This window comes from Garra rufa, chromosome 14, assembly GCF_049309525.1.
Source record: "Garra rufa chromosome 14, GarRuf1.0, whole genome shotgun sequence".
Classification (NCBI taxonomy): Eukaryota; Metazoa; Chordata; class Actinopteri; order Cypriniformes; family Cyprinidae; genus Garra; species Garra rufa.
The window spans coordinates 73279-145367 of NC_133374.1; the positions used below are offsets into that span (position 1 = coordinate 73279).

General features: G+C 34.0%; 4 protein-coding genes across 4 annotated transcripts in view; 2 read left to right on the forward strand and 2 right to left on the reverse strand.

Moving 5' to 3' along the window:
• The first annotated feature begins 20219 nt into the window (after nucleotides 1-20219).
• LOC141285353 (secretogranin-2a-like) lies at nucleotides 20220-24823 on the forward strand. Its single transcript, XM_073818372.1, has 2 exons — nucleotides 20220-20338; nucleotides 22753-24823. The coding sequence occupies exon 2, from the start codon at nucleotides 22760-22762 to the stop codon at nucleotides 24482-24484; it is 1725 nt and encodes a 574-aa protein (XP_073674473.1). The 5' UTR covers nucleotides 20220-20338; nucleotides 22753-22759; the 3' UTR covers nucleotides 24485-24823.
• An 822-nt stretch (nucleotides 24824-25645) lies between these two features.
• LOC141285354 (AP-1 complex subunit sigma-3-like) lies at nucleotides 25646-31792 on the reverse strand. The gene is made up of 5 exons (XM_073818373.1): nucleotides 31665-31792; nucleotides 29394-29572; nucleotides 27937-28045; nucleotides 26630-26767; nucleotides 25646-26318 (listed from the first exon to the last, which is right to left on the reverse strand). The coding sequence occupies exons 1-5, from the start codon at nucleotides 31665-31667 to the stop codon at nucleotides 26283-26285; spliced, it is 465 nt and encodes a 154-aa protein (XP_073674474.1). The 5' UTR covers nucleotides 31668-31792; the 3' UTR covers nucleotides 25646-26282.
• A 2973-nt stretch (nucleotides 31793-34765) lies between these two features.
• LOC141284744 (dehydrogenase/reductase SDR family member 12-like) lies at nucleotides 34766-50366 on the forward strand. Its single transcript, XM_073817755.1, has 10 exons — nucleotides 34766-34859; nucleotides 36937-37070; nucleotides 38136-38218; nucleotides 38518-38613; nucleotides 41919-42000; nucleotides 42157-42218; nucleotides 42289-42393; nucleotides 44182-44272; nucleotides 44594-44731; nucleotides 49507-50366. The coding sequence occupies exons 1-10, from the start codon at nucleotides 34804-34806 to the stop codon at nucleotides 49620-49622; spliced, it is 963 nt and encodes a 320-aa protein (XP_073673856.1). The 5' UTR covers nucleotides 34766-34803; the 3' UTR covers nucleotides 49623-50366.
• Nucleotides 50367-52286: 1920 nt separating this feature from the next.
• Nucleotides 52287-72089, reverse strand: part of LOC141284571 (WD repeat and FYVE domain-containing protein 1-like) — a 25928-nt gene continuing 6125 nt past the window's right edge. The window contains exons 3-12 of the mRNA XM_073817556.1: nucleotides 70520-70593; nucleotides 67389-67443; nucleotides 65136-65286; nucleotides 64732-64844; nucleotides 62060-62186; nucleotides 61699-61804; nucleotides 61301-61402; nucleotides 57565-57695; nucleotides 57365-57473; nucleotides 52287-56102 (exon numbers count right to left, since the gene is read on the reverse strand). Of these exons, the coding sequence (XP_073673657.1) occupies nucleotides 56043-56102; nucleotides 57365-57473; nucleotides 57565-57695; nucleotides 61301-61402; nucleotides 61699-61804; nucleotides 62060-62186; nucleotides 64732-64844; nucleotides 65136-65286; nucleotides 67389-67443; nucleotides 70520-70593 (1028 nt within the window). The 3' untranslated portion in view covers nucleotides 52287-56042. The remainder of the gene's footprint in view (nucleotides 56103-57364; nucleotides 57474-57564; nucleotides 57696-61300; nucleotides 61403-61698; nucleotides 61805-62059; nucleotides 62187-64731; nucleotides 64845-65135; nucleotides 65287-67388; nucleotides 67444-70519; nucleotides 70594-72089) is intronic.

Genomic DNA, 72089 nt, shown 5'->3' on the forward strand with positions numbered 1-72089 from the left:
GCCAAATTCACATTTAAGCACCTTGTATGAACCCTGTGTCAAAAAGTTATCCTATGAAAGGCTACTTTCATCTCAAACAGTATCTAACAGCAAATGTCATTGGTTGACTCAGATTGGCTTGCTCAAATAAACAGACCAATGATTTAAATAGGTCAGAATTTTTCACTCTTCGGGACATCAAACTAACAATGACTGGCTTATAGTAAATTTGAACTTAAAAATTGAGATGTAAAGTATTTTAACTTACAAAATTACACATCTGTGGGCACAAAACCACAAAAAACCACTAAAGAACCTATATTTTGATGTTAATTTTGGTATCAGATGTCAGTTTTAGTGTCTGATTCTGGAGATCCATGGCGGACGCTGGTTTGAACTCACTGATTATCTGAACTTGACATAATAAAACAAAACAAGATAAGCTTCATGATATCGGGAGGCTAGTAAGAGACCCCCAGCTGATTTTCCCAAAGCTCTTCATTTCCTGGAGCACGAATACGTGCAGAAACACGATGCATGAGAGTAAACCAGCAAAACATAAAAGATGATGATATTATGTCAAAATAAATAAGTGGCTTTTTAAAAGTCTGAAATCTTGATTTTGTGTGTGCGTGTGTGAATTGTAAATCCTAATATAACAAGCAACACTTTCACTCTCCAACCAAACCTAATGAACCTAATAACAAGATGCTTGTTAGAGCTGCTGTCTCTGTGTACTTTGTGAGTTGTGAACGCGTGTGTGCTGGGGAATCTTTGATCCTGCTTTCAACTTTGCATTGACCTGGTGTCATAAAAAAAAAAAATAAAAAAAAAAAACAGAACTTGCAATAAAATCTTGCAGATGAATAGATCTGCTTTAATCCCAGCAGGGAATCACTGCTAACTACCACATTTTACTAGACATGAAAGAAAAAGAAATGTTCAAACAAATTTAAGGTTAATTGGTAGGCGCTTTCCTAGAAACATGTTTAAGTGCTTCAACATATTGAGTTTTTGATTTTCTACAAATAAATCCAAAGCACAAATGTTTTATGATTTCTTCATGTGTGCGCAAAACTTTGCACAAAGAGTTGGTAACACTTTTTGGTAACTGTTCTGTCGTTGGCTGCACAGAACATTATTCAGAGTCAGATTTACTGATTTATTTACTGTATATTTCACTGCTGCTGAAACGCAGATCTAATATAAACATGCGATTTCTTTCCCAGCTGTTTACCTTCACAGACATAGCGACGTTTTTGTAACTCGTGTGTTTTAACATAAACTTCTGTGTATTTGACCATTTAAGTGCAATAAGACATGAAAGAGAACATAGGCTGTGTTCACACTTGGCATCTCTTTTGACAAGAAAAAGTTGACAGGTGCGCTTTTTTAGTAACAAAAAAATCAGGACGCGTTGCAGCAGAGGGCATCTTTTTGTTGCTATAACAACGGCTGCAACAGTAGCGTATTATGTGTGGAGCAGAATTGTCGATAAAAGAGGAAGCTGGCTCTTTTCTTTTTTTGACATTTTTGCCTTTTATTTGATAGGACAGTATTTAGACAGGAAGCGAAGTGGGAGAGAGAGAAGGGAGATGGGATTAGGAAAGGTCTGCGAGCTGGGACTCGAAAAAGGGACACCCGAAGCGCAACGGCGCTATTGTAACGTTACATGTCGATGTGCGGCTCAAGAAGCTAGCAATGCTGCACGTCGGTTTTTGAAGTTAACGGGGAGGCGAATCCGGTTCACAACAATAAAATAAAAGTCTTATGGAAAGTGTTATGGAAATGACAGGTGTAATGTAGCTACTCACTAGTCATTGTTCAGCTGTCAAAAAAACGCTTGACGTCGGGCGTTTTCTTTAGAAAAGTTAAACTTCTTTCAACTTGAAAAGACGCTCTGAGCTGCAGAAAAAGACGCCGGCAGTGGCGTTTAAAAAAGTGCTCAGGACTTTTTTGAAAACACAGTTTACTCCATAGGATTATAAATGAAAACAGACGCTGGCAGTTTGAAAAAAGATGCTAATTGTGAACACGCCCTTAGTTCTCGTATGTCGTGTGATAGCGGCTTTCTGTGCCTGTGCTTCGGATGTGTGAGAAAAGCATATATCAGAAGATTAAACTAATACAGTTGATGTCAAAAGTTTACATGCCCCTTTCAGAATATACAAAATGTTAGTGGGATCATAAAAATGCATGTTGTTGTGTATTTAGTACTGACTTGAATAAGATGTTTGCATATAGTCCACAAGAGAAAATAATAGTTGAATTTATAAAAATGACCCTGTTTCAAAGTTTACACCCACTTGATTCTTAATACGGTGTTGTTACCTGAATGATCCACAGTTGTTTTTTGTTTAGTGATAGTTGTTCACAAAATTGTCAAAGCATGACAAGACAATTAACTTGTTGGACTAAAACAACACAAATACAAAGTAAACTTGAATGTTGCTTGGCCCTAAATGGAGATTATACAAGAGCTGAATAAGTGAGTACAGTGAAAGACTAAAACTAAGAAAAATAATGACAAGTTACAGACTCCGCAATTAGAATATCCACAGTTGTTTTTTGGTTTATTGATAGTTGTTCATGAGTTCCCTGTTTGTCCTGAACAGTTAAACTGCCTGCTGTTCTTCAGAAAAATCCTTCAGGTCCCACAAATTAGTGAACCCTTTTCAGTATTTGAACCCTTTCCAAAAATGACTGTATGATTTTTAGATCCATCTTTTCACACTGAGGACAACTGAGGGACTCATATGCAACTATTACAACTTTTTGAATTTGAAGATCAGGGTAAATTTTACTTATTTTTCTGGGAAACATGTAACTATCTTTTGTAGCTTCTGAAGGGCAGTACTAAATGAGAAAATATGATATTTAGGCAAAATAAAAATAAAAAATCGTTTTGTTTCAAAAGTTTTCACCCACGGCTCTTAATACAAAATTTTTCATAAGTAAGCGTTTGACCCTTCTATAATAGTTGCATATGAGTCCCATAAGTGTCCTCAGTGTGAAAAGATGGATCTCAAAATCATACAGTCATTTTTGGAAAGGGTTCAAATACACAAAAATGCTGAAAAACAAAAGAATTTGTGGGACCTGAGGGATTTTTCTGAAGAACAGTGAGCAGTTTAACTGTTTAGGACTCATGAACAACTATCACAAAACAAAAAAACACAGCTGTGGATCATTCAGGTAACAACACGGCATTAAGAATCAAGTGTGCTGTATGTAAACTTTTGAACAGGGTCATTTTTATAAATTCAACGATTATTTTCTCTTGTAGACTATATGTAAATGTCTTTTATGTGAAATATCTTATTCAAGTACTAAATAAAAAAACGTCATACATTTTATATGATCCCTCTTATTTTGGTAAAATAATTAACCTTCTGCAGATTCTGCAAGGTGTATGTAAACTTTTGATTTCAACTGTATGTTCTTAGGATTTTCAATTTATGCATAGACAGACAGAAGTTACCTCTCACTGGAAACTTCTGCGAATGTCACATCGCTGATGAGAACACAGGGTAAAGTGTGTCAAGTTCTGAACATGGGAGGCTGATTTTCAGCTGCACAGATTGTCTTGCAGTGACACACTGCTGTGCGGATCAGACGCTGTGCTGAAATCATCCTGATGGAGCTGGCAGAGAGATGAGAGACACAGTTTAGAGGTCAGAGGCTTGTAAACAAGCCCAAACTTTATAGTGTCTATGGTGATTCACGTTAACATCTTCTCTAATTAATTCCATATTTACTTAGTGCCAAAAGCTTTCTAAATATACGAGCAGAATTCTGTTAAGCTGGATTTAAATGACAAAAAGCTTAATTTGTGTGAGTGTCTATGTGGGCATAGATAGTGCCAGAATGGACACGGTTGAAAAGACCGATTGGTGCAATGGTCGATGACTCACCGGTTGGGAGTATTTATAGCATCAACACACAAACACACACACACACACACACACAAAGAAGAAGAAAGAGCTTTTAACCAGAAAAAAATCAAATCACTTGCTTTCTCTCTCAACATACATCAACAAATGCACTTACACAAAACAATAACAAACACAGACAGACAGACAGACAGACAGACAGACAGATAGACAGACAGATAGATAGACAGATAGATAGACAGATAGATAGACAGACAGATAGATAGATAGATAGACAGATAGATAGATAGATAGATAGATAGATAGATAGATAGATAGATAGATAGATAGATAGATAGATAGATAGATAGATAGATAGATAGATAGATAGATAGATAGATAGATAGATAGATAGATAGATAGTTCTCAGATAACAAGTAATTAGTTGCTCTCATTGTCTGCAATGTGTTGCTGAAATGCTGTTGCTAGGTATAGAACAATCATAGTTGTTTTGGATACAGATGTTGACAGCTGGTGTTGCTAGGGGCTTTGGCTGACTGACACCTGTGACCCATCGCTGATGTTACCGCCCAGAGCCATAGAGAAAGAGAGTTGCGACACGCTTTGATCTCTTGATAATTTCTCTGAATACGCTTTACAATCGCATTTTATTCTGGGCAGTGATATAGAGACATAATTAATAAAATAATTGTAATATATAGTTCAGTTCTATTTAGTTAACATTGAGGAGTTTTTTTTTTTTTTGTACTAATATGTGCAATAATGATCCTGACGATTTAAAAGATAACATTTTCTGATATAGTATTTATATTACAGTTAGTGTGATATTTAAGGTAAAATACATTTGAATGTGTATTTGGACATGATCTAACACTCTCTTTTTTATATGCTTTGATTTAACGATTTAATGTTAAATAAGAAAAAAAGTAATTTATTCATGTTATTTTATGATATTCAAATAAACAACATAACTGAGTATTATAAAAGGCAAGCAAAAAAGGCATTTGACATAATAGAAAAGAAGAAAATAGTGTTTAAAAAACACAAGGCAACGAATTGCATTCAGCATACATTTTTTTTACGTATTTCTTGAATGCAGTCTTTACTGAAACTTATTCAATCTCCTACAGTGAGAGAAAGATTGCAGAAAGACTAAAAACGTAAAAATATGACAATTAGTATGTGGTTATGGTCACTATTATGGTGTTTCTCACGTTATGTAACTGCATTTACAGTATAACTGTTTATTTTTTAACGACAAACATTGACTACAACACGCTTTATAAAATACCACTACTGGCCAGTTTTCCGAGAGGTCAACTGATGCGTTAAAATGTAAAAAAAATGCAGTAATTTCTTCGATTCACCGGCGACAGTGCTTGAGAAACGCTGAAATGAATGGGCTTCTATGGAGAAGCTATTGGTTGTTTGGAACTATTGACCGCTCCATGACACGCTTTACTTTCGCATTCCTCAGTTCCTATGGAAGCCTATGCGAGTGTCGTAACTCTGTTTCTCTATGGCTCTGTTACCGCCCAACTTCGTCACTATGACCACATAAACTCTGCAAACTGTGTTCTAATTGTGAGTTAGTTATTGATTTTGAATCAAAACAAGGAAGCTTCTCTATGATATGTGGTGCGTGTATAATCGATACACACCTACTGAGTTATTAAAGCGGTTTGTCTCTGTATGATAGAGTGTGAGTGTGTGTGTGCTTCCTTAGCTCTTTGTTGTGAATAAAGCCCTTGGGGAAATGATCTCTTCAACACCAACCCATTTCAACCTCAAAGAGAGACAACAATGACAACAGTCAGAATTCGACCTAACAAAATTGTCAAAGCATGACAAGACAATTAACTTGTTGGACTAAAACAACACAAATACAAAGTAAACTTGAATGTTGCTTGGCCCTAAACAGAGATTATACAAGAGCTGAATAAGTGAGTACAGTGAAAGACTAAAACTAAGAAAAATAATGACAGACTCCGCTATTAGAATCTGGTTATGGAAACAAGCAGATATTGATCAAACTGGGAGACAGAGAGCAACTTTTCCTCACCACCCACCTAAGTATGAGGAAATTAGGAAAATCTTGGAGAGTCTAAGAGAAAATCTCAAATTTGAAAAAATGTTTCCTGATTTTAGAATTTACACAACTGCTGCATCTAAAGACACATTGTCGCTATGAAATGTGCAGTGCTCATATTTATTCAATGAAATCAGAGTCTTCTGAAGTTTAATTATCACATTCAATGGGGCTGGGAAAATAAAACAATGCATCACAAATTGATAAATGATTCTGCATCAATTCTGCAAGATTTTCTCTTTGCATCGCAATTCTCTTTTGAATCGAATGGACTTTTTTACTCAGAATTGCGAGTTTATATTTTGCAATTCTGATTTTCTACCATGCAACTGAGTTATCAAGTCAGAAAACAAGTCAAAATTGTGAGATAAGTCAGAACTGCAAGTTTTTCCATCTAGCAATTCTGACTGAATAACTTGCAATTGCAAGTTTATATCACGCAAATCTAGCTTTATAATTCTCAATCGAGAGTATATCTTACAATTTTGAGAATAAAAAGTCAAAATTGTGGGATAAAAAGTCGCAATAACTTTTTAATTTTTTATTCAGTGGCAGAAACGCGATTATAACACAACTGCGAGTTCTAACATCTGTTAACCGAAATAAACTCACAATTCTGAAAAAACACAGTTAGAATTGTGAGTTTATACTTTATACTCACAATTCTAAGAACATATTAGAATATTTTTATCTCAAAATTGGAATATATAACTCACAATTCTGAGTTTATGTCTCACAATTTTGAGAAAAAAAAGAATTGTGAGATACCAACATGCAATTGCAAGAAAAAAAAATCTGAATTGCAAGTTATTAATCTTTATTTCTCGTAATTGTGTTTATCTCACAATTCTGACAATATAACTCACAACTGTGAGTATATCTTACAATTTTGAGAAAAAAGTCAGAATTGTTGGAAAAAAGTCGCAATAACTTTACTTTTTAATTCAGTGGCAGAAACCCGATTATAACACAATTTCGAGTTCTAACATCTGTTAATTGAAATAAACTCACAATTTAGAGAAATAAAGTCGCAATTCTGAAAAAATACAGTTAGAATTGCGGGATATAGACGTACAATCATGACTTTTTTCCAGAATTGCAAGTTTCGTTTTCAAATTCTGACTTTAGAACACGCAACTTTGAGTTATTAAGTCAGAATTGTGAGATAAAAACTCTGATGAAAACACAATTCAGAGAACAGTCTTTTTTTCCCCTCAAAATTGAACTTTATAACTTGCAACTGTGAGTTTATATCATGCAATTCTGGCTTTATATTTCTCAATTGTGAGTTCATATCTCACAATTCTGAGGGGAAAAAAAATACAGAATTGTGACATAAAAAGTCACAATAACCTTTTTTTTGTCAGTGGTGAAAACAGGCTTCCATATCAAATAACTCATAAAGGTAGAAAAGGTTGAAGTGAATGACAAGAGTTTTCACAGTGGGCTGTGTTTACATTAATCTGGCGCCATAAAAGCATTCTGAGCCGACTCAGCCAAACTCACAAGCGTTCTTCTTCGTGAGCATTTGAGTGTACGATTAAAAACTAGATTTGAGTGCAATCTGTTGTTAAAAACTAAGCTCAGAATTGTTTCTAAAAAAAAGAATTGCGATGCATTCGGAAAATCTAAGTACAGATCCACAAATCGTGATGCATCGATTTACCATCTGAACTCTATACATTCAACCATATTGCAAATCTTTCCATCCTCAAATTTAATACCTCTTGAAATCAAAACTCAATCAAAGCTTTATTGTACCATTTAAGACTTTTTATGTACTTAAATTTGATAAAACTACCTAGCAATACTCTGAAAAAAACAAAACATCCTAGCAACAGCACAGCATCACCCTGGCAACAATCTACAACCCTCTAGCAACACCACAGAGAGTTTTGTTCGGTCAAACATAACTCAATAATCCAATTTGGTTCGTCACTGTCCCTTCACACTTGTGTTGCACTCTTCCTCTATTACCCTTTGTCTTTTCATTTTCTCTTTTTTCCTCATTAAAGCTCATTTAGATTCAGCCACACATACACACACACATCTGACCTATGAGTCATTGCTGGCAGCACTGCAAAACACTCTTCAATCCTTCATCCTCTCTTTCTCTCTCTGCCTCCGTCAGACTGACGTTCTCTCGTGTTTATGCTCTCTGTGGGCTCCTTCCAGCGTCCTGAGATTACCTGTCAATCACAGGGCCTTCAGAGGTCAGAAGTGCGTCACCAGTGACCAACATTAAGCAGATATTTTAGTCGCAGCTCAGTTTTACGGCTCTTCTGCTCTTTTGCCTTTTGTTGAGTGGTTTCCTTTCCATTTCTGATCCCCAAAGGCTTCCCTGAAGCCACACATGGTCTTCTTACAACTGCTTATCTCTCTCAGAGCCTTGCGTCTTTTCTCTTTTCTTGTCTGCTCAGGTGCGATAAAGAAAAGTGACCTTGTTATGAGAGGCAACAAAGAGAACCTATCTGAAAGATCTCCAACGCATGGTGCCTTAATAATGTTTTCCTCCAGGTTGTACAGTTGATGCCATTAACTTGCAAGTGGCTCAAAGCAAATGTGACTTTCAATTCACCTTTTCCTTTAAATCAAATTGCATAAACAAATAATGGAATGGTTCAGCTACAAATAAAAACTCAAATACTTACTGACCATTATGTCTTTCCAAATTTGTATGAGTTTCTTTCTTCTCTGAAAACCAGAAACAGATATTTTCCAGAAGCGTCCTGGCCGCTCTTTTCCATACAACAAAAGGGGACAAAAAAGGCAAGTGGTCTACACAAATATAATGTGCTACATCAAGTCTGCTTTGGTATCAAAACTTAAAATTAAAAAATAATAATTTATATAATTCTTTCATGCCAAAAATCATTAGGATATTAAGTAAAGATCATGTTCCATGAAGATATTTCGTAAATATCTTACCGTAAATATAAAAACTTCATTTTTGATTAGTAATATGCATTGCTAAGAACTTCATTTGGATAACTTTATAGGCGATTTTCTCAGTATTTCGATTTTTTTCCACTCTAGGATTCCAGATTTTCAAATAGTTGTATCTTGGCCAAATATTGTCCTATCCTAACAAACCATACATCAATGGCTTATTTATTCAACAACTAAAATGCAGTAAATGTTCCTTGTCTTTTCTGTCGCATTTGAACTGATTAAACCTCCATAATCTCAAACAGGAAACTCTTCTGCTTTTAATGACCGCGTAGGAGGCATCATGGGATATGGAGTCCATTTCAACAATAAAACTGATGGAAATGCTGATCAATAATTGAGAAGAAGAGGAAGGAGAGAGAAAGAGAGACACACAACAGACATATTGGCTCAGATCAGAGCGATGATCTGCTGTTGTGTGAGCGTTGTGGAGGGGAAGTAATTAAATTGTAAAGCGTGTTGATCTGTTTAGAGTCCCTCTGCAAGCTGCTGGACTTTTCTCAAGATACTGGAACTAACAACCTTAACCCACACACATAGGCCTACTAAAACATAACACGAGACGGCAGAGGATGAGAGGTAGAGAGAAACAGGAAGAAGTAACAAAAACACATCATTTTATCAGTTGACTGCTGACACACAATTACGTCTATTGACTTATACCTCTGTCTCATATGAATAAATATGTGACTACAAAATAATAAAGGCTGAATAAATCAGCTTTCCATTGATGTATGGTTTGTTAGGATAGGACAACACTTGGCCGAGATACAACCATTTAAAAATCTGAAATCTGAGGGTGCAAAAAAAAAAATCAATCAATCAAAATATCGAGAATATTGCCTTTAAAGTTGTCCAAATGAAGTTCTTAGCAATGCATATTACTAATCAAAAATTCAGTTTTGATATTTTGTGGTAAGAAATTTACTTATGCTACTTAAGGTTTTTAGCAGTCAAATAAATAAATAAGAGATACAATCTTATAAATAAACACTAGGCCTATAAATCCCCATAAAATTTCCAAAAGAAGCTGCATAATGCATACAACGACCTCAGCATTATCAGGTTTTTATTTTGCTATGATGGGAGTCTGAAACTATCCAGCTTATTAAATGTTTATTTACTGAATAACATGTGGGTGTAACATTTTGAGGCAAAATTGCTAAGAAAAGTCCATTGCATTGTATGAAATAATTGATGTAGCCCCAAGTCAAACATTACAGCAAAATTACTGTAATATACTTACATTCTCTGAGGTAACTCGCTATCTGACAACACAAGATGGCGACCGTTGCGTTTGTATGAAACGAGAGAGCGATTATGCGGTAAAATACGAGATAAACATAGCGTCATTATTATTTCAGTACGATATTAAGCGGACTGATACTTGAAAGCTGCTTGAAGTCAAGCAGGGTTCGTAAAAACAGTGCAACAGTGCGTACGAGAAACCAGAGGCATTTTTAATGAAAGTCAATGGAGGAAAGGCGTCACTATGCTGAATCTACCGTATATCAGGTGATCTTCGACATGTGCCATTAAACATTTGTTTCGGATTTATCTATTTTAGAGTTTTCATCGAAAAAAACTATTATGAGAGAAATCACTGACAATTTTAAGACTTTAAGAGATTATTTTACGCTTCTCGTTCATATCCGTGACTGCGGTGGTATCCGCAAACAGTCAGCAACTCCGACAGAAATTCAAAGATGTCAAGGCTGTAATGTGATTGGTTATCAAGGCACACGTGATCCAATTTGACCGTTACGCTTTCTCCGCGGTTCATAGACATATTTGTGACCCTGGACAACAAAAAAAGTTATAAGGGTCAATAAGGTTATAAGGGTCAATATTTTGAAATTGAGATTTATATAGACCATTTCAAGCGCTATTCGGCGGCTTAAGGAAGTGACGTCGTTGGTCCCAGGAAGTTTCCGGTTAATGATCCAGCGCATTGAAAACAATGGCGAGAAGCGCTTTATGAACAGTGGGATTGCGGTCAAATATATACAATCCTCCTGTTTAAATGTGTAATTTAAAATTAGATTCTTGTCGTTCGGTGGTTGTGTGCTTCCCCTGGGCCGGAACTAACATTATGAGACGCAGTGAAGGAGAAGGCTGGATAACAACAAGCAACTCTAGGATATTACAGCGAACATTTCGATTCAGGCAAGTAAATGTCGTTTTTAATTAATCTGATTATATGTATATCTTTACGTTAACTCTTCAAGTATGATGCCGTATAATTTAAAGTAGCATTTTGTCATTGTTTACATATGCAGCTTGCCTTTTGATTCGTGTGTAACGTTAGTGAAAAAAGGCAAGTTTTTTTATTTCTGTTTTATTGCTAAGTGTTATGTGGGCTATAACTAAGTTCATATTAGTCGTCTAGTTATCTTGTCAGTTGACAAAAGCAGTGAGTAACATGAAAGTAAACTTGAACGTGGTATTGTGTAACAGTTATCAGCAGTAGTTAACAAAAGGTAATGTTAATGGTGAATATTTTTTCCATCACATAAGCTTTGGCAATGTTAATTCCAACATATACTGACGTATTAAGCAATAATAGCATTATTTTTTTTTAATATTGTGCATTATATTAAGTTGTTTTTCTACTTTTATCCTTAGGAGAGCCATCATCTGTAGACACCCAAGGACATCTGATCATATGAACACCCAGATGTGTTTGAGAACTTGAGTGTAGTATTCACTAATTCAGTGTAGTACTTAAAGCTACTGATGACCAGGCCAGATACAGACTGCTGCTTTTGACATTTGTTCCCCCTTTGCATTCCATTTCAGTTCAAATGTTGTTTCAGTTGTTGTTGTTTCATTTGTTGAAGCATTTATGTTCATGCAAATATTTACATATCAATACATGTGTTGGAAATAAAAACAGTTGAAAGTGAGAGAATGTTCTTTGTTTATATATAGTACTGGTCAAAAGTTTGGACAAAGTATTTCTTTATGTGTTTGAAAAAAGTCTTTTATGTTCATTAACATGATTTATTATTTAAATGATTTTTTGTTATAAATGTGTTATGCAAAGCTGAATTGGCATCAGCCTTTACATTACACCAGTATTCAGTTTCATTATATATATTTATTACACGGCTCTTTAGAATGCTTGATTCTGATTGGTCAGTTGAGACATTTGCAGGTTCGTTCTTTTCAAATAATCACCGCTCCAAAGTAATAACACATAGCCGGTACTACTTGTATGTTTAAAATCCCTCTGTGCCAACAAAGATTACCGTTTGGCGCCATCTTGTGACAAACACTGGACAACCACAATTAACAATGGAAAATTTCGACATTAATCTATTTAAATTGTATGGGGCTCCGTAATATTGTCTTACTAACGTACATAGTTTGAATGTTAGTACTATATCGTTTCGCGGAAGGATAAAAATGTTAATTTAAAACAAATATGCCAATAAAAGGTTTCAAATTCATATTCATGTCCAGTTTTTTTCCTTATGTGGCAAGTAGCCGTGTAATAAGCGGGATAATGTACAGGCAGCCTGTAGTTATCGCAGAAATAAGCCCCTTCACTGATCACACTGTCGGGGCTTATTTCTGCGATAACTACCGGCTGCCTGTACATTATCCCTTACATAATGTGTGGGTGTGTACAGTAAATACGTGCATAAAACATTTATGAATGCTGTATGTAGTGTGTTTGTGCGGGCATTTATTAATCTGCAGATATACAGGTTAATGTATAACACGGTAGCCTGCATTGAATTACGTTCGTCTTGTTTATTTGTGATCACATGATGACTCGGAGCATTCATACCCTCTTCTTGCACTGTTCCACAGCAACAAACACGACCAAACCAAACACATTTTGAAATGAATTCAATACGTAATAACAGCATCGAGCGCTTATTTTAATAGCATACATTTAGTGTTGTATTGAAACAACATGTATTGTGAAAAGTAATATTCTAATGAAAACAAATATTTAAACAGAAGTACAGACTGACCACGCAATGCAAGTTAATTAATCACGAACAACCTCTCCGGATATCTTAGGAACAAAACATGAAGTAAGTTGCACTGTCTTTCTTCAGACTGCTGGCATCCATTGTACGAATAAATGTTCGCCACATTTCCGTTCTCATCCATGTGATATGCTTTTAGCAATCTCCCATGTACACACACGCAGCATCGATTAGATAATGAGCAGCTTTTTAACTTAATTGTAGCGTTTTCGCTAGATTTTAAAAGAATGTGCTTGCATTGTCAGATCGGAGAAATAGCGCTACCGGAAATGCTTCAGGACCGGACATGCGCAGTAGGGCTCCAACGCGCTTGTTATTGTTTACGTCCTTGAAATGGTCTATATAGCCTAAATTAATAATTAAGCTTTCCATTTATGTATGTTTGTTAGGACAATTTGGTCGAGATACAACTATTTGAAAATCTGAGGGTTAAAATAAAATCTAAATATTGAGAAAATCACCTTTAAAGTTGTCCAAATGAAGTTCTAAGCAATTTTTAGGCTTATTAGTAATAAAAAAGTTTTGATATATTTGCGGTAGGAAATTTACTAAATATCTTCATAGAACATGATCTTTATCTATTGGCATAAAAGAATAACAATAAATTTGACGATAATTAAGACGTATTTTTGGTTATTGCTACAAATATACCCATAGTAGTTCACTTTCAGAACAAAAATTTACAGATGATGTACTCACCCCCTTGTCATTCAAGATGTTCATGTCTTTCTTTCTTCAGTCATAAGGAAATTATGTTTTTTGAGTAAAACATTTCAGGATTTCTCTCCATATAATGGACTTCTATGGTGCCCCCGAGTTTGAACTTCCAAAATGCAGCTTCAAAAAGCTCTAAACGATCACAGCCAAAGAAAGAAGGGTCTTATCTAGCAAAACGATAAGTTATTTTCTAAAAAAAAATTAAAATTATATACTTTTGAACCTCAAATGTCTTGTCTAGCTCAGTAAGGATGAGCGTTTGAGATTAAAAAGTATATACATGTAAGTTTGAATGTGTTTTTAGAAAATAACCGATTGTTTCACTAGATAAGACCCTTCTTCATCAGCTGGGATCATTTAGAGCCCTTTGAAGCTGCATTTAAACTGCATTTTGGAAGTTTAAACTTGGGGGCACCATAGAAGTCCATTATGGAGAGAAATCCTAAAATGTTTTTTTTTTTTAAAAACACCATTTCTTTATGACTGAAGAAGAAAGACATGAACATCTTGGATGAAAAGGGGGTGAGTACATTATCTGTACATTTTTGTTCTAAAGTGAACTACTCCTTTAAGACTGGTTTTGTGGTCCAGGGTCACATTTATGACCAAACATAATTCATACAAGGTTAGCAAAAATATTTTTACAGACCTTACCTTAACACAGACTCTATCAAATCTAACACTTGCAGACATTTATTTCACAATCCATCTCCGCTCATAATGGCATATAAGCAGATGGATCATTATGTGAAAATAAATTATATAAGATGACCACACGGTCCCACAAATGACCAATTGGAATTGGGTATTAAATACATGCACAAACGTAATTTACATAAGTTATTTAGTCATTTAGAAATGATTACATATAGTTGGTTTTGAAACAAAAGGCCGCAAAAAGTCATTTATGTTTTAGGAGGTAAACCACAAAATTAAAAAACCAAGGGTGTGTAAACTTACAGTACAAACAGTGAAAATGTATAACTTGTGAAAATGTATAGGTATATTTTGGTAAATGCATAATCAGGGTAATCAGGGCTTGGATAAATAAACTTATGAGCCCCAACTGTGAATACACACAATTTTTCCCAACTGTATGCTTTGGCATCTCTACTTGCATTCAGAGGCACACAACACTGTTCGCTCTGACAGACCGGAAATGTTTTGCGTGTGTCTCAGTGTGGGAGGCACGGTTTGATGCCCAGATACAACTGAGGATTCAGTAAAAATGAGGAGAACATTGAGTGCTAGGGGCCATGGGAAAACAGACAGCAAGAAAGGAGTGAAGTTTGACAGATAAACAAACCTAATCTCTCTCAAATATACAGAAAAACAAAAAATCCTACCAGTGTATCATGTTCTCGATCTCTCAGTTTGACACTGTACAAACGATATGAATGATGCCTCGTATTCGTTCATGAGAACACAAACCTGACATTAATTGTGGGGTGATCTTTTGTGTTTTTTCTATTTAAATGTGTTTATTTTTTTACACCGCACAGGGAAATAAACACGACAAGACGTGTCACGCTGAGATGCGTCGATGCTGAAAGGTTGCACATGCACAAGAGTGTGATCTCCTGTGAAGAAGCATTCAGAGAAAACAAATGGCAGGATTAAACAACAACAGACAGTGAGTGTGAGCTTGGATCTGTGTGTAGGTGGCTGGGACATGAGGATAAAGCATAAACGTATGGAAACAATATTTGACCCTGGACCACAAAACCAGTCATAAGGGTCACTTTTTTGATGTGTGGTTTGTTGGGATAGGACAATATTTGGCAGAGAAACAACTATTTGAAAATCTGGAATCAAAAGGGTGCCAAAAAATCTAAATATTGAGAAAATGGCCTTTAAAGTTGTCCAAAGTAAGTTCTTAGCAATGCATATTACTAATCAAAAATTAGGTTTTGATATATTTACGGTAGTAAATTTACAAAATATCTTCATAGAACATGATTTTTACTTAATATCCTAATGATTTTTGGCATAAAAGAAAAATCAATAATTTTGACCCATACAATGTAATGTTAGCTGTTGCTACAAATATACCCATGCTACTTACGACTGGTTTTGTGGTACAGGGTCACACATGGAACAATGCATTGCTTTGACAGTTGTCTTTAAAGAAAGTGAAACACAGATAATAATTTCAACTCATTGACAGTAATGCACTTACAATGACTTGTTATCACACTTATGGCTCTCAAACCAGCGTGTATTCATTTTAGAACGATGCTTTGCTCCATTCATATCCATTAAATGCAATTGTGTTTGTTTGAGTTGACATAATTTTCTGTGGTAATCAACAGGATGCTTTAATCTTTTAATGTACTTTACGTCTCTGAAAACTAATTTTCATCTTTCTGTGCACCATCAGATTATCTCAGTGGGCAAGTTAACCTGCTTTGCACTTTTTTAATGAAAACATTATTTTAATGCATTATTGCATTATGTATGTTAGCATTTCATACAAACTGATGTAATGCATTCTTCAAACACTTGAAAACATCTTAAGAAAATTGAGGATTTATAAAATTAATCATTGGTCTTGCAAGACTGTAGTAATATGTACATGTACTTTAGCCACTGTGCTGTTCATGTCGTCTGAACTTTTAGCATCCAGGAAGCAGCTGAATATAAAGCAGCACTCCAGCTCGAGGCCGTCTTGTACTGCACGTATGCACGTCACACATGGCTCATCCCCTCTGATCAGTGTGCGTGTGTCTGTGTGTGTGTGTCTTCCATCCTCTGTCAATATGATTTATCCTCTGAAAAATTCAATGCATCCGTCATGCTGCACTCAGAATCAGCCGGAGAACAAGCTGTTTTTATCCCATAAACATACTTATATAACAAAAGAGGTAAATGGAGCACATTGACACACACATGCACACACACAGGATGTCTACATGAATTGTTTACTGAAGCTGTAATGTGCAGGACAGATGAAAATAAAGGTGGAGTAACAATGGTGCACCTGCTCGCACACATACACATGTATTTGAACAGGATAGACCTTTAGGCACGTAAGCTGATGTCAGAGCACTGACGTGAGATAAGAGATGAGAAGAGATTAGATGAGATGAGAAAATACAAAATGAAGGAGAAGAGATGAGGAGATAAGAAGACAGGAAGAGAACAGATGAGATGAGAAAAGAGAAATAAGAGATGAGAAAAAAAAGAGAAGCTATGAATTGAGATGAAAATGTAAATTCTAAATGATCCAGTTAAAGCTTCCCAAAGGGTAAATTTCAACATTTTTGATAATTATTGGCCTAAAGAGTCCATTACTGAGAGTTGTACTGCAGTGGGGGTTTTTCTAGATTCTATATCACACCTATGTGCGAAAAACCATGCAACAATCGTTTACACCCTTGAAAATGTGATATCACCCCACCAGTGGCCGATTTATTTCCAATTTCTCTCAGAGCTTTGGGGCCATGAGTCAAACAGGCCCACCGAGTTTCGTTTTGATTGGCTTCCGTTAATGTCTAACAGGTGCTCAAATTTCGTTGGTCAATGCTGGCCATGTTTTTTGAGATACGCAAATGTCCTTGTAGACACTTGTGGCACTTTGGACCAAGACCGAACACACCAATCTTCATGTTGTAAGGACAAATGTTTTGACAGTTATAGCCATTTTTATGTTTCTCCCTCTTATAGCACCACCAACTGGCCAAGCTCCAGGATTTTTTTTCCTGTGAGCTTAGATTGAGCTCTTACATAAGCATTTCAAGTTTGGTGGAGATATTTCATTGTGTTTAGGAGTTGTAGGCATTTTACTAAAAGTGGCCCTTCCCCTTTTGAACGTTTTAGTGTCTCTTTCAACTTTTTTTTTTAATTGTGATATTCACTCTCCAGAGAAACTTTCTGCACTGGTTTGGTTGTGATTGGGTGAAAAACCTAGGACTAGTTCACAAATGTAGTTTTTTTTTTTTACATCTTCTCAATCATTTAACAAATGATTTGATTGACAGCAGTGGTTCTAGACTCAAAGTTGTCCAGAATGAGGAGTTCTATGATACGAATATCGTGCCTATGTGCGAAAAAAATGCGCAAATCGTTTACACCCTTGAAAATGTGATATCACTCCCCAGTGGCCGATTTATTTCCAATTTCTCTCTGAGCTTTAGGGCCATGAGTCAAACAGGCCCACCGAGTTTCATTCTGATTGGCTTCCGTTAACCTTGTCTAACAGGTGCTCAAACTTCGTCGGCCAATCACGGCCATGTTTTTTGAGATACGCAAATGTTCTTGTAGACACTTGTGGCACTTTGGACCAAGACCATGCACACTTATTTTCATGTTGTTAGGACAAATGGTTGCACAGTTATAGCCATTTTTATGTTTTCCCCTCTTATAGCACCACTAAGTGGCCAAGCTCCAGGATTTTTTTCCTGTGACCTTAGATTGAGCTCTTACATAAGTGTTCCAAGTTTGGCGGAGATATTTCATTGTGTTTAGGAGTTGTAGGCATTTTACTAAAAGTGACCCTGCCCCTTTCAAACGTTTTAGTGTCTCTTTCAACTTTTTTTTTTTTTTTTTTTTTTTTGATAATTATTGATATTCACTCTCCAGAGAAACTTTCTGCACTGGTTTGGTTGTGATTGGGTGAAAAACCTAGGACTAGTTCGCAAAAGTAGTTTTTTTTACATCTTCTCAATCATTTAACAAATGACTTGATTGACAGCAGTGGTTCTAGATTTAAAGTTGTCCAGAATGAGGAGTTCTATAATACAAATATCACGCCTATGTGCGAAAAAACGCACAACATACAATCGTTTACGCCCTTGAAATGTGATATGAACCCCCCAGTGGCCGATTTCTTTCAAATTTCACTCAGAGCTTTGGCGTCATGAGTCGAACAGGCTCACTGAGTTTCGTTCTGATTGGCTTCCGTTAACCTTGTCTACCTGTTAACCTAATATTTCTGCACTGGTTTGGTTTTGATCAGGCTAAAAACCTAGGTCTAGTTCGCAAAAGTTTCCAAGGACATAAGACACTTGAGCCTGTGACTGACGGTTTAGGAGTTATGAGCAATTTCGTACTTTTGATCACTGTAATGCCCTCGTCAGGCCGATTGGGGCGAGTCTTGGTCACGTTGTAGGCAGTGTGAGTACTACCATCCCTCCAAGTTTCAAGTCTCTGCGACTTATGGTTTGGTCTGCACGATCAGTTTTACTTGGAGATTGCTGATCTGTGACCATTCTAACAATTACAAGAAGAGAACAGAAGATAGGAGATGAGAAGATAAAAGAGGCAAGAAAAGATGAAATGGAAAAAGAGAACAGAAGAGATGAGAAGATAAAAGAGGCAAGAAGAGATGGGAAAAGAGAACAGAACAGAAAAGATGAGACGAGAAGAGGAGAGAAGACATAACGAAAAAAGAGATGAAATGAGAAGAGAGAAGCGATGAGATGAGAAGATAAACAGGCGATCTGGGATTAGAAATGAGAAAACAACAGGAAAGAGGAGAAGAGATGATAGAAAACAAACTAGGAGAAACGAAGAGAGGAAGTCAGGATAGGAAAGAATTGATGTGATGAAAAAGATGAGATGAGAAGAGAATAAATGCTTGGTTGTAGCTTTGATATAGTGAGCACCATCACGCTGAACTCTCTGTGTGTGTGTTTCGATACTCAGAGAGGTTTTGAATGAGGCTGTGAATGCTAGTCGGCCACCCACAGCAGCAGAGCGCATTTCTGAATGAACGGAGATCTCCCTCCTACTGGCTCCTGACACACTGCCAAACACACGCTCACTTCAGAAAACCAGCCGCCAGCCACCCAGAACCAGAGCCAACGGCGGCCAACCCCGTCCCAGACACACGCCATGTCACTTCCCATCAAAACACCAACTCCACTCCTGTCTCCCTCTCCGTCAGTCCCCGTCTCACACGTCTCTCCCCTCCTCTGCAGCTCTCCGCTGGTGACTCATCGCTCGCCAGACGCTTTACAGATGAAGTCAAATCAACAAGACCAGAAACTCACAGCCATAAGAGACGCATGTGTGCCCATGATGCTTTCAGCTTAGCCTACCTCATTTTCAATATGCTTAAAGGATTATATGATTATATGTTCTTTTGGCACAACGAGCTAACGAGAGCATTCTAGGCCATGTATCAGAACTCATTTTTTATCATAATATCACATTCAAACTCAAGAGCTTCTACTTCGTATGAAGAGAGAAGGTCATAATGAGTGGGTTTTGTCTTCACAAGGGGCCTTTTGGCACCGAAACCTCTAATCAGAGGCTCTCTTGTGCTTCCTTACAAAAAATTGCCATGGTTACCACTAAAAAATGCAAAATTGATGATTTTGAAATAAAATCAAACTTAAGCCATAGTGAAAGTTCATTGCACTTAGCTGCCATGTATAATAATAAGACGAATTCAAGGTTATGCATGCATGAAACCACTCATTTTGATATTGCATTCCAAATAAATAACCTTGAATTGTCTGGAGTGCATGTGTATGTGTGTGTGTGTGTGTGTGTGTGTGTGTGTGTGTGTGTGCATGTGTGGCCCCTTTTGCGTATGTTGTTTCAGTGACGCACGAATCAGGTGGCGTCTCTTATAACGGGAGGAGCTGTCCGCGGTGCTGACGAGAGAGAGACTCCGCGCTCGGTGCTGCTCAGCCATAAACACACCGAGAGCGATGCGCAACGCACTCACGACTCCCCGTTAAAACAGACCGAAAGCAAAGGTAAGAAGGTTTTTGCTTTGGAACACTCATTTAGAACGGAATACATCACTTATGACAGGTTTATCTCTTTAGAAACGCGTTTGGACTCTTTGTTTTATATATCAGCAACCTGCTGCGCGCAACCGTGAGACGCGTCTCATGAGAGATGCGTTCATAAACAGTAAGTTGAAAATAAAAACGGGTTTAATTAGTTTGACCTTCTCTAATATGAAAAAAAAAAACATTCTCAATTTAAAAATTCTCGTTTAACGGTTATTTTAAAACTCATCTGTGTTTATTTTAAATTGTACAAAATGTAAATTAAAAGCAAACTTGGTAAAAACCTAACGGAAAATGTCCAAGTTGAAGTTCTGCCTACTATTTTCCCATTTAAAAATACGTATAAACATCTAACAGATTGAAGTAAGCAGGATGTCGTGCTCCGGGGCTTTCTCCTCCTCTCCGTTTGACGGCACTTTGCGGTTCGACAGCAGTGCGGATCCTCGCACGGTCTCCCGTAGCAACGGGGTATGACTCATTTAGTCGCGGCAGCAATTTAGAAACTAATGAGATTTTCAGTGCAGGCTCTCAGAGTGCTCCGCAAACACTCATCAACAGGCTTTCAACAGATGTCAGAAAGAGAGAGAGATACAAACAGAGCGAGACCTGCGGTGGTCAATTAAGCATTGTAAACAAGACAGCAATAAGTGATCAAGGGTAGGTCTTTGTAGGAAGATAAAGGAGTAGGTAATCTGGAAATAACTATTCTGTCATCATTTAATCATGCTCATGTAATTCCAAACCTGTATGGCTTCTGTGGAATACAGAAGAAGGGATTTTGAACAAAATTTTTGCCTATACATTAGAAGTCAATGGGGTCCAAAACAACACTTCCAGGTTGACTTGACTACAGGTTTGGAATGAGTAACTGATGACAGAACAATCAATATGCATGAAATTGTAAGCGCAAACATATCTATCTGTTGCAAAAAAAAGTACAAAAGCTATCATCTTTTTTTTTTATTATTATTAAAGGTACACCTTTGTACCTCAAAATGGTACCTAAATGTGACCCTGGACAACAAAACCAGTCCTAAGTTGCATCAGTATATTTGTAGCAATAGCCAACAATTCATTGTATGGGTTAAATTTATCAGTTAACAATTTTTATGAAAAAAATCATTAGGATATTAAGTTAAGATCATGTTCCTGTTAAGATATTTTGTAAATTATATATAAACTCAATATCTGATTAGTAATATGCATTGCTAAGAGCTTCATTTGGACAACTTTAAAGGTGATTTTCTCAATATTTAGATTTTTTTTTTTTTTTTGCACCCTCTGATTGCAGATTTTCAAATAAGTGTATCTCAGCCAAATATTGCCCTATACTAACAAAACCATACACCAATGGAAAGCCTTAAGATGATGTATAAAGTTTGTAAAAAAACATTTTTTAATTAAAGCTGCAAGCAGCGTTGCACCCGGTGGCCTCAGGAAAACAGTGAACGGTGAACAATTTGCATTCAAAGTGGTAAATATAGGAGGAATATGTCAAAGTCATTTATATGTTCTTAACTTCCAGCTGGTGACGCTATGACTATAACTGAATATTTACATGCAAATGTCTTCAGTCCAGGACTTTGACCAAACATATGAAGTTTGGTGTAGATTAAACATGTTATGTTTGAATTAGTGTAAAACATGACCTGTTGCCAACATGGCGCTATGGTTATAACTGAATATTTGCCTTTATATGTGTTCAGGCCAGGACTAACTTCCTATTTCATGGCGAAATTTCGAAGTTTGTCAGACTGCCATGAACACACTCTTTAACGAAACCTCAAGATCTTCGCAATTTAACACCACAACGGGCTTTAGATTACATTGACCAAATGTGGTATTGATCTGTTTATATCTCTAGGAGGAGTATGTTAAATACCACGTCTGGAAATGTCAGAAAATTTTAAATAACAGACTTTCTGTTGGGTTTCGGACTTCGTACCTAGTGACTTTTTTGTAGGTATTGATGTGTTACATGTGTCTTCTGAATTTCGTATTGTATGTGAAACATTAAGGGGCACGTCATTTAAATTTTTTTGGTTGTGCTATCAAGCCACTTTGCCACACTCATTTCTGAAACCCATATCAGATGTCAATTTTCTCCATTTCTGGCACGTGTGCAAAGTTTCATGAATTTTCAAGCATGTTTAGGCCCTCAAAGATTCATTTGAAGAATTTCAATTCATGAAGAAGAAGAAACTGAGCAATTCCAATTATTGAACCTTATGACTGGTTTTGTAGTCCCAGGGTTACAAATGGTACATTCTGTGCCTGTTTTGAAAGGGTACCACTTCAGTGAAAGCTTTTGTACCTTTGTCATGAAAAACTATCTGACTCACCATCTCTCTTCTTTCCCTTCCTCCCTCTCTCAGGTAAAACATGTCGTCATCATCTCGATGCTACGCAACAGGGGTGTTCGTCCTCCCCTCAATCCTTCTTCTACCCCTATTCCTTTCCCTCATTTGTGGAATTCAAGCAGCCACGCTAAGAGAGCATCGTCTGAGCGGAAGTGAACCCGCCTCTTACGGACCTGCATCCCAGATGCGTCCTTCTCCAAGTGCCGAGATGCTCAGAGCCCTACGCTACATCCAAAGCCTCAGCCAGAGAACCCCACCTGAAGACGAGCGCCAGCAAGACACTTCAGATGATATGGAGAGCGTTCGCTCCATGCTACAACTGGCAGCTCCTGCCCGAATGGATAGAGGCATGGACGAAAGCGAGGAAGAGAAAGATAAAGCTCAAGAGTTGCTGCAAGCGGTGCTTACCACACTACAACAGACCGAGGAACACATGGTGCCTCAGAAAACCTCTCAGAAGGTCTTCACACCATCTCAACCTCGATATACTGTCCACCCCTTCCCAAGAGCAAAGGAACAACTAGAAGTGAAACCTTCGGTTGAGAATTACGGAAGGACCTCGTGGAGCAATCCAGATAGCCGGAGGCAACAACGAAAGTTCCCACTTATATTTGAGGATGAAGAAGATCAGGAGCAGCCTCTCAAACGTACCAACGAGAATGCAGAAGAACAGTACACACCTCAGAAGCTGGCAACGCTTCAGTCTGTGTTTGAGGAACTGAGTGGAATCTCAACAACTAAGGCCAACAGCAAACGTGAGGATGAAGATGATGATAATGACTTGTACAGGCAGAGGAAGATGGTCCTGGAGGACATTATGGGAACTGATGAATGGGCACCTCTGGAGGAACAAACAGAGACAGAAGAAGAAGAAAGAGAGAGGCATGGGTTTAATCGCAACCTTGAGGATGATGAGCAAGAGGAGGATGAGGAAGACGACGAGGTCAAAAGATCTAACCAACCTGATTGGTTCCAGAGAGGAAAAGAGGAAGAGCCTGAGGACATCGCAAAGCTCATGGACTACTATCTTCTGCAAATCCTAGAAAAGCAAGAGCAGGAGCAGCAGAAACGACAAGAGGCTAGTAAGAGCGAGCAAGAAAGTGACCGAGAGGTAGAAAAAAAAGATGTGGATGAAGACGCAGATGAAGATGAAGATGAAGAAGAGGATGACAAGGAGGAGAGGGAAGTTAAGCCCATGCCCAGTGCATTGTCCAAGATAATCAAAATCTCACAGAAGCTAGGAATCCCACCGGAGGAAGTGCTTGAGCTTCTCCAAAATGAGAAGTCACGTACAAAGCCACGTACTTCGTATGTAAATGCACACAAGACCTTCACCGCAGCACCTCACCGGCGGCCGCTTGAGACATCAGTCACCCAGGACATAATGACCATCCTTGAGCTGATAAACGCAGTACAACAAAACCACAGACAAACGCAACCGAAAATGCCAAGATACTACGAGAGGGAAACCAGCAGGGATGATTATGACGACACTGCCGGCGAGGAAGACGAACTTGCTAATTACCTAGCGTCGGAAATGTTTGCACATGGACAGAGACGTGCACGTGAGGAGGATCAGCCCGAGTACTTCGAAAAAAGCGCGGGAGAAAAAAGACCCGCGAATCATGAGAATGTGTCGACAGGATTAGACAACAACACAATGCTGCAAATCCTTCGATATTTGGATCCGGAGAGCGACGACGTTGACGAAACAGACTCTGAGGCGAAAACAGTCCCTGAAATGTAGATGTGTAGATAACGATTATACTCATTGTTTGAAGTTTGTCATATAATAAAGTATTTTGAAACAAATATATCCCCCAATTGCCTTTAGTCAATGTAGTGCTCCGGCTTTTCTCATTTCTTGTTCTGTACAAAGAGTATTTTAGTAAACCGATGAATTTGTTTCTTAGTCAATAGAACAATGTAAATAAGCTAGTTACCTCTTCGACATATGAACACACCCAGGTTTTCTCCCTCTTATCGACGCCAGTTATGTTTTCAGTCAGTCAATAGCCTATCTTGTGCGTGTGATGAGGTCATGTGTGACATGGCAGAGGTAAATAAAGCATTTGTTCACAACATGGTCCTCTGTGTAGTGCTTCTCTCACTGCCGAGTAACCTCTGCAGCCTTTGCATGAGAAAAAAATCTTAATCGGTTTCTGTTTCATGTGCAAGCCAAAATGCATTTGCATTCACAAAAATTTGGTTATGTATTTAAATGCATGTATAGAATAAGCTGTATTGATGCTACAATTCACAATTTTCACAACATTCTCAAACTGTTTTTAAAATGCATTTTATTATTTAATAATATTAATAATGAAAAAAACATTAAAGATTTATGTAGGCAGCTTGGCCAGTCCTTGCAACACTTTTCATATTTTAAATATTTCTTCTGTTAGTTAAGTTAAATCTGATATTTGTCTGAGAGTTACTGAATGAGACAAAGAGACAAAAACCAGAGGGCTAATTTTACAGTTTAGTGAAACACTACTCACCAAGGCTGCATACTGTTCAAAAGATAATGGTTGGGAAGATTTGTTAATGTTTTTGAAAGTCTCATTGGCTCACCAAGGCTGTATTTATTTAATCGAAAATACAGTAAAAACAGCAAAACTGCAAGATAATATTATAATTTAAAATAACTATTTTCTATGTGAATACATTTTAAAATGTAATTTATTCCTGTGCTGCAAAGCTGAATTTTCAGCATCACTGCTCAAGCCGTCAGTGTCATGTGATCAAAAATGAGTTCAGAAATCAAGAAATGCATTTATTTGAAATATCAAACTTTTTAACATTATAAATGTTTTTACTTTCACTTTTGATCAATTTAATGCATCCTTGATGAATAATAAGTATATATGTGACCCTGGACCACCAAACCAGTCATAAGTGTTAATTTTTCGAAATTGAGATCCATCATCTAAAATCTGATGAATCTTTCCATTGATGTATGGCTTGTTAGGATAGGACAATAATTGGCCGAGATGCAACTATTTGAAAATCCAGAATCTGAGGGTGCAAAAAAAATCTAAATAATGAGAAAATCACCTTTAAAGTGTTCCAAATGAAATTCTTAGCAATGCATATCACTAATCAAAAATTAAGTTTTGATATATTTATGGAAGGAAATTTACAAAACATCTTCATGGAACATGATATTTACTTAATATCCTAATGATTTGGCACAAAAGAAAAAATATAATTTTGACCCACGCAATGTTTCTTTTTTTTTTTTTGTGCTATTGCTACAAATATACCCATGCTACTTAAGACTGGTTTTGTGGTCGACAGCCACATCTATACTGACTGTAACTCTCCCTGATTGTCTAAAACCAAATGTGCTACATTTGATATTAAAATCCTATAATTGAATAATAGTATTCCCACTATCTCAAATATAGTTTGAAATGCTTAATGCACAGTGTTGCCATTTCAGTGTTGTGACTTTGTATGAAAGCTCAATTAAACACATTCAGCATATGACGTTTTTGTTATTGTGTCTTTGAGGACTGAAGTGATGGCTTGAAGATGTTTCTTCAGTATGTGGGTTTGTTTAAATACTCCTCCATTGTCTGTCAAAGGATAAAGACAAAACACAATGTCTCTGGGTTATATTTGACCACTGGAATTATTACATACATATATTCATGAGGTTATAACATTCAGGTAATAGCTTATTTGAAAAACAAACAGTGGAGCAGACCAGATCAGGCTGTGTACATGTAGTACGAACACATCTGTGAAAACATGATGAATCACCACCTCAACAAGCTTGTGTGTGTGTGTGTGTGTGTGTGTGTGTGTGTGTGTGTGTGTGTGTGTGTGTGTGTGTGTGTGTGTGTGTGTGTGTGTGTGTGTGTGTGTGTGTGTGTGTGTGTTTCACCTCCTGAAGAGAATCTGCTTCCTCCATTGATTTGGCCACAGACACTTTGGATGTTTCCTGCACTTCTCCACCAATAACAAACTCATCCAGAATAAAGTAAGCCTTCTCAAAGTTAAAAATAATGTCTAATTCGCACACCTGCAACACAGGTATGACAAAAACATAAAAACATGACTCATGAGATTTAGAAAACACAAAGAGGATGACTAATATTACTCTGAACTATATATGCCACACTGTTCAAAAGATCAAGGTCGGGAAGATTTGTTAATTCTTTTTAAGTCTTATCTGCTCACCAAGGCTGCATTTATTTGATCAAAAATACAGTGAGAACAGCAAAATTGCGAGATAATATCATAATTTAAAATAACTGTTTTCTATGTGAATATATTGTCAAATGTAATTTATTTCTGTGATCAAAGCTGAATTTTCAGCATCATTACTTCTTTAGTGTCGCATGATCCTTCAGAAATCATTCTAATATGCTGATTTACTACTCAAGAAACATTTCTAATTATTATTAATGCTGAAAACTGCTTCATATTTTTTTATGTAAAAATCATGATACACTGCAAGTCAAAAGTTTTGAACAAGTTTTTTTAAAGTCTCTTCTGCTCACCAAGCCTGCATTTATTTGCTCAAAAGTAGAACAAAAACAGTACAATTTTGAAATATTTTTATTATTTAAAATAACTGCTTTCTATTTGAATATATTTTAAAATGTAATTTATTCCTGTGATTTCAAAACTGATTTTTAGTCATTATTCCAGTCACATGATCCTTCAGAAATCATTCTAATATACTGATTTGCTGCTCAAGAAACATTTCTAATTATTATTAATGCTGAAAACTGCTTCATATTTTTATGGAAACCATGATACACTACAAGTCAAAAGTTTTTGAACAGTAAAATATTTAATATTTCTTCTGCTCACCAAGCCTGCATTTATTTGATCCAAAATAGAGCAAAAACAGTACAATTTTGAAATAATGTTATTATTTAAAATAACTGCTTTCTATTTAAAATGTAATTTATTCCTGTGATTTCAATGCTGAATTTTTAGTTCTTATTCCAGTCACATGATCCTTCAGAAATCATTCTAATATGCTGATTTACTGGAAACTATTAAAGTTTGTTTTTCAAAATTCTTTGATGATTAGAGAATTCAAAAGAACAGCATTTATTTGAAATAAAAATCTTTTGTTACATTATAACTGTCACTTTTGATCAATTTAATGCATCCTAGCTGAATAAAAGTATCAATGTCTTTAAAAACTCTAAATAAACTATTGTTTTTTAACCTTACATTGCCAAAGTGCTGATCCAGCAGCTCGACGTATCTGTGCAGAAGTTCCAGTGTGAGCAGCTCATTTTCATCTTGTTCCAAACCACAACAGAAATACAGACTCGCATACCTGTAGGACAGAGGTCAGAGGTCAATGTCAATAGTTTTCGAGCTTCTCTGAATGACTAAATGTTTTTACATACAACACACACAATCATAGGCTGATCAGGGATCAGTACAGTCTTAAAAATACACATTTCTTACTTTTCTTACATTTTCAACTTTTCAGAACAACTTCTAATCAAGAACTGGTTGAATACGGTTTTCTAAGAAAACCTTTCAAGTAAAAGTTCTCCTATGGGATCATAGGTGACCCTGGACCATAAAACCAGTCTTAAGTAGCACAGATATATTTGTAGCAATAGCAAAAAATACAATGCATGAGTCAAAATTATTGATATTTCTTTTATGCCAAAAACCATTAGGATATTAAGTAAAGATCATGTTCCATGAAGATATTTTGTACATTTCCTACCATAAATACATCCAGACTCAATTTTTGATTAATAATATGCATTGCTAGGAACTTCATTTGGACAACTTCTTAATATTTTGATTTTTTTTGCACCCTCAGATTTTAGATATTCAAATAGTTGTCCTATCCAAACAAATGTGACCCTGGACCACAAAACCAGTCATAAGGTTAAATTTTACAAAACTGAGATGTATACATCATATGAAAGCTCAATAAATAAGCTTTCTATTGATGTATGGTTTGTTAGGAAAGGACAATATTTGCCCGAGATACATCTATTTGAAAATCTGGAATCTGAGGGTGCAAAGAAATCTAAATACTGAGAAAATCACCTTTAAAGTTGTCCAAATTAAGTTCTTAACAATGCATATTACTAATAATAAATTACATTTTGATATGTTTACAGTAGGAATTTTACAAAAAATCTTCATGGAACATGATCTTTACTTAATTTCCTAATGATTTTTGGCATAAAAGAAAAATCAATAATTTTGACCCATACAATGTATTTTTGGCTATTGCTTCAAATATACCCCAGCGACTTAAGACTGGTTTTGTGGTCCAGGGTCACAAATAATACATTAATGGAAAGCTTATGTATTCAGTTTTCAGATTATGTATAAATCTCAATTTCAAATAACTGACCCCTACATATGAAGTTTTGCATCCTTTATTTTTCAGTGTGTACTGCTATTATGCAAACTTCCCTTAATTTAGAACTGAAATGCAATAACACTAATGCATAATGGGCAAATACAATGTTTGCTCTGATACTTTAATGTGCAAAGATTTAAAAAGACGACTGTAAATGCACCATAATGCTTTAGGGCTGGATGGCTGATCATTAACTTGGGTGTAAAGTCAAGTGGAATTATTCTATGGGAGAGAGCGGCAGCGTCGGAAAGTTACAGAAAGCACATGCGATAAGAAAGTGACCTCTGACCTCCTGTAGACGATTTTCAGATCCCTCCACTGCAGGAAGTTGCAGGCCTTGGGCGGCCGTGCCAGCACCATTTGCGTGACGTCTCTTATGATCTTCTTCTTGTCACGATCGCTGAGAGCCGTGAACCATTTCTGCAGCCGCAGTTTCCCCTGACGACTGAACAGCAGCAGGAAACGCATCTACAGCAGAGACACAAAATCATTTTATTTCCTGAAAGTGTCTGAAAGCTTCATTAAAATACTTTTGGAAAAGTGATAAGTGAATTTTTGACCTTTATACAGCACAAAACACACACAGGTGAAATACTACATGCTTTGTAATGATCAGAATGTCAAACAACGCAGGACTATCGCAGTTAAAGTATAACTAGGAGGAATAATAAGGGGAAACTGTGTGCTGACGCACACACACACACCTTTCCAGTACCACTGTCAGTATCTTACAGATACACTAAAAACACAGAAAGTCCGTGGTGAATGTAAGACTCCTCACCGAGGCCCCAGTGGGAATCTGTGTTTGACATTTTAGGCCTGTTGCCAAGAGCCTGCAACGCTGTTGCCACCAAACGCATAAACACACACACACACACACACACACACACACACACACACATAACATACCTTAAACCAATATTGCAATTACTTATACTACTTAATAAAGCATATACTGTACAATTGAGGTCAAAAATTCAGAATCTGCAAAATGTTAATTCTTTTACCAAAATAAGAGGGATCATACAAAATGCATGTTATTGTTTATTTAGCACTGTCCTGAATAAGATATTTCACATAGAAGATGTTTACATATAGTCCACAAGAGAAAACAATAGATGAATTTATACAAATTACCCCGTTCAAAACTTTACATACACTTGATTCTCAATACTGTGTTGTTACCTGAATGATCAACAGCTGTGTTTTTTTGTTTAGTGTTAGTTGTTCATGAGTCCCTTGTTTGTCCTGAACAGTTAAACGCCTGCTGTTCTTCAGAAAAGTCATTTTCTGAAGTCCTTTTTTGGTTTTCCAGCATTTTTGTGTATTTGAACCCTTTCCAGGAATAACTGTATGATTTTGAGATCCATCTTTTCACACTGAGGACAACTGAGGGACTCATGTGCAACTATTACAGAAGGTTCAAATGCTCACTGATGCTTCAGAAGGAAAAACCATGCATTAAGAGCCGGGGGTGAAAACGTTTGGAATTTGAAGATCAGGGTAAATTTAACTGATTTTGTCTTCTGGGAAACATGTACCTATCTTCTGCAGCCTCTGAAGGGCAGTACTAAATGAAAAAAAAATATGCAAAATAAGAAAAACGTACACATCTGTACATCTGTTCTAAAGTTTTCACCCCCAGCTCTTAATGCATTGTGTTTCCTTCTGGAGCATCAGTGAGTGTTTGAACCTTCTGTAATAGTTGCATATGAGTCCCTCAGTTGTCCCCAGTGTGAAAAGATGAATCTCAAAATCATAGTCATTGTTGGAAAGGGTTCAAATACACAAAAATGCTGAAAAACCAAAGAAACTCAGGAGTAATAAGAACCTTAATAATACTTATATTATATAAAATAATGTAACAATATTTTACAATTATATATAAACTCAAACAGGCCAGTTTTATATTTATAATAACTTATCTTAATATAATAAATACTACTCATATGCATTTTTATAACCAAAAAATATTGATGATAATATATAAAAAGCAGGTTAAAAAACAGTTATGCATTGCAAGGAACTCACATTTTGCAAAAATGTTTACTTGTTTTAATGCATCTACCAAATGCATACAATGACTATAACTCATGACTAAATAAAACCCTATGCTTTTTTGACCAAAAAATACTATATAAATTATTTTACTCTCAATAACCTCTTAAAATTAAACAGTTTACACAGACACATCCATGTGTTTCTCACTTACAATGTGAACCTGAAACTGCAAACTGATGTTTTTAACCAAGAAAACAGATAAAAGCAACAAATGCACCTTTGTCTTTTTGACACGAGGAAATACAAATGTCCCTCTTATCAGCAATAGAACAGCGTGTGTGTGTGCAGTAAAACACAACAAAGGGTCAAATATAAGGATAGATCCCAGACAGAAGCTCTACAGAAGAGAAAAAACAAAGCTCTATCTGACCTCCGTCTGACACTCGGATTCGTGTCTTAATAGTTTTGACCTCTTTGTGATTTGAACGCAAGAAAACGGTAGCGATATTAACAAGAAAACAATACATGAGGAGCAGCAGGAGCACAGTCGTGACCTCACCATCCTGAGACTCCAGACTCCCACAGATCCTAAACGAGCCTGCGTGAACCGGCGCAAGGGTTCATGTCCAGTTGATAAGGGCGCGTCCCAGCAGCTCAGCCGGGACAGTCTCACCTCTCTCAGGTGTTGTTGTGTTTCTGCTCGCGAACAGGTGTGAACCAATCACTGGCGCGATCGGACGGCGGGGGCGGGGCCGAGATCTGCGCGCGTCTGCATCTGCTTCACACCTTTACCTGGTCAGGTGTAGCGAGGACATACTTTCCACTCCAGTAAATTCTCCTGAGACATTTTAAAATACGTTTTGACAATTATTAATTCGTATGACTAACCCCCTTGTGACCCCAACCAACAAAAACAACAGCACCTATAACAAAACATATAAAGTGTTTTATATGTTTCATCGCCGCCTATGGAAAATCCTGTGATTATTATTCTACCGTATTATTATTATTAGGCTACCATATACCATCATGCGACGTTTCACACACTGATATCAAATGTTAGATCTCCTCACTTTTATCAACTTTGTTCAAAAACCACTGCTGTCAATAGCAAATCGCAAATATTTTAGATGATTATTCTTAAAAAAAAAAGAAAAAAAGAAAATTACAATATGGGTGTAGGCCTAACCAAGTTTATCCAAAAGCGAAAACCTCAGAAATTCACTAAATTATGCCGCGTTCCAGGCAACCCGTTACTCGTGTTTTTCCAACCTTCCACCCGTGAAAGTGCACCTGAACGGCAGTCAAACCCGTGATTTCCCACTCGTGAACTAGTACTAGATCGATGTACTCCCAGTTCCGAGTTCTGACTTGACATAGCCCGCGAAACCACTATGTCAATACCTACAGGTGTGGTGTTTATGCAAGTGGTACACAGTGAAATAATAGACTTTAGGACAATATAACGTTGCAAACAAATTAATAATGTAATAATAATAAATGCGCTTAGGCAGTTTGGCGTAACTTGCCAACTTGCTTTTAAAGTCGCGATTTATGAGCTCAAAAACCTGCCTGGAACGCAGCATTAGCCACAGACAGGGTAGGGTACATGACATGATTCTAAACAAATGCAAATACTTGTTTAATAACATGTACAATGTTTTAAGGCATGCACGAAAGCCTGAAAAAAACGGCATACTGAATTTGATTATTGACTAAACCAAAAGTTAAACAGAAGTTCCGATCTAAATCAAATTCACGATACTCTTTGGTCCCAATCTGAAAGATGATTTGCGAATCATTTCAGATCAGGAATTGGAGCATGTATCATTCAATCATGAAATGATTTGCGAACCCGCTTTGAAGTCCCGAACCAATTAATTCACAATACTTGATTTGAAGTCCTGATATAAATTAAATAATTCGCCATACACAAAGTTCCGATCTAAATCAAATGATTCACGAACCTGCTCCAAAGTCCCAAACCAAATAATTTGCGATACACAATTTGAAGTCCCGATCTAAATCAAATGATTTACGTTAAAGTTCCAATCTAAGTCAAATGATTCCCGTACCTGCTCCGAAATCCCGATCTGAATTAAATGGTTTGCGATACGTGAAGTTCGATCTAAATCAAATGATCTGACCTGCTTTCGAAGTCCCGATTCGCAATACGTGATTTGAAGTCCTGATCTAAATCAAATGATTCGTGAACCCACTCCAAAATCCCAATGTATCAAATGATTTGCAATACGTGAAGTTCGATCTAAATCAAATGATTTGGAAACCCGCTTCGAAGTCCCAAACCAATTGATTCGCAATACACGATTTGATGTCCTGATCTAAATCAATTGATTCGCAATACGTGATTTGAAGTCCTGAGCTAAATCAAATGATTTGTGAACCCACTCCAAAATCCCAATCTTATCAAATGATTTGCAATACGTGAAGTTCGATCTAAATCAAATGATATGGAAACCCGCTTCGAAGTCCCAAACCAATTGATTCGCAATACGCAATTTGAAGTCCCGATCTAAATCAATTGATTTACGATACTTGAAGTTCGATCTAAATAAAATGATTTGCAAACCTGCTTCGAAGTCCCGAACCAATTGATTCGCAATACGGGATTTTAAGTCCTGATCTAAATCAAATTATTCATGATACACAAAGTTCCGATAAGCGTTTTCAAGTCCTGATCTGAATTAAATGTTTTACGAAACAGTTCCGATCTGAAGCAAATGATTCGCAATACGTGAAGTTCGATCTAAATCAAAAGATTCACGATACTTGTAGTTCCAATCTAAATCAAATGATTTGTGAACCCACTCCAAAATCCTGATCTGTATCAAATGATTCGCAATACGTGAAGTTCGATCTAAATAAAATGATTTGCAAACCTGCTTTGAAGTCTCAAACCAATTGATTCGCAATACACGATTTGATGTCCGGATCTAAATCAAATGAATCCGCTCCAAAATTCTCATCTGATCTGTATCAAATGATGAATAGGTAAAGTTTAAAATCATTACAAGCGATTAATACTTTTTAATTTGATCTGGTTTTTGCTAGTGAATCGCTTGAAAGGAATGATCAAAGTCACAAGTTTGAATAATTCGGAGCAGTTCCAGTGTAAATGACTCACTCAATTGATTCGGTTTATCTGTTCCTCTTTTCGCATTTTCAGCCATGTTTACACTACATTTTCAGTACTACTACTGTCTTAGCTTGCTAGTTTTATGACATTAACTGAAATAAGCTAAAAAAGTATGATGTTTTCTGAACTGCGTGAATTTTGCTTTAAAAGATATGTGCTTTTTCATACATTGCCTTTCAATAATTGAAACACTTTTCAAGTTCCTCTTCAGGATCATTGCTATTTTCAAGGGTTTTCCATGCCTTAAATGTCAAAGGCAAATTCAAGTATTTTAAGCACCTTGTACGAACCCTGTTAATCTGTTATATTATTTGCTATTCAAATAGTCAACTACAGCAGACAAACCAAGTGCTTTGAAACATCAGAGGTCTGACAGTCTGAGGCGTGTTACGTCGTTCATTACCAGTAGAGGGCAGACAGTGTTGGCCACCGGTGAGTGGCGTGGATCTACGTGCACTCATGTGACCCCGGTGCCGGTTAAAAGCACCGGCGAGCATCCGAGAGCACAGCGGGCGACCTGAGCGACAGCGCGGGTGTGAGAATGTCTCTGTACCGGAACTCAGCATGGTTCCTCAAAGGACTCACCGAATTCACCAAGTAAGAGCTGCACTGCTTCAGAAATATCACAACACCTTATTATAACATGAATAACACACACTGAAATATGTAATATAATATATGTTGCATAAAGGCTCATGCAATACTTAATATTAAGTATTATAATATTTAACATCTATAATTGTAATATTAAATATTGCATGAGTCAGATTTCAGCTATTCTACATTTGTTTCTCTCTTATTTTATTACATTTATTTAATGCATTTTTGTATATTTGATTATTAATGATGTATTTATTAGTTTGTCCTCATTAATAGGAGTTTGATTAATTATCATGTGTAATAGGACTGAAAAGCAAATAACAACCAGTTCTTACATTAAATTTGAATTTAAAATAATATTTGGACATGTCCAACATTTGTCTGCAGGCCTCCTTAGATTTTTACTCCCATGTATAAATATTTAAATGTAGTAACTTATCCTGATTTGATCGAAGAATTATTAAATCATAAAGGGAAAAAAAAAAAATTCTTAAAAACAAAAACATCATTTGTTTTTCCTTAAAAAATATGCATTTCAAAAGTGTTGCACATCATAAACACAGTGACAACATAAATTAAGGTAAGGGCCAAAGGTGATCACTCATGCTTTAAAAAGTCAGTTTCTAACATCTGCAAAACTATATTTTCTAGACTATTTTTTTTTTCCAAGCTCAGGGTCAACACACTAACACTTGTGGCTTTTTGTTTTCCATGAAATCCAATTTCATAAAAATGATTATAAATTCTCAGCAGCCAGAAAAACAAACTGTCTCATTTCACCACTGTTGTTTATCTCTGTTTTTTCCTCTTAATACATTACATTGTCACCCGGGTCGACTTCTCACGTCCCATAATAGGACACACATCCCCCTTAACAGTGCACACATTTACCGAGAAAAGCTTGATTCCCCCCGGCACCTCCTCGCTCCTCTTCATCCCTTCGCCTGGCCTGGCACGCGTGGACAAAGCCAGTCTTTGAGATCGGGTCAAGGGCACGAGCGTCGCCGATACCAGGAGCGGTGCTATCAGAGGATGCACTGATAGTTGGCTCTCATTAGCTAAGCGATGACGCAAGGCAGCACATTAGAACAGTGCTTTTCGAGTGGTTTCGCTTCAAGAATACAGAAACTAAATTCTGTGTCAGAAATCAGCAGTGTAAAAAGATGGATCTCAAAATCATACAGTCATTGTTGGTTAAAATGGTTCAAATACACAGAAATGCTGAAAAACCAAAGAGTTTGTGGGACCTGAAGAACAGCAGGTAGTTTAACTGTTACAAACTTTTGAACAGGGCCATTTTTATAAATTCAACTATAAACATCTTTTATGTGAAATATCTTATTCAGGTTAGTACTAAATAAACAATAACATGCATTTTGAATGATCCCTCTTATTTTAATAAAATAATTAATAAAATATTAATTTCTTCCAGTAACATTAATGGAAGATTTGTTCAAAGCTATCTGGTCTTTATTAATATTCTCAGAATGTTAGCAGAAAACATCATCTGTACATTGATCATGCAATGTATTTTTAGAATAGTTTTAGTTGAACATTTGTTTCATTAAATGTTGCTATTTGTTTCAGAATGTTCAGAGATCATTCAAAAGTAACATTTGCGAGATGATAAAATGGAATGTTCCTCTCAATAGAATGTTATCAGAACTTACAAGGTTCTATCACAGTTATGAACAACTGTTCTTAGAGTAACATCAATAGAACGTTTTTCTAACACTTTAAATGTTGCTACTTGTTTCAGAATGTTCAGAGAACATTCAAAAGTAACATTTTCATGTTTGCAAAATGATACAATGTTCCCAAAAAACTAAATATCTTTAAAAACTAGATGTTTTAATCATTCAGAAATTGGAATGTTCACAAAATGTTCTTAGAACATACTTTTGTTAGCTTGGTTCTTGGATTTTCTTGAAAAAGTGTGATGTCAAACAGTTCATAGCATGCAAAAAGTGAACTAATTAGTTAACTGAACTATCTAGCAGTGTTTTGAAAAGTAATTGCAAAGGCAAAGGTAACCCTGTGACATTTCGAGACTAATTAAATGTGTCTGTCTCAGGGGGGCATTTCTGTCAGCGTCTAAAAACTTTGTTGAGAAGGACCTGGAGACGTCAATGGCGGGCCGATCCTTCATGATCACTGGAGCGAACAGCGGGATCGGGAAAGCCACCGCCATGGCCATCGCCAAGAAAGGTACGTGCTGAAAACAGTGGTAATTGGTAATTAAAATGAGAAATTAATAGAAACTAACCTTGTATACTTCATCTTCAAATGCTTTCTATATATTTATATAAATACAGTGGCACTAAAAAAGTATTTAGATACTTTGGTTACATTAAAAAATGTTTAAATGTCATTGCATTAGATAACAAAACCCAGAATCTGCAAACAAATTGTGCTAGACCATCACTTTTCTTTATTGTTGCTCTGCATATATCTCAATTTATGCATTTGATCCACTTTTATGTATCTGCATTTATGCATTTAGCTAAAGCAATGACATTCAGACATTTTTAAAGGATTACAGTAGTTCACTTCCGGAACAAAAATGTACAGATAATGTACTCACCCCCTTGTCATTATCTTTCTTCAGTCATTAAGAAACTGTTTTGTTTTTTTTGTTGAGGAAAAAATTTCAGGATTTCTCTCCATATAATGTACTTCTATAGTGCCTCCGAGTTTGAACTTCCAAAATGCAGTTTAAATGCAGCTTCAAAGGGCTCTAAATGATCCCAGGCGAGGAAGAAGGGTCTTATCTAGCGAAACGATCGGTTATTTTCTAAAAAAAAAACAAAAACAATGCACAATTATATATTTTTCGAACACTTGTCTTGCTCTGCCTGAATTCTGTGTATTCCAGTTCCAGTTCATTCCAGTTTTTGGACATACCCTAACTGTCTTGAACTGGAATACACAGGCAAGTGTTTGAGGTTAAAAAGGTATAAAAATTTTACATTTTTTAGAAAATAACCAATCGTTTCACTAGATAAGACCCTTCTTCTTCGACTGGGATCATTTAGAGCGCTTTGAGGCTGCATTTAAAATGCATTTTGGATGCTTAAACTAGGGGCCACCATAGAAGTCCAATATATGGAGATAAATCCTGAAATGTTTTCCTCAAAATGACTGAAGAAAGAAAGATGTGAACCTCTTGGATGACAAGGGGATGAGTACATTATCTGTACATTTTTGTTCTGGAAGTGAACTGCTGAAACATTTTCAAATATTTTTTGTAACCTGTTGACCCTCTTCTTCAAGGTGGTACGATCCACATGGTCTGCAGGAACAAGGACAAGGCGGAAGAAGCCAGAGCGGAAATCGTCAAGGAGTCTGGAAACAAAGTATGAGTTTATATTTGAATGACTGAGATTGTTGTAATTAAACACAATCGCAAAAGCTTCCAGCAAGTCTGTTAACCTCAGATCACACCAGCAGAACTCAACCTGCAGTAAAAAAGAGAAAGCATCTGCTTAATTATCAATAATGTAGTAGTTTGCAGTTAATTTACCATTTGTGCAAAACTCAATGACCCGTATATTTATCTACACACTGTCTGAAAACAGATTTACATCTGCATCTGTTTCTAATGCAAGATGTTCTTGTAAAATACGTGACCTTTGGCCTCTGTGTCCGGCTGCAGGAAATCTATGTGCATATTTTGGATCTGTCCGAAACCAAGAAGGTTTGGGAGTTCGTGGAGTCTTTTAAAAAAAAGTACAAAACCCTCAACGTCCTGGTGAGGCTTTAAAATTGCATATACACTGTTGTTGGCAAGTTTGAGGTCAGTAAGATTTTTTTAATTTAGAAATCGATGCCTTTATTCAGAAAGAACAATAAATTAGGCAAAAGTTATGGTAAAGGCATTTATAATGTTACAAAAGGTTTCGATTTCAAATGCTGGGGGGTGTTCCATAAACCAAGTTTACCAAATAAGTCAGGCTTATTTCAGTTAGTCTGACTTATTTTGAGCCAAATCAAGTGACAATAAGTCAGACTAACTGAAATAAGCCTGACTTATTTGGTAAACTTGGTTTATGGAACACCCCCTGTTCTTTTGAACTTTCTATTAATCAACAAATCTGGAAAAAATAAAATATGAAGCGGTGCAACTGTTTTCAACATTGATAATGATTTAGAAATGTTTCTTGATCAGCAAATCAGCATATTAGAATGATTTCTGAATGATCATGTGACACTGAAGACTGGAGTAATGATGCTGAAAATTCTGATTTGATCACAGAAAAAAAATACAATTTAACATATATTACAATTGCTACTTTTTCAGAATTTAACATTTTTTCTTAGATTTCTGAGATGTAAAAAGAATTCTGAGGAAAAAAAGTCAGAATTGCAAGATTTAAACAACAGTGAGGAAAGAAGTCAGAATTGAGAGATGTAAACTTGCGATTTTTACTTTTTTTCAGTATTCTAAGTTTACATTTTGCATTTAACATTTTTTATGAGATTTCTGAGATGTAAAAAGAATTCTGAGGAAAAAAGCCAGAATTGGAAGATTTAAACAATAGAGTCAGCATTGAGAGATGTAAACTTGCAATTTTGACTTTTTTTTTTTAGAATTCTAAGTTTACATTTCGCATTTTAAACTTTTTTTGCCTTAGATTTCTGAGATGTAAACGTAGAATTTTGAGGAAAAAAAGTCAAAATTGCAACATTTAAACAATGGTGAGGAAAGAAGTCAGAGTTGAGAGACGTAAACTTGCAATTTTGGCTTTTTTAGAATTCCAAGTATACATTTCGCATTTTAAACTTTTTGTCTTAGATTTCTGAGATGTAAAAAGAATTCTGAGGGAAAAAAAGTCAAAATTGAGAGATGTAAACTTAGATTGCAAAAAAAGACATTAATAAAGACATTAATAATGTTGCAAACGATTTCTGTTTCAAATAAATGCTTTTATTTTGAACTTTCTATTAATCAACAAATCTGGAAAAAATAAAATTTGAAGCGGTGCAACTGTTTTCAACATTGATAAGGATTTAGAAATGTTTCTTGATCAGCAAATCAGCATATTAGAATGATTTCTGAAGGATCATGTGACATTGAAGACTAGAGTAATGATGCTGAAAATTCTGATTTGATCACAGAAAAAAAATACAATTTGACATATATTACAATTGCTACTTTTTCAGAATTTTTTAACATTTTGTCTTAGATTTCTGAGATGTAAAACGGATTCTGAGGTAAAAAAAAAAAGTCAGAATTGCAAGATTTAAATAATAGTGAGGAAAGAAGTCAGAATTGAGAGATGTAAACTTGCGATTTTTACTTTTTTCAGTATTCTAAGTTTACATTTTGCATTTAACATTTTTTATTAGAGTTCTGAGATGTAAAAAGAATTCTGAGGAAAAAAAGCCAGAATTGGAGATTTTGAGAAGAAAAGTCAAAATTGCAAGATTTAAACAATAGAGTCAGCATTGAGAGATGTAAACTTGCAATTTTGACTTTTTTTCAGAATTCTAAGTTTACATTTCGCATTTTAAACTTTTTTTGTCTTAGATTTCTGAGATGTAAAAAGAATTCTGAGGAAAAAAAGTCAGAATTGCATGATGTAAACGTAGAATGTTGAGAAAAAAAGTCAAAATTGCAAGATTTAAACAATGGTGAGGAAAGAAGTCAGAATTGAGAGATGTAAACTTGCAATTTTGACTTTTTTAGAATTCCAAGTTTACATTTTGCATTTTAATCTTTTTGTCTTAGATTTCTGAGATGTAAAAAGAATTCTGAGGAAAAAAAGTCAAAATTGAGAGATGTAAACTTAGAATTGCAAAAAAGACATTAATAAAGACATTAATAATGTTGCAAACGATTTCTGTTTCAAATAAATGCTTTTATTTTGAACTTTCTATTAATCAACAAATCTGGAAAAAATAAAATATGAAGCGGTGCAACTGTTTTCAACATTGATAAGGATTTAGAAATGTTTCTTGATCAGCAAATCAGCATATTAGAATGATTTCTGAAGGATCATGTGACACTGAAGACTAGAGTAATGATGCTGAAAATTCTGATTTGATCACAGAAAAAAAATCTATTTTAACATATATTACAATTGCTACTTTTTCAGAATTTTGTAACATTTTTTCTTAGATTTCTGAGATGTAAAAAGAATTCTGAGGAAAAAAAGTCAGAATTGCAAGATGTAAACAACAGTGAGGAAAGAAGTCAGAATTGAGAGATGTAAACTTGCGATTTTTACTTTTTTTCAGTATTCTAAGTTGACTTTTTTTTTTAGAATTCTAAGTTTACATTTCGCATTTTAAACTTTTTTTGTCTTAGATTTCTGAGATGTAAACAGAATTCTGAGGAAAAAAAGTCTGAATTGCATGATGTAAACGTAGAATTTTGAGAAAAAAAGTCAAAATTGCAACATTTAAACAATGGTGAGGAAAGAAGTCAGAATTGAGAGACGTAAACTTGCAATTTTGGCTTTTTTAGAATTCCAAGTTTACATTTCGCATTTTAAACTTGATGTAAAAAGAATTCTGAGGAAAAAAAGTCAGAATTGAGAGATGTAAACTTAGAATTGCAAAAAAAAGTGACAGTAAAGACATTAATAATGTTGCAGGATTTCTGTTTCAAATAAATGCTTTTACTTTGAACTTTCTATTCTTTAACAAATCTGGAAAAATAAAAATGTGAAGCAGTGCAACTGTTTTCAACACTGATCATTTAAAAATGTTTCATGATCAGCAAATCAGCATATTAGAATGATTTCTGAAGGATCATGTGACACTGAAGACTGGAGTAATGATGCTGAAAATTCAGCTTTGATCACAGGAATAAATTTAATTTAAGCATATATTACAATTAAAAACAGTTGCTTTAAATTGTAATAATATTTCACACTTTTACTATATTTTTGATCAAATAAATGCTTGACTTGATGATTGTAAGCAAATTTTTACAAAAACATGAAAAAGTCCTTACTGACTCCAAACCTGAAAAACAGTGTAACTGTTATAATTTGAAAAGCACTACCAGCAAATAGAAGTAATGATCATTGATTGATTTGACTGTGACAGATCAATAACGCCGGCTGTATGATGACTAAGAGGGAGGTGAATGGAGAGGGTCTGGAGAAAAGCTTCGCAAGCAACTCTCTGGGTAAGTGAGCAAACAAACAAACAAAAGCAGCTCGATATCGCCTCAGGGCTAAAAGTCTTTTCCACTAACTTCATAATAAATAACATCTTTAATACCTTAGCAGACTGTTTTCACATGATGTGAAAACCTCTGATTGACCTCTATTGTGTTGTTCAGCCGTGTACATCTTCATCAAGAGCCTCATTCCTCTGCTGGAGAAGAGCACTGACCCCAGAGTGGTGAGTAAAGCAGAGACTGAGAGAGGCAGACAGATAGGTCAGACGGGTCAGCATCTCTCCTGTCTTTCAGATCACAGTATCATCTGGTGGGATGCTGGTGCAGAAACTGCGAACAGGAAACCTGCAGTCTCAGAGGGGCAGATATGACGGCACTATGGTGTACGCACAGAACAAGGTACATTTATAAACATACAGAGTTGAATAGAAAGCTTGTGTACAGAAATAGTATTTGTGATGCCATTTGCCATTGTTTGTTTACTTGAAATGCTGCAGTTCAGTCCAGATCTAGTTCAGGGACTGGTAAGAAGTCTCTTCTGCTCACCAAGGCTGCATTTATTTGCTTAAAAAAAACAGTAAAAACTGTAAAAATTGTGAGATATTTTTTAGGATTTAAAATAGCTGTTTTATATGTGAATATATGTTAAAATGTAAATTTATTCCTGTGATCAAAACTGAATTTTAAACATCATTACTACAGTCTTCAGTGTCACATGATCCTTCAGAAATTATTCTAATATGCTGATCTGCGAGATGTGAAAAAAGTCAAAAGTACAAGATTTAATCAGAATTCTAAGGGAAAAAAGTCAGAATTGCGAGATGTAAACTTGTAATTTTGACTAGGATTTTAAGTTTACATTTCACAATTAAAACATTTTTTGAGGAAAAAAGGAAAAATTGCAAGATTTAATCGGAATTCTAAGAAAAAAAGGCAGAATTGCGAGAATTCTAAGTTTGGGGAAAAAAGTAAAAAATTGCAAGATTTAATCGGAATTCTAAAGAAAAAAGTCAGAATTGTGAATTGTAATTTTTGTAACTTTTTTTAGAATTCAAAATTTACGTTTCACATTTTTAACATTTTTCTTAGATTTCTGAGATCGGATGAAAACTCAGAATTCTGGGGGGAAAAAAGTCAGAATTGCAAGATGTGAACAGAATTCTGAGAAAAAACATCAGAATTGCAAGATGTAAACTTAGATTTAAACAGAAAAAAAAGTCATAATTGAGAGATGTAAAATTGCAATTTTTGTAAAAAGATGTAAAAAGAATTCTGAGGAAAAAATAATTATGAGATGTAAACTGAGAATTCGGGAAAAAAAAATCTAAATTGAGAGATGTAAACTTGCAATTTTTATATTTTTCAAAATTCTAAGTTTACATTTTGCATTTTTTACATTTTTCTTAGATTTCTGAGATGTAAACTTAGAATTTTGAGAAAAAAGTCAGAATTGCAAGATATAACATTTTTTGTAATGTTTGTAAGATTTATTTTAAATTAAAAAAAATAACATTATAAATGTTTATACTGCCACTTTTGATTAATTTAATGCATCCTTGGTATTCATTTCTGTCCCAAAAAAAATCCTACTGACCCCAAACTTTTGAATGGTAGTGTAAAATTACTGTAAAAAAAAAAAATACAAGACTTTCCTGTTTCACTGACTTCAGTAGTTTTTTATTACTTAAGTGATTCTTGTGATATCAGAAATGACTTATAATTGATTAAATAATTGATTGTTTAAAAAGATTTACACAGAATTCTGAGGAAAAAGGTCAAAATTGCAAGATTTAATCAGAATTCTACGGAAAAGAGTCAGAATTGCAAGATGTGAACTCAGAAGTCTGAGAAAAAAGGTAGAGAATGGCGAAATGTAAACAGAATTCTTAGAAAAAAACATCAGAATTGAAAAATTTAAACTTGGAATTTTGAGAGAAAAATCAAAATCGCAAGATTTAAACAGAATTCTGAGGAAAAAAAGTCAAAATTGCAAGATTTAAACAAGGAAAAGGTTTTTTCTAAGGAAAAAAAGTCAGAATTGCGAGATGTAAACTTGAAACTTTGAATACTAAGTTTACATTTTTAACATTTTTCTAAGGTTTCTGATATGTAAAAATTTCTGGGGGGGAAAAGAGATTCTTGTGATATCAGAAGTGACTTCTATGTACTTCTTTCTTTGTGTTTCAGAGGCAGCAGGTGGTGATGACAGAGCAGTTTGCTAAAGCTCACCCCAGCATCCACTTCTCTGTGATGCACCCTGGATGGGTGGACACGCCAAGTAATTGCACATGCACAATCATCATAAATTTAAACCGTGCATAGATGCATTTTCAAAAATCTACATAGAATATTTTTATTTAAAAAAATTGAGTAAACTGCAAAAATGTGATTAAAATTGGTAAAGAAAAAGTTGCATCACCTAAAACATGTCGTTTCCACTAGACATATACATTTTACTTACATGTCCAGTGTTATATACCTTAAGTGCATTGGATAACAGCATCTGCCAAATGCATAAATACAAATATTTATTTATGATTTATTCAGACTGATTTTAAGATGTTTAATTCTGTTCTACTCATGTATTCTTGTTCTTTAGCCATTGCGAATGCGATGCCTGATTTCCACAGCTCTATGAAGGAGCGTTTGCGGACACCGGAGCAAGGGGCCGATACGGTCGTGTGGCTCGCTGTGTCCGAGGCGGCTGTCAAGAGTCCCAGTGGGCGTTTTTTTCAGGGTGAGCAAACACACACCCACACAAGAACAAACACACTGGCTATGCTCCAAGACTTAGTGAGCCGCCTTGCTGTCCACAGAGGCAGCAAATTAAATCCCGTAAGTGACAAAAAGCACTACTCATGTTGAAGCACACGTGAGTTCATTTTAACGGAGCTGCATTAACATGTCACTAAAGTAAGGCTCTAATAAATTTGTTATTTTTAAAGCAACTTTTGAATAGATATATTTAGGTATCAAATTGGTAATTTTCTAGTTAAATACTGAGACAGCATTGCATCTTTCATGAAGACAGAATGCAATAAATTTGGTAAACAAATTAATACAAGATTACTTGGCAATAGTTTGATATATATATATATATATATATATATATATATATATATATATACTGCTGTTTCTCAAAGTTCTGACATTTTTCTCAGAATTTCGAGTTTACATCTTTCAATTTTAACTTTTTTTTCATTAGATGGAGTTTACATCTCATAATTTTTTTTTTTTTTTCAAAATTTTAGACATCTGATCCAACCACCTGAATTGCAAGATGTAAACAGAATTCCGAGGAAAAAAGTCAAAATTGCAACATTTAATCAGAATTCTCCGGGAAAAAGTCAGAATTCCAATATGTAAACTTGCAATCGCAAATGTCAAAAAACGTAAAAAAAAAAAAAAAATCAAGATTTAATAAGAATTCAAAGGACAAAGTCAGAATTGCGATATGTAAACTTCTGAGGAAAAAATTGAGATGAGAACTCAGAAATCTGAGGAAAAAAGTGAGAATTTCGAGATGTAAACAGAATTCAGACCAAAAAAAAAAAAAATCAGAATTGCAAGATTTAATCAGAATTCTAAAGAAAAAAGTCTGAATTGTGAGATGTAAACAGAATTCTGAGGGAAAAAAATTCCAAATTGCAAGATTTAAAGAGAACTTTGAGAAAAAAAGGCAAAATTGCAACATTTAATCAGAATTCTAAGGGAAAAACTTGCAATTTGGACTATTTTTCTCAGAATTTTAGCATGTATTGACATCTGAATTAGAGAACAAAAAAAGTCTGAATTGGAAGATGTAAACTTGCGATTTTGACTTTTTTCTCAGAATTCCAAGTTTACATTTCAAAATGTAATTTTTTTTCTCAGAATTCTGAAATGTAAAAAGAATTCTGAGGGAAAAGTGAGAATTGTGAAATGTAAAAAGAATCCTGAGAAAAAGTCATAATTGCAAGATTTAAACAATTCTGAAGAAAAAAAATCAAAATTGCAAGAGAATTCTAAGGAAAAAGTCAGAATTGCAACATGTAAACTTGCAATTTTGACTTTTTTCTCAGAATTCTAAGTTTACATTTTACAATTTTAACATTTTTCTCAGAATTCTAAAATGTAAAAAGAATTCTGAGGAAAAAAGTGAGGACTGTGAAATGTAAACAGAATCCTGAAGGAAAAAAAAGGTCAAAATTGCAAGATTTAATAAGAATTCTAAAGAAAAAAGTCTGAATTGTGAGATGTAAACAGAATTCTGAGGGAAAAAATTTCCAAATTGCAAGATTTAAAGAGAACTTTGAGAAAAAAAGGCAAAATTGCAACATTTAATCAGAATTCTAAGGGAAAAACTTGCAATTTGGACTATTTTTCTCAGAATTTTAGCATGTATTGACATCTGAATTAGAGAACAAAAAAAGTCTGAATTGGAAGATGTAAACTTGCGATTTTGACTTTTTTCTCAGAATTCCAAGTTTACATTTCAAAATGTAATTTTTTTTCTCAGAATTCTGAAATGTAAAAAGAATTCTGAGGGAAAAAGTGAGAATTGTGAAATGTAAAAAGAATCCTGAGAAAAAGTCATAATTGCAAGATTTAAACAATTCTGAAGAGGAAAAAAATCAAAATTGCAAGAGAATTCTAAGGAAAAAGTCAGAATCGCAACATGTAAACTTGCAATTTTGATTTTTTTTTCAGAATTCTAAGTTTACATTTCACAATTTTAACACTTTTCTCAGAATTTTGAAATGTAAAAAGAATTCTGAGGGAAAAAAGTGAGAATTGCACGATGTAAACAAAATTCTTGAGGAAAAAAAAAACAATTCTGAGGGGAAAAAAAGTAAAAATTGCAAGATTTAATACCAATTCTAAGGAAAAAGTCAGAATTGTGACATGCAATTTTGACTTGTTTCTCAGAATTCTAAGTTTACATTTCAAAATTGTTACATTTTTCTCAGAATTCTAAAATGTAAAAAGAATTCTGAGGAAAAAAGTGAGAATTGCAAAATGTAAATATAATCCTAAAAAGGAAAAAAGTCATAATTGCAAGATTTAAACAATTCTGAGGGAAAAAAAGGTCAAAATCGCCAGATTTAATCAGATTTCTAAGGAAAAAGTCAGAATTGCGACATGTAAACTTGCAATTTTGACTTTTTTCTCAGAATTCTAAGTTTACATTTCACAATTTTACATTTGTCTCAGAATTCTAAAATGTAAAAAGAATTCTGAGGGAAAAAGTGAGAATTGTGAAATGTAAACTCAGAATTAGTATATAACTTGCAAATGCAAAAAAACAACAACTCGCAAGTCTGAATTGTGAGATATAAATAAATTGTGAGATTTTTATACATTTTTATTCATGACAGCAATTAGCTTCCATAATTTCTGCATGAGCATAGCAACATGCAAAAGTCAAAGTGGAAATCAGTTATGAGTCAATTTTTCTGTGCTATTTGTATGGCACACAAATTGTTGCCTCTGTAGAGCAACCCAAATCAGTCGCATATGAGGCTCCATGACATGTTACGATGCTCCCTTAGAAGTCAGCTGCCTATATAGGCAGTGAGCAATGAGTTAATGCACCCAAGCTGCTCTCTTTCTCTCCATCTCCTCCAATAAGGCATCCATCTGTTTCCATATAAAACAAGTGAGCCTTTCAGGAGACTGAAGAATGGATGAAAGATGCTGATGAAAGCAAGAAAAGCATGAGCAGTAGAGAGAAGATGAGGAGAATACAATGAGTGTACAAAGAAAGACTGAACAATGAAAGCGAATGAGAGAAACGGAGCATAGCAAAAGGACGATGAAAGGAGAAGGAAAGAGCGAGAAAGATCAAGAAAGGGAAAAGAGAGCTGGCGGAGCTCCAGCGCAGCTGTAGTGGGTTGGGCTTCTGTACCAGACACGGCCGGACCGAACTCACAGTGACCTTATGACCTTTCAGGACTGGGAAAACTAGACAGACCAAATAGTCACTGCTAAATGGTGAAACAGATATCACCATATTTCAGAAATTGATTAATCATAGTACATTAAAGGTTTTTTTTTTTTTTTTTTGCATTACAAGTTTTCTGAAATGTAAATATGCTAATGAGGCATTGGCTAATTAAATATTCACTCATTTCCAGAGGAGAAATCTATACATTGGATTAAACCAGGTTCATAATTCTTGTTTCTTGTTTTTTCCTCCTTCATATTAAGAGGTTTCTACTATGAAAGCCCATTTTTGCCACTGAATAAAAAATTCTCAGAACTGTGAGTTATAAAGTCAGAATTGTGAGACAAACTTGCAATTCTGAAAAAAAGTCGCAATTCTGAGGAAACAAGAAAAAGTAAATTCTGAAGTTTATATCTCACAATTGTGACTTTTTTTTCTCAGAATTGCAAATTTATATCGCAATTCTGACTTTATAACACGCAATTGTCAGTTTATAGTCAGAATGTGAGAAAAAAGTCAGAATTGCGAGATATAAACTCGTATTTGCTAGAAAAAAAGTCAGAATTGTGAGAGAAGTCGTAATAATCTTTTAAAATGTTTTTTTATTCAGTGACTGAAACAAAATACTAAATACAGTGGCTAATTTAAACAAAATACATATATATATATAAAAATTTTATTAATTTATACTGCTTCCATATTCTACTGATAGGATTTTTTTTAATCTATTTTTAATCTCCATAAATGTAAAAATATTGATAGAAATACAGCCAAAAGATGTACATTTTTAGGGCTAAAATCATATATAAACCAATGAGATTTATATATGAACAAATCCCTCTTTATATATCTTCATAAAATATAGAAAAAAAGGTATATTTTGGCATAAATAATACAAATTTTGCTGTATATTTGATTGATATACATAATTATATATATATATATATATATAAATATAAACAAAATTTATATATAAACGAAATACGTATCTGTATATATATATAAAATTATTTATACTGTATGTATGTATGTATATATATGTATATATATATATATATATATATAGACATATACACACAGTATAAATTATTTTATATATGTTTTTTTCCTTACGTTCTGACTATAAACTGGCAATTGGGTGTTATAAAAATTTATATATTTTTTCTTTTTTTCTTTTTAGATACAAATTTAAGAATGAACAACTTTAAAAACCTCTATTTTTGCACCAGTTCCTTTCTTATATCTTGCACGTTATTTTTATACAGTATGTAACCATGAAAAGTTACTTAGCGACTGGAAGCACTCACTTGTGGCCTTGATTCTTGTTTCCATGGTAACGCCGACTTCTCTGATTGGTTCATCTTGCTTGGGGATTATGGGTAGTGCAGTTCTTCAACTGGAATTTGGAGGAAACCAGACATATGGCTTCTAAGGAGGCATATTTAATCAGTTACCAACCTGCCCTCTGTATATACATGTTTATTGATTCTTCAAACAATAGGAATCATTTAATCATTTTTCCAGATGAAGTTGGACAGATAGCATTTGTTAAACATCCTTTGGTGTTTGTGTGTTACATGCATTAGATCGGCAGATGGTGTCGGCTCATCTTCCCTTGGCCTGGACGCACAGTTCACAGCTGGAAGATCAGAAATTCATGAGCGTCATGGAGGATCTGGCCAAAAGCTTCCAGCCTCACTAAAGAAACACAGTTGCATTGGAAATAGATGTCGAACACTAACTAATACACAATGTATTTTAACAGTTTAGACACATTAGTAAAAACCTGACCCGTAAAAACGTGTGAATGTACTCACAGTATCTCACAACAGACTTTTAGCTGTAGATTAAATGTCCTCCAGATCTCTGAAAGTTTGAAGGTGTGAACGACTCTTTTGCTCAATAAATGCTTAAATATGTTTAAGTCTTTTACCTCAGTGACTACTTCCTGTTTCGGCCTGTTCTCATTCCTTGTACATTTCAGTTCTCTCCTGTCATTGGTCGCAGCAAAGGCAGGAATCGTTCTTTTCCGACACCATGTGATCAATCTCGGCCAATCACAGTGCTTCCTCACTCTCACTGTGTCGGGGACTCCAACGAATCAGGTCAAACAGGTGGGAACCGTTCTGACCGGAGTCACCCCAGCTGTCAATCACTCACTCACAGCCAATCACCTGGTGCGGCACAGGAAACTGACCCGGAAAGGAGATTTCCTGCTTTTGGAGGCCTGTGATTGGACGCTTCTTTGGTTCAATAGTGGCACCTGATGTTTCAGAGAATGAGGAATTGATGTGTAGTGCTTCTTTTATTTTAATATTTGATTTCATTTAACATTTTAATAACATTTGATTACATTTCTACATATATAGAATGGGTTATTAATTTTCAATTATGACTGTATTTTGACACATTTCTGTCAAATCACTAATAAATGTCTTTGAAGGTGTGTTTGGTGTATGTCAGGGTTATTATATTTAACTAAACTGTTAAAAGGTATTTTATTCTCCATGTTTCCAAGATAAAACATATTATTTTAACTTAGTTTAACTTGATGTACTAAAACAACTGAAAAAGTGAAAACGACAGTGAAATAAAAATAAAAATGAAACATTAAAAAAAATGAATAAAAAATGGCAAGTAAATTACTTAAACTTAACAAAAATGTAAATAATTTTTTAATTACGATTAATCACGATTAATCACATGCAAAATAAATGTATATATAAATACACACATACATGAAAATTATTAAAATGTGTGTGTGTGTGTGTGTGTGTATATATATATATATATATATAAAACATTTTTGCATATTATTTATATGAACAAATATTAAAATATTTTTTCTTAAAAATACAAAAAAATATATAAAAATGGCAAGTAAATTACTAAGTAAAAATATATTACTTATATACTAAGTTAATATGCATATTATTTATATGTACAGTTTGTATAGAAATATGTAATAATAATGTTAAAAATATTTAAATGTGTGTATATATCATGCATTTAATTTATATGTACATATAAATATTTTGTATGTAAATATATATTTTTCTTAAATAAAAACAAAACAAAAAATATAAAAATGGCAAGTAAATTACTTAAACATAAAAATGTATATATATATATATATATATATATATATATATATATATATATATATATGTAATATTTTTCTTAAAAACAAAACAAAAAATATAAAAATGGCAAGTAAATTACTTAAACATAAAAATGTATATATATATATATATATGTATTATTTTTCTTAAATAAAAATGAAAAAAAATTTTTTTTTAAATGGCAAGTAAATTACTTAAACATAACAAAAATTTAAACAAAAAATTAGGGTGGTCAAACGATTAATCGCGTTTAAAATAAAAGTTTGTTTACATAAAGTATGTGTGTATATTGTTTATTATGTATCTATACATATAAACATTAAATTTAATACATAAAAAAATATATATATATAAATATGTATTTGAATTTAATTTATATTATATGTACAGAAAAATATTTTGTATATAAATATGTAATATTTTTCTTAAAAATGAAACAAAAAGTTATTAAAAATGGCAAGTAAATTACTTGAACGGAAAAAAAAAAATTATATATCTATATATATCTATATATCTATATATCATATTTTTAGGGTGACCAAACGATTAATCGTGATTTAAAATAAAAGTTTGTTTACATAAAACGTGTATGTTGTGTATATTAATTATGCATCTATAAATACACACATGTATGTCATTTTAAAATATTTAAATGTGTATATATATTTTTTGTGCATATAATTTATGTTAAATAAATAAATATGTTTAAATATGTATATATATATATATATATATATATATATGCATTTAATTTATATTATATGTACATATAAATATTTTATTTATATCACACTTTTCTTAAATATATACATACTAGCATCTGTATTTACCTAATAAATACAGATGCATGTTTGTGTTTACCTAATATATACAGATGCATGTTTGTGTTTACCTAATATATACACACACATATTAGATAAACACAAGCTTTTATTTTGCATGTGATTAATCACGATTAATCATTTGACATCCCTAAAAAAATTCATTCAAAAACATTATTTAAAACTATAAAAGTAGCTTAATGTTCCTAAAATAACACTGGTATATAAGATTTTTAATATTTTTCATAATATTTTTGACAATTACTAAAAGTTTTGCATGCTTTTGCATTTGAGTTCATAAAAAATTATGAGTGAACGCAAAAGCATTGCAAATAAAATTTTACAATTTCCCATCACCATTTCCTTTAGAATTCACTATAAGCATTACAAAAATAAACGAAAAACATGACCAGAAGAACTATATCTCTTGCATGAGATACAACTTAGATCTTTATTGTAATATTTCGTTCCATCTCTGGGCTGAAACTAGCAGTCAGCATTAAGACCTGCGTCAGTTTTCATATTAGCGGCAGAAGATATTCTTGTATGAAAAATACAGATGTTTGAGCTCAACTTCGTATATATAGACAGAATAATACTTCATTACGGAACTACTGAAGTAAAGTACGTTTTAGAAAAGAGCACATAGAAAAAACAGATCTCAAAGTCATTTAGAGTTATGTACAGTTTTAGGGTTTGATCATTAGAAGCGTGAACTTCACAACGAAATGGTGGTTAAAAATGAACCGGATGTGACTCCCTGAAGTGTCAGTTTCAGTAAAACAGATGTATAAGAACACATAAGAGCAATAAATCTAAGCTGGGATGAATTTTAAGACATATTCTTGACAGATTTCTCAGGATTTACTTTTGACTCGTAGCATGTCTTTATGGTAAATGAACGAAAAAGCTAAACGAAACAAAGAAAATATAACTCCCTCAGTTCCCTGATGAGAAACTACAATCATCCTCAGTATCTTTCCAATCGAGCAGCTTTTACATTCACATCCTGTTTGATTTTTACATTAAATGAGGGAAATCATCTACAAAATCTTATGAATGGGAATGAACTTATTTACAAAGCGCAAAATGAGACGTATATCAAAACGAGCAAGCGCTTTACACAGGCACGAATCAGCCATTTAATGCAAACACTCGCACAGACGCCGTTTGTACCGTCAGATCATGAACACACACGGACTGTGCGATTCAGTGCAAGGAACAGAGGACTCGACAAGACAATGAACGAGGGAGAACGACCGAGAGAAACTCCAGATGTGACGGGCTGAGTGAAAAAACAGAAAATGAAAGTACTGTACTGAAGTAAAACAAACAGCACCGGTCAGTTATAATGTTTGTAAACAGGTTAAGTTTTCTCTTTAGAAACACCTTCCTTCTGCATAACAATATGCTAAGTTAAAGTATAATCCATTTAACAGACTGCACTTCAGTTCCTCACAGCTTTTGTTGCATAACCAATTGGCAAGTTAGATTATGTGAACATGCTAATGAGAAGAAACTATTTCATTTTGCTGGAATATAGGTCTTAAAGTCTATTTTGATTGTTTGTTTTAGGTTTTGGAAGCCATTATACTGAGGAGTTGTAATATAGTTCATATCCTGCTAAATATCTATTTTTCTGTTCTATAAACGAAAGAAACTGATAGAGCTTGGAAAAGGAGTAAATGTTGAAAATGCTGACAAATTCTTTGGAAGAAACCTCACTTTGTTGTAAAAGTTTGTTTCATTCATGGGATAAAAAAAATAAACAAATAATTATGACTTTTTATTTAACAAATATAAGTTCATATTTTCCCAATTTAAATTTTTTCTTTTACAATTCAGAATTTGTATCTCACAATTCTGACAATTTTTTCTTGCAGTTCTGAGGAAAAACTTCCATGGTGGGGAAAAAAAAGCTGAATTGCAAGATTTAACTCAAGATGTAAATTTGCAATTTGTAAGTTGCAATTGTGGAGGAAAAAAGTCAGAATTGTGAGATAAAATTTTATCTCAGAATTCATTTTTTTTTCTGCCCCAAAATAATATGAAAAATCATTATTAGAACATTATTAGAACAAGTTATCTCACAATTCTGAGTTGTTTTTTTTTTTTGCAATTCGGAGGGAAATAAATTGTCAGATTAAAAAGTCACCATCACCATTACCTTTTTTATTGCATGATGGGAAAAAAAACTGAATTGCAAGATGTAAACTCAAGATGTAAATTTGCAATTATGAGTTTGTAAAACATTGGTGGGGAAAAAATGTTATATAATAATAATAATAAAGTTTTTTGGGGGGCAGAAAGATGTAAACTCAAAAACCTGAGGGCCGAAAGTCAGAATTGTGAGATTTAAGCTCACAATTGCAAGGAAAAAAAATGGCAAAACTGAGAGATAAAATATTATAATAATGATTTTTTATTTAGGAACAAGAAAAAAAAATTAATTTGGAGATGTAAACTCAGAAATCTCATGAAAAAAAATAAGAATTGTTAGATCTAAACTCAAGATTGCAAGAAAATGGCTAAATTGTGAGGTAAAATCAAAAATGTTATAACAATTTTTGATTTTGGATCAGAAAAATCCAAAGATGTAAACTTGTAAATCTAAGGGAAAAAGTCAAAATTGTATGATATAAAGAAATGGGCAAAATTGTGAGATAAAATGTTATTATAATGATTTTTTATTTTGGGGCAGAAAAAAACTGAATTCTGAGAAATCTGAGAGAAAATAAAATAAAATCTTTAAATGAATGATTTCATGATACTGATTTTTTATTTTTGGACCAAAAAAAAAAAAAAAAGAATTCCAAGGATGTAAGCTTAGAAATCTGAGGGGAAAAAAAAGGCAGAATTGTAAGATTAAATGTTAGAATGCTGATTTTGTTATTTTGGGGCAGAAAAAAAAAACAGAATTCTGAGAAATAAACTTAGAAATCTGAGAGAAAAAAAAGGCAGAATTGTGGGATAAAATAACTTTTTTTAATGATTTCATGATACTGATTTTTTTATTTTTGGGCCTAAAAAAAAAGGATTCCAAGATGTAAATTTAATAATCTAAGTGAAAAAAGTAGTAATTGTGAGATATAAATTTGCAATTGCAAGAAAAAGGCAAAATTGTGAGAAAAAAACGTTATAATAACAATTGTTTATTTTATTCAGAAAAAAAAACTGAATTCTGAGATGTAAACTTACAATTCTGTATTTTTTTTTTACAAGATTTTATTTTGGGGCAAAAAAAAAAAAAGAATTCTGAGATTTAAAAAAAACTTGCAATAGCAAAAAAAAGATTTAAACTTAGAAATCTGAGGGGGAAAAAATAATTGTGAGAAAAACAAAGGCAAAATTGTAAGAGAAAAAGTAGCGATTACTTTTTTTTTTATCCCGTGGTTGAAACAAGCATGAATGAAAACATATTTGAAACATATTTGAATGTGTCCCTAAATCACAGAGAAACGATGATTAGTGCTATAAATAGTGTTTTACAACTGAATACTACTGTACTGAACCTAAAGAGTTTAATCATAAAATGCTCCATGGATTTTATACTACATTTATTAATCCTCACCCACCCGACCTGAACCCATCCATCTCTTAGTTTAAACTCTATCTTCACTTTATTATCAGGTTTGCAGCGACATTTTTGGTGGGAAAACAGCAGGTTAGTACAGGAATGTTCCATGGTTACTATGGAACACTAATTTCCATGGTAACCCTAGAGTGCTGGTTACTATGACCAGCAGTAGCTTTTAAACTCAAAAAGATAAACAAAAATGATGAATGAAGAAAAAGCAGGATGTGATGAAGGAATACTTCCTGTGTTTGAGTGGTACTTCTGAATAGAGGGAATACAACAAGTACAAAATACCAGAAAACGTTCAGCCTGTGACAAAGCCACGCACTTACACACAGAAAGAGCGCAAATATTGTGCTTTTAGAAGTACCTTGAGTTCATGTTTGCTCAGATCCAGGTCGTCATACCTCATAAGAGACATGAACGGCCGGTTCATAAAATCAAGGAGCATCCCAGCGACACACATATTCACATACACCGTGTTGAAGTGTCTGTTTTTTGCGCAGACTCCACAGCTGAAGGAAGAGAGAGTTAGACAGGTAGGTGAGCGTTTCCATTATATCCGATGGCGGAGTGTGGGCGGTGCCTTCAGAAACGGCCAATCAGCGAGGAGTGAATCCCGCTGCTACGCTGCTGCCAATCATCTGCATCATGTCCCAGATCTGTGCACAGACCAATCAGAACATCAGCACTTTATTCAACAAACACAATCACAACAAATCTGCAGGATAAATGAATAATAGTTAACAATAACATTGCTCAAATATATATAGCGCTAGAATATACTTGTCACAGTGAAAAAATACAACGTTTAAAACATTTTCAATTGTACTTTGTTTACTTTATTTTGTTATGGGCTTTTGTTTAATATTCTATAGAATATTCTACATTCTGTTTAATCTTAGTAATTAAAATAAAAAATAAATAAATAAATGAAAAAATAAAATTAAATGTAAAAACATTTAAATTTTTTTATTTAATTTTAGTTTCTGTGTATTTTAATTATCAAATAAAATTAGTAAAATTATGTTTTTTGCTAACAATAACATTGTTTGTCTGGCTGATATTATTTCTGTGTCATTTGTCACAGTGATAAATTAAACTTTAAATACAGTAATTTTGTTATGGGCTTTTGTCATTTTGATTATTTAATTTGTTTGACATATTATATAGAATTTTTAACATTCAGTTCATATTTAGTTTTTTCAGTTACATTTTTACACATTTTTAAATTAATTTCTGTTCATTTTAATAACCAAAGAAATTATTGAAATGGTTTAGTTAACAATAAGAACATTGCTTACTAGAACATATGTATATATGATTGATAGATGTATATATACATGATATGATATGATATTATGATTGAACACCAAGTTTATTCCATTTCTAACTAAATAATTTTTAGTTAAACTTTTAGTAATTTTGTTTTGGGCTTTTAGGTTCATTTTAATTATTTTATTTGTTTTAAATATTCTATAAATTATTCTACATTCAGTTTTAATCTTGTGTTATTTCAGTTACATTTTTACAACGTTTTTTAAATTTAATTTTAGTTTCTGTTAATTTTAATTATCAAAAGAAATGAGTAAAATGGTTTTAGTTCACAATAACATTGCTTACTTGAATAGTTTACGATTGAGTTTATGATCGAACACCCAGTTTAATCAATTTCTGACAAAATAAAAAATTCACAAAAAATGCATACACACACATACATATATATATATATATATATATTATTTTTATTTATTTATTTATTTATGCATGTTTTATTTAGTCAGAAATAGATTCAACTGGGTGTTTAATCACAAACTCAAGGAGAAAAAGATACAAATCTTGGCTGATTTTATTTCTGTTGTGTAATAGTACACTACTCCAAATACAATCACTAAAACACTAGAACAAGAGATGAGTGTGTGACCTTTACAACTCGATCACTCCCACACGTGACCATCAGCCCTCGGCTCGGGTCCATGTCCATGTAAGCGATGTTGTGTTTCCCTTCATGAAACGTAGCCAGAGGAGTCCGACTGCGACACATAAAAGCACAAGAATAAGAAAACCAATCTGACGTATTAACACCGGATCAAACAGAGAAACAAAACAGACTAAATAACTCACTCTTCTTCTCTGATTGTGTCGTAGCAGTCGTCACACATGCGCACCTGGAACTCAAAGCCCATGATGGGGTATGTGGAGCGTTTAGAACTACACTTGCCACAAATCGCCTTACCACACTTCCTGCAGTGATGCTGGGGACAGGAAATGACATGGGCATTACAAAAATGAAGATTTGCTGGGAATGTACTTATCCACAGGCCATCCATAATGTACAGTCATGGCCAAAAGTTTTGAGAATGACACAAATATTAGTTTTCACAAAGTTTGCTGCTCAACTGCTTTTAGATCTTTGTTTCAGTTGTTTCTGTGATGTACTGAAATATAATTACAAGCACTTCATACGTTTCAAAGGCTTTTATCGACAATTACATGACATTCATCATTTTGCAAAGAGTCAGTATTTGCAGTGTTGGCCCTTCTTTTTCAGGACCTCTGCAATTCGACTGGGCATGCTCTCAATCAACTTCTGGGCCAAATCCTGACTGATAGCAACCCATTCTTTCATAATCACTTCTTGGAGTTTGTCAGAATTAGTGGGTTTTTGTTTGTCCACCCGCCTCTTGAGGATTGACCTCAAGTTCTCAATGGGATTAAGATCTGGGGAGTTTCCAGGCCATCGACCCAAAATTGCAATGTTTTGGTCCCCGAGCCACTTAGTTATCACTTTTGCCTTATGACACGGTGCTCCATCGTGCTGGAAAATGCATTGTTCTTGACCAAACTGTTGTTGGACTGTTGGAAGAAGTTGCTGTTGGAGGGTGTTCTGGTACCATTCTTTATTCATGGCTGTGTTTTTGGGCAAAATTCTGAGTGAGCCCACTCCCTTGGATGAGAAGCAACCCCACACATGAATGGTCTCAGGATGCTTTACTGTTGGCATGACACAGGACTGATGGTAGCGCTCACCTTTTCTTCTCCGGACAAGCCTTTTTCCAGATGCCCCAAACAATCGGAAAGAGGCTTCATCGGAAAATATGACTTTGTCCCAGTCCCCAGCAGTCCATTCGCCATACTTTTTGCAGAAGATCAATCTGTCCCTGATGGTTTTTTTTGGAGAGAAGTGGCTTCTTTGCTGCCCTTCTTGACACCAGGCCATCTTTCAAAAGTCTTGGCCTCACTGTGCGTCAGATGCGCTCACACCTGCCTGCTGCCATTCCTGAGCAAGCTCTGCACTGGTGGCACTCCGATCCCGCAGCTGAATCCTCTTTAGGAGACGATTCTGGCGCTTTCTGGACTTTCTTGGACGCCCTGAAGCCTTCTTAACAATGCAGTGGAAAGTTTTTTTTCGGGATTAAGTTCATTTTCATGGCAAAGAAGGACTATGCAATTCATCTGATCACTCTTCATAACATTCTGGAGTATATGCAAATTGCTATTATAAAAACTTAAGCAGCAACTTTTCCAATTTCCAATATTTATGTAATTCTCAAAACTTTTGGCCACGACTGTAGATGAGTTTGTTTCTTTATCAGATTTGGAGAAACATATCGTTTCATCACTTGCTCACCAAATGGATCCTCTGGAGTGAATGGGTGCCGTCAGAATGAGAGTTCAAACAGCTGATAAAAACATCACAATAATCCACAAGTAACACCACTCCAGTCCATCAGTTAACATCTAGTAAATCGAAAAGCTGTGTGTTTATAAGAAACAAATCTATTATTAAGACTGTTTACAAGCAAAAACAGTCCTTAAAACAGTTCTAAACAAAAATGTCAGTGGATTTTGATGTAAGAGGACAACAAAGGATGGACTTTTACACTGGAGGAAGTATTATTATGGATTATGGACTCACATTTTGGCTAGAAGTTAAGGTTTAATGTTAAAATGTCTTAATAACATCTTTGTTTCTTACAAACACACAGCTTTTCACTTCACAAGATGTTAACTGATGGACGGGGGTGGTGTTACTTGTGGATTGTTGTGTTGTTTTTATCAGCTGTTTGGACTCTCATTCTGACGGCACCCATTCACTGCAGAGGATCCATTGGTGAGCAAGTGATGCAATTCTAAATGTCTCCAAATCTGAGGAAGAAACAAACTCATCTACATCTTGGATGGCCTGAGGATTAATACATTTCCAGCCAATCTTCGTTTTGGAGTGAACTATACCTTTAAGACAACTTAACAGATGCGTAACAGACTAAAACTAGATTTAAAAAAAAAATTTGTCAAGACAACCTTAGGTTGGCTTTAGAAAGCCTAGTCTGAAAGTTTGAAGCAGTTATACAATTTTTGGTAGATAGATTAGATAATTAACATGTAGCAAGCATGTTGCTAATCATGTTACTAACATGAATGGCATGTAGTTAACATGTTGCTAGCACGTTTATAGCATGATTAACATGTTGTTAACATGATTAACATGCGGTTAGCATGTTGCTAGCATGATTAGCATGTAGTTTTTTGCTAATCATGTAGCATTTTGTTAATCATGTTTCTAATATGATTAGCATGTTTCTAATATAAATAACATGAAGTTAGCATGTTGTTAACATGTTCCTAGCATGATTAGCAAGTTACTAGCATATTGCTAACATGATTAGCAAGTTACTAACATGATTCTAGCATGATTATCATGTTACTAAAGTGTTGTTAGCATGATTAACAATTTACTGACATGTTGTTAGCATGATTAGCAAGTTACTAGCATGATTATGTGTTACTATCATGTAGTTACCATGATTAACAAGTTAATATTATGTTGTTAACATGTTTTCAACATGATTAGCAAGTTCATGGCATGTTGTTAGTATGATTAGCAAGTTACTAGCATGATAATGTGGTACTATCATGTTGTTACTATGATTAACAAGTTACTAGCATGTTTCTAGCATGGTTAGCATGTTACTAGCATGATTAGCATATTACTAACATGTTGTTAGTATGATTAACAAGTTAGTAGCATGTCGCTAACATGATTATGTTACTAACATGTTTCTAGCATGATTAGCATGTTACTAACATGTTGCTAACCTGTCAAGCATGTTGCTAGCATGTTTCCAGCATGATAAGCAAGTTCATGGCATGCATGATTAGCAAGTTACTAGCATGATTCTAACACGATTATGCATTTCTGTCATGTTGTTAGCATAATTAACAAGTTACTAGCATGTTTCTAGCATGGTTAGCATGTTACTAGCATGATTAGCATATTACTAACATGTTGTTAGTATGATTAACAAGTTAGTAGCATGTCGCTAACATGATTATGTTACTAACATGTTTCTAGCATGATTAGCATGTTACTAACATGTTGCTAATCTGTCTAACATGTTGTTAACACGATTAAGAAGTTACTAGCATGTTGCTAGCATGTTTCCAGCATGATTAGCAAGTTCATGGCATGTTGCTAGCATGATTCTAGTTGCTAGGCTTGGCTAGTGATAGATAAAAAAATATTAGATAGAGCAGAAGCTTAAATGAGTCTAAATGAATTAGAAATAGTACATAGAAGGGAAGTTTGACTGAGTCTCAAGGGATTCTGGGAGCTTAAAATGTTAATTTCGACAGTTGATGATTGAATAGTCTTCGCTCACTTAAGTTTGAGTTTGGTGCTTTTAGCTTGAAAGCTCTAGGAGGAGCAGCATTCAGAAATTTTAGCCTTATAAGAATAATAATAAGAAGCTTAACTTTCTCAAGCCAACCTAATAAGACCAAAAGAGCAATATGATGTCAGAGGAGCAGAAACAGACTCAGATCTTTATATTTTTAACCGTACTGTTGCGCTCAGTACCTGTCGGAGCCCCAGGGTCTTAGAGTCCCACATCTGCTTTATGTTCCAAAAAAACGGCTGTCCGCATTTCTGACAGGAATCGCTGTCCAGCCACTGAGGAGCCTGAAAGTAAACATTTAAAGAGAAAGAGAGATAACATACATCTCCATGACATTTTGAGTAGGAGTCGCTTTCTGGTCACCATAGAGATGGATGCGACTTTGATGACTGACGCAGAGGTTGCCATGGCGACGGCAAGAAACTTCGTCACTGCTCCATGATTAGACAATTTGGCCATGGACTCATTCAATCATACTTTATAATATTGGGATATGTGTGTGTGAGTGTAAAAACATCCTTTTTGACTAGCGAGTGTATGTGAGCTTGTACTATATCAGTGTTTATAAAGAATTAAACACCTCTTCTCGTGTCGTCTCCATGTTCCACACTGTTATTCCTCCATCAGCAGAGCAAGACACCAGTTGATGGGTCAATGGCAGATACCGCAACGCCTGGACCTTCTCACTGTGTCAGAAAGAGAAAGAAACAGAGTTTTTGACTGACTATTTCAGACTTCCTATATATGTAAAAGTTTGGGGTTTTTGAAAAAAGTCTCTTCTGTTCTGTTCACATGAAAATCATTCACTTTCTGTATTTTCTTTAAAACTGAAAATAGACAAATAGTTCTCTGTTTTAGTTTCTATGTCATTTACAGCCTGGAAAAACATTTGGCAGTGCTTTATTAGGTTATTACTGGTGTGTGTATGTGTGTTTTCTCACTGGTGTCCCTGCAGTAGTAATGTGCGTCCCTGTCTGCCACCAATGTCCCACATGATCACACTGTGATCGGACGCTCCAGAAAACAGCCACCTCTGAACCGGATCCCAATATAATGCACCAACACTACCTACAGACAAAGAGGAACAGACAGATAGAATGGTGTTGAAGGAAAAGCTCAGGTGTTTCTTTTCTTTCACAAACCTGTGAAATCAATTACAAGACTCTTACATCTACGTGTATGTATTTATAAAAAGCATGCTCTAGTGTGGCTGCATAGAAATTGCTAGAATTATTATATAATAACTATTTCATATTATTTTGAATCACTGAAAAATGGAAAAATTTGAATTTATTAATTTAAATATGAATAAAAAAAGAGTATGCCTGACTACTTAGACAAATTCTGCTTTTTAATGAGACTTTATATGAAATAAATATAAAGATAAAAATATAAACAAGAAATCGGAGTGGCTATCGTGACACCATCACTGCATTTCACTAGACACCACTGGATTCACTGGAGTGTGCAGTGGTGGTGTCACCTACAGTGGTATGCGAAAGTTTGGGAATCCCTTGTAGAATCTGTGAAAATGTGAATAATTTTAACAAAATAAGAGAGATCATACAAAATGCATGTTATATTTTATTTAGTACTGTCCTGAGTAAGATAGTTTACATCAAAGATGTTTACATATAGTCCACAATACAAAATAATAGCTGAAATTATTAAAATAACCCCCTGCAAAAGTTTGAGAAGTACTAAATGGAAGTAGCCTGGGTGTCCCCATGCTGCCTTCCGCGCAGCGCGATTTTATTCACGCTGGAAGGCAGCATGGAAACCATGGACCAAATTTTCACCTCAGATAGGGAACCAATCACAGAACGGGGAGGGAGCAGCAAGACGATGACGCCTTCTATGCGACTCACCGAAGCAATTTGTTTATAACTATGGATCCAGCATGGCAGCAAGTTAACATTCGATGCAGCCGTTCACATGTCGCGCCTAAAAACGCGTGGAAAACGCTAGGCGTGTCGCTTTCTCCTTTCCAAACCGCTCTGTAGCTTGCGCATGGAAAACGCGAGCGCGTCGCAACAGCGTCGCTTCCATTATGCGCGCACATACCGCGCGTCTACATTTGAAATAACGAACTTTAGCACGCAAAAGACGCGACATGTCAACGGCCCCTTAGTTAGTGTTCTAAGTAGTTTAGAACGCAAGATTATTTTGAAAAAAGAGCAACTTTTGGCGTTAAACCATCGCTCTGTATACGTCATCCGGTATGATTGAAACAATTGGCTATGAGCTACGCACAGGTGCATTTGATAGACATTCGTAGCACCCAATAAACGGCTCTGAGCATTCGTAAACCATGCCTCAAATACGAGAAAATGAACATGTGGTTCCCAGACCACGAATCATGAAGTCATAACGTGGTCTGGCGTTAGCCAGGCTAAAATGGAAGTACTAAATGGAAAAAAGTACTAAATGGAAAAAAACATGCAGTGTACTGATATCAGAATAACAGTTGTGAATGGCTGTTGTGACACCATCACTGCACACTCCAGTGAATCCAGTGAAATGCAGTAAGGATGTCACAACAGCTATTCTGATTTACATTTCACTTCATCACTGTATTTCACTAAATAGCACTGGATTCCCTGGAGTGTGCAGTGATGGTGTCACAAAAGCTATTCTGATGTCATGTTTATATCCTACCTATGACATCCATTGAAATGCAGTGATATCTAGTGAAATGCAGTGAGGTGTCACAAAAGATATACTGATCATATTGTGCTTTATGTGCATTTCACTGGATACCCTTGTATTCACTGGCGTGTGCAGTGGTGGTGTCACAATAGACTTTCAGACATCATATTTTAATCTTACCCATGACATACAATGAAATATGATTTTTAAAATGGCTATTGTGAGACCACCACTGCACACTCCAGTGATTGCAGTGGCATCTACTGAAATGCAGTGATAATGTCACAAAATCTATTCTGGTCTTACTGCACTTCCTCACTGCATTTCACTGGTTTGTGACATATCCACTGCTTTGTGACATTTCCACTGCACACTCCAGTGATTCCAGTGGTATCCAGTGAATGCAGTGATGAAGTGAAATGCGATGTCAGAATATTCACTGGAGTGTGCAGCAATGGTGTCACAAAAGTCATTATGATATTATATTAAAGTGTGCAGTGGTATCTAGTAAAATGCAATGATGTGTCACAAGAGCTATTCTGGTCATACTGCACTGGATTTACTGGAGTGTGCAGTGGTTATGATATCAGAATAGCTGTTGTAAATGGCAGTTGTGACACCATGGATACCCCTGGATTCACTGGAACAGTGCTAGTATAACAAAAGCCATTATATTAGCATATTTCACTGGATATAATACATATTATATAAATATGATACCAAAATAGCCTTTGAGAAACCATCACTGCACTCTACAATAAAACCAGTTGTGTCCAGTGAAATGCAGCTATTCTGATTTACCTTTCACTTCATCATTTGCATTTCACCAGATTAACTGGACTATGCAGTGATGGTGTCACAATAGCCATCACTGCACACACCAGTGGTATCTAGTCAAATGCAGTGATGTGTCACAAGAGCTATTCTAAAATAACAAATGTGTGTGCATTTGTAGCCGTGTTACCTTCATGTCCCTTTAGCGTGGTAATGACAGAACACGTCTGTTCATCCAGTTTCAGTAGAGTGATCTGCCCTGAATAATCTCCCACAAAGGCATGCTGGGTATCATTATCATATCTACATGTGCAGTCAAGAAAAAACACTGATGATAGAAAATAAGACAGTTTAAAACACGAAATCATTTGCTAGTCCATTAAAGTTTATAACAAATCAATTTCATCAAATTTTGCAGGGGTACTGGTATCAAATCTTTCAAAGACATTCTGGGATTTGTTAACTGGATATTCATGAGCAGTACAGTACATTTTTGACTTTTCAGTTTCCAGAGATGCACAAAAAGCAATATAAGCATACATAACAAAATGTAAAATGTCTTTAAATGTTTCTCAGAAAGAGACTGAAGGATACTGTAAACAGGAAGCCCATGAGCCAAAGCTGTGGCGTCCCAGCATAGAGCCGCTCTGAGTGCTCATCCAGCTGATGCTTTTATCATGACCTGTACTGATCACCCACTGACTCTCCAGAGAGAAGATGAGCTCCGACACACGGTTCTGATGAGCTGCACACACACACATACACACACGGTGAAGATCAAGGTTCAAAATTGTAAAAAAAACAAAAACAAAAAAAAAAGCATATACTGCATACCAGGTTCTTTTAAATAGCATGTAAAAATGTATGCAATTTTATGATAAACAGTAGTGTGCATGAGTAGAGTCATGACCTTGTTTACATTAGGGATTAACATCATTAACCAAAACTATTAAAATATTTTACAAAACCCTTTACAATAAGGTTCATTAGTTAACATGAACTAAGAATGAACAATACTTCTACAACATTTATTAATCTTAGTTAATGTTAATTTTAGCATTTACTAATGCATTATTAAAATCTCAACTTGTGTTTGTTAACAGTAGTCAATGCACTGTGAACTAACATGAACAAACAATAAGCAAATGTATTTTTAATAACTAACATTAACAAATATTAATAAACAGTGTAATAAATGTATTGTTCATTGTTTGTTCATGTTGGTTCATACATTAACTAATGTTAACAAAATGTTGCCTTGGCAATTAACTGAAATAAATTAAAGTTGAAGCACTAAAATGACTGAAATTAAAGTAAAACTGAAAAAAAAAAATAGCAATATAAAAAGTAACAATTTACAGTAAGGTCCCATAAGTTAACATCAGTTAGAGAATTAACTAACAATGACCAACACATCAGTTACAGTATTTTTTAATCCTCATTAATATTAGTTAATAAAAACAAAACTGTTTATTGTTAGTTCATGTTAGGCCAGGAAATAACTAACTGAAATAAGCCTGACTTATTTGGTAAACTTGTTTTAAGGAATACCCCCCAGGTAGCAGGTACATTAAAAAACATTAACAGAAACTACTGTACTTACTTTCTATATTTTAATAATGTATTAATAAATGAAAAAATGAATATAAACTAAGATGAATATTCCAAAGTGTTACTAAAAAAAGCACACAAAAAAAGGCCAAAAATCAAAAATCTAAAAATTGAAAATCCAAAAATAAAAGCTAATTTGAAATATTAAAAAGGCACTAAAATAGAAATTTTACATTTAATTTTTAAAAAAAAAACACAATCAGTAATTTATCACATCCTAAAGATTTTGATTACATAATATATGTGTACTGTGTACATTTATTATGTATATATATATATATATAAATACACACACATACAGTATATATTTTGAAGATATTTACATCTATATATTTTTATTCAAATAAATAATATCAAATAAATATATAAACATAACCTTTTCTTAAATATGTATGTATATATACACAGTACACACACATACATTACGTAAACAAAAACTTATTTTGGATATTTATGTTTTTTTTTCTTTCCTCTGGTTCATCCGCCACACTGGAAATAGAAGATGCAGTTGAACATATTGCATTGTGGGATACAGTATTTCATGAGCGTGCTGTTTACTGCACATTATGGGGATCATAAAGATTCAGCACACAAATACACTTTTATGATTTGCCTCATGTCCTCAGGCGGAGCGTTTTGAGCATTGAGATATTTGTGGCATGATGTCATTATCTAATGATGTCACTGTGTGTCCTAATAGGGCAACTAACCATAAGACTGTATTATATATCAGAAAGAAACAATGCCACATGCAGTTAGCAATAATAACTCATTCATAAACATGAAGCAAACCACAATATTTTTCAGTTATAGGTCAGAATACAGTCTCTCTCTCTCTCACACACACACACACACACACACACACTTTCCTGGCATTGTCCGGTTTTCTCCAGACACATTTTCCAGGGCTGCTCTGACTCATCCACTCGTAATCATCTTTTGTGTGAGTGTGCGTCCAGTAAGAGTTCATATGGAACCCCAGGGCATGCTGGGAAAGAACAAATGATCCTCAAGTGATCGGGTGGGGCCTAAGTAAGTAGAGTGTGTTGGTGTGTTTCTCTCTCTCTTCAGGAAACAAACACACACACAAACACTCAAACCCAGGGGACATAGAGCACATGTGTCGTACAAACACACTTCAGCTCTGCTGGAAAGGAAATCCAAGCCGTTGTCTAAAGTGTGTTAGTACACTAATGGAAATGAGGCCTGATTCAACCCTCAACCCTTTGGTTTTACCTGGGTATGTTTTGACATGGTTCATTTTGTTGAAGTCTTCTGAGATGAGGAACTCCTGAAAGACAAAAACAAAGAACATTACAGAAAAATGACACAATGGCTTAGTTTCTCTACTTACTCATGCTCATGTGGCCACAAACTCAGATGACTTTCATCCTTTTGTAATACACTAAATTACATATAGTGTTCACAGAGCTATTTTATAATAGTGATTAAGCTCTCAAGACCCAAAAAAGACAAAAAACAACAACATTTATGCACTATATTTCACCCTCTATATAGTTCCTATATAAACTACTGTTTAAAAGTTGCTAAGAGTCTATATGATTTTTATTCAGCAGGGATGCATTAAATTAATCAAAAGTGATAGTAAAGATATTTATAATGTGGTTTCTGTTTTAAAAAAAATTAGTTTTTTTTAACTTTGATGCTAAAAATTCAGCTTTGATTATAAATATAACATTATTTAATATATTCAAACAGAAAACAGTTATAATTACGACAGCATTTTAGTGGCATGTAAAAAAAAAAAAAAGTTATGAGAATAAAGGCAAAATGTTTTGAGAATAAAGCCGAAATGATTTGAGAATAAAGTCGAAATTTATTTTGGATGCGATTAATCGCAATTAATACTACGGGAAAAAAAGTCTAAATGTTTCAAGAATCAAGTCAAATTATTACAAGAATTAAGTCTAAATGTTTCCAGAATAAAGTCGAAATATTTCAAGAATAAGGTCAAATATTATGAGAATGAAGTCGAAATACTACGAGAATTTTCCAGAATGAAGTCGAAATATTTCCATAATAAAGTCTAAATGTTTTGAAAATAAAGTCTATATATTTCGAGAATAAAGTTGAAACAATAAAGTTGACATTACAAGAATGAAATGTTTTGAGAATAAAGTCGAAATGCTACGAGAATGAAGTCAAAATATTGCGACAATAAAGTCGAAATATAAGGAGAATGAAGTCGAAATACTACGAGAATAAAGCCAAAACGTTTCCAGAATAAAGTAGAAATATTTCAAGAATAAGGTAAAATATTATGAAAATAAAGTCGAAATACTAAGAAAATGAAGTCAAAATTTTCCCAGAATGAAGTCGAAATATTTCCAGAATATAGTCGAAATATTTCCATATTAAAGTCTAAATATTTCGAGAATAAAGTTGAAACAATAAAGTTGACATTACAAGAATAAAATGTTTTGAGAATAAAGTTGAAATACAAAAAGAAAAAAGTTTAAATGTTTTGAGAATAAAGTCGAAATGCTACGAGAATGAAGTCAAAATATTGCGCCAATAAAGTCGAAATATTATGAGAATGAAGTTGAAATACTACGAGAATAAAGCCAAAATGTTTCCAGAATAAAGTCGAAATATTTCAAGAATAAGGTCAAATATTATGAGAATGAAGTCGAAATATTTCCATAATAAAGTCTAAATATTCCGAGAATAAAGTTGAAACAATAAAGTTGACATTAGAAGAATAAATTGTTTTGAGAATTAAGTTGAAATACAAGAAGAAAAGTTTAAATGTTTTGAGAATAAAGTCGAAATGCAACGAGAATGAAGTCAAAATATTGCGACAATAAAGTCGAAATATAATGAGAATGAAGTTGAAATACTACGAGAATTAAGTCAAAATACTACGAGAATAAAGCCAAAACGTTTCCAGAATAAAGTAGAAATATTTCCAGAATAAAGTCGAAATATTTCAAGAATAAGGTCAAATATTATGAGAATGAAGTCGAAATATTTCCATAATAAAGTCTAAATATTCCGAGAATAAAGTTGAAACAATAAAGTTGACATTAGAAGAATAAATTGTTTTGAGAATTAAGTTGAAATACAAGAAGAAAAGTTTAAATGTTTTGAGAATAAAGTCGAAATGCAACGAGAATGAAGTCAAAATATTGCGACAATAAAGTCGAAATATAATGAGAATGAAGTTGAAATACTACGAGAATTAAGTCAAAATACTACGAGAATAAAGCCAAAACGTTTCCAGAATAAAGTAGAAATATTTCCAGAATAAAGTCGAAATATTTCAAGAATAAGGTCAAATATTATGAGAATAAAGTCGAAATACTACGAAAATAAAGTCAAAATTTTTCCAGAATGAAGTCGAAATATTTCCAGAATAAAGTCGAAATATTTCCAGAATAATGGCGAAATGTTTAGAGAATAAAGTCGAAATATTTCAAGAATAAGGTCAAATATTATGAGAATAAAGTCGAAATACTACGAAAATAAAGTCAAAATTTTTCCAGAATGAAGTCGAAATATTTACAGAATAAAGTCGAAATATTTCCAGAATAATGGCGAAATGTTTAGAGAATAAAGTCGAAATATTTCAAGAATAAGGTCAAATATTATGAGAATAAAGTCGAAATACTACGAGAATAAAGTAAAAAATTTTCCAGAATGAAGTCGAAATATTTCCATAATAAAGTCGAAATGTTTACAGAATAAAGTCGAAATGTTTTGAAAATAAAGTCTAAATATTTCGAGAATAAAGTTGAAACAATAAAGTTGACATTACAAAAATGAAATGTTTTGAGAATAAAATCGAAATGCTACGAGAATGAAGTCAAAATATTCAGACAATAAAGTTGAAATATTATGAGAATGAAGTTGAAATACTACGAGAATAAAGTCTAAATGTTTTGAGAATGAAGTCGAAATATTACGAGAATTAAGTCAAAATACTACGAGAATAAAGCCAAAATATTTCCATAATAAAGTAGAAATATTTCAAGAATAAGGTCAAATATTATGAGAATGAAGTTGAAATACTACGATAATAAAGTTGAAATGTTTCCAGAATAAAGAATAAAATTTAAAAAATAAAGAATAAAGTCTAAATGTTTTGAGAATAAAGTCAAAATTTTCGAGAATAAAGTCCTAATTTATTTTGAATGCGATTAATCGCAATTAATACTACAAGAATAAAGTCGAAATGTTTTGAGAACAAAGCTGAAAATATTTCGAGAATAAAGTCAAAATATGCTTTAATACACAAATGCACAGCTGCCCTGTCTACAAGCATATGAAGACACCAGATATAGAGACATAACGTTGAAGATTTGGAAACATTTTGGCCCTCAGGGGGGCGATACAGTGACACTCACCACAACAGCTCCATTGTCTTGGCCTATGAAGATCCGCCTGCTCTCATGGTGATATGACACACAGGAGCACGGAGCTGGACACAAAAAGAAAGACTTGACCTACTTCATCATATATGTCTGCTGATTAAAAGTAAAGTGTGTCAATTTGTGCTACTAACGGCACCAAAAATAACACCAGTGTCTGCCTAATGTTGTTACTGTTAAAATAAAACAAATTATTCACTAAAAAATCTATTGAAATATAGCTAAAATAAAATAAATATTAGCAAAAAAATGTAATGAAAATGCTGCCTTTTTACTTGTAACTACTAAAAACTAGTAACTAAAACTAAAATAAATATTAGACAAAAACATAATCTTAACTAAAAATTTTAAAGGGAAACTAAAAAAGTTTTTTTTAATACATTTTTAAAATAACAAATAGCTAATATATATTTAAACCTTTTAAATCATTTTTAAACCTTTTTTATTATTAATTAAAGCTAATATATAAAATAACAAATATTAGATTAAAAAAAATGATATAAAAATTAGAAATGTTGCATGGACAACTAACTGAATTAAATTCTACAATTATTTAAAAAAAAATAAAGCTAAATAGAAATGTATACATAAAAATAAAATAAAATAAAAGTGAATTAAAAAACTAATCAATACTATTGTGTTATATATAAATGTTGTTAATGTTAACATAAAAACTAATTAACAAAAAATTATTTGAAATAAAGCTAAAATAAAATATTACATGAAAACGTAAACAATAAAGAGGTTGCCTTTTTTACTTTAAAACACTAAAAACTAATAACTAAAACAAAAATAAAATAAATATTAGATGAAAACCTAAACTCAACTAAAAATTTTAAATGAAAACTAGAAATGTTTGTTTAGTTTTGAAAACTAAAAACAAAAAAACAAATATCTAAAAAAAAAAACTTTTTTTAATTAAATAAAGCTAATATATAAAATAACAAATATTAATTAAAAACCTAAATATAAAATTAGAAATGTTGCCTGGACAACAAGTTAAATAAATAAGTTGAGATTCTACTAAAACTAATTAATTCATTAAAAAAATTTAAAATATTCATTAAAATATTTATAAAAATCACTAATGAAAAATGACAAAAGCACAAAACAAACTTATCAAATAAATTTTTAAATCTCAATCTTAAAATCAGAAATTTTTCCTGGACAACTACTTAAAATAAAAATAATAAATAATAAATAACAATTACTAAAAATAATAAAAAAATAAAAATAAAATAAAATAATAATAATAGTAACAATAATTATTATTAATTAAAGCTTAATATAAATATATAAAAACACATAACAAAAACTTAAACTAATATTAAAACAACTCAAAATATAAAAATAATAGTAAAAAAACCTAATAAATTCTATTAGATAATATAAATAACAGTTTTCTGAACAATTTTTCTCCAACACGCATAACATTTTCTCTTAAACACAGCTCCAACTGGAATTTGACATGACAAGCTGCTCAAACAAAAAGAGCAATGGCGTATTAAACATGTACACACCTACTGATGAGTGACACTGGGGAATA

Bases quoted from the DNA above. Each gene is read 5' to 3' on its own strand.
- LOC141284744 (XM_073817755.1), top strand. From the start codon at position 34,804: ATGTCTCTGTACCGGAACTCAGCATGGTTCCTCAAAGGACTCACCGAA. The intron at 38,219-38,517 runs GTATGAGTTTAT...GTCCGGCTGCAG, and splicing joins TCAAGGAGTCTGGAAACAAA to GAAATCTATGTGCATATTTT. The intron at 44,732-49,506 runs GTGAGCAAACAC...TACATGCATTAG, and splicing joins CAGTGGGCGTTTTTTTCAGG to ATCGGCAGATGGTGTCGGCT.
- LOC141285353 (XM_073818372.1), top strand. From the start codon at position 22,760: ATGTCGTCATCATCTCGATGCTACGCAACAGGGGTGTTCGTCCTCCCC.
- LOC141285354 (XM_073818373.1), bottom strand. The intron at 26,768-27,936 runs GTAAGGTTAAAA...CCTGTGTTGCAG, and splicing joins TGGATCAGCACTTTGGCAAT to GTGTGCGAATTAGACATTAT. The intron at 26,319-26,629 runs GTGAAACACACA...ATCCTTTGACAG, and splicing joins AAGCAGATTCTCTTCAGGAG to ACAATGGAGGAGTATTTAAA.